Source organism: Haemorhous mexicanus, chromosome 3 (genome assembly GCF_027477595.1).
Source record: "Haemorhous mexicanus isolate bHaeMex1 chromosome 3, bHaeMex1.pri, whole genome shotgun sequence".
Taxonomy (NCBI): Eukaryota; Metazoa; Chordata; class Aves; order Passeriformes; family Fringillidae; genus Haemorhous; species Haemorhous mexicanus.
Genome location: NC_082343.1, coordinates 85626208 through 85698296, shown reverse-complemented (window position 1 = coordinate 85698296; position 72089 = coordinate 85626208). Strand labels below are relative to the sequence as shown.

At 41.1% G+C, this 72089-nt stretch overlaps 1 protein-coding gene across 1 annotated transcript; it reads right to left on the bottom strand.

Moving 5' to 3' along the window:
* Nucleotides 1-33979: 33979 nt before the first annotated feature.
* On the bottom strand, nucleotides 33980-70099 carry ELOVL4 (ELOVL fatty acid elongase 4). Its single transcript, XM_059842563.1, has 6 exons — nucleotides 69944-70099; nucleotides 50878-51065; nucleotides 47660-47740; nucleotides 41577-41748; nucleotides 39251-39378; nucleotides 33980-38756 (listed from the first exon to the last, which is right to left on the bottom strand). Exons 1-6 carry the CDS (start codon nucleotides 70041-70043, stop codon nucleotides 38481-38483), a joined length of 945 nt encoding a protein of 314 aa, XP_059698546.1. The 5' UTR covers nucleotides 70044-70099; the 3' UTR covers nucleotides 33980-38480.
* Nucleotides 70100-72089: the final 1990 nt, after the last annotated feature.

The window sequence follows — 72089 nt, the reverse complement described above, 5'->3', positions numbered from 1 at the left end:
TTCCAGGAGAAACTTTATATGGGACAAGACAGTGTTTGAGCTTACTTGAAGCTGAACAGGGAATCAAGACATAGGTGAGCCATCATATCTCAGAAGGCATACAAGACAAGCCAGCTGAAACTAGTATGAACCAGGGAATTCAAGGGGAATTCAAGATTTTTTGGGGAATTGAGCCTTGTAAAGGCAGCTGAGCCTAGGAAAACGAATCATTAAAGACATTGAATGCTGAGATTGCACACAGTGGTATCAGGCATTTGGAAATAAATGTAGCAAAACAGGGATAACCAGGTAGTTTGTTTGGGTGGAGGCTGGGTGGAGAAAGGTAGGCAGGGGTGGTGAAAAAAAGAGCAGAATATGGATGGTGGGGGGTGGGATATGGAGAATGAGTCAATAAACCATCCTGTCAACATCAGGAGGTGGGACATTCACTGGCAGGAGCATGGACACCATTCAGGCAGTGCTGAAGCTGATGTGCACACCTGAAGCCCACCAGGATGCTGAAGGAAACACCTTGGATGATCCACTGGGCTCCCCAGCAGTCCAGAGAATTTATGTGGGAGGTTAGAGCAGGGTGGAAGTGTACTACAGTGACACATGGAGTGGGAGGGCACAGAGAGGAGTGGCAGAGCTGGAACACCTTGGAAATTACCCAGGTGTGATCTGTCAGTCTGTTAGAGTTTTGCATTACATTTGTCAGCCTCATAAACGGGTAGATAAAACTGCAGTCATCCAATGGAAAAAAAAATCACAGTGTTATCACTCATCTTAAATATAAATATAATAAAATTCATATTGCCTACTCTAAAAATGAAGAAAATAAGTATTGCATGAGGCTTTGAACATTGTTTTTGTTTGTGAAAAAACCCATCTTTGCATTCAATAGGTGTTTCTTAATGCAGGGGCAGGTAAGGTGAAACATTTGTTGGCAAATACATTGTTTACTTGGCGTTTCCTCTTTACAATGAATCATGACAAAACACGTATGGATTGAGAAAGTGACAGAGTAGTGCTCATCATTTAGGAGCTGGTTTATGAACAAATAATGCTGGTTAATGACTATTAACCAGCTGTTCTGGCAGAAAATAGTTCTGCATCAAGCACTGTTTTATCGAGAATGGAGCAGCCTCTGCAGCCTTGCACATGTCCATGGGCCTGGGAGTGCAAAACACGGGAGGGCTCTCATTGGGTTAAGCACTCAGAAACTCTCCAAGTGCATCCATAATCTGCTTACTGGCTAAGCTGGTTGGGAAGCAAGGGGCTGAGATTCTGCTGACCTTGCCCAAGGGGTCATCTCAGTCCACACAAATTTCAGAGGGTCTCAGACTGCAAAGGCAGTGTGCTGGCTCTGCTCAAAATTATTGTTACTGCATCAGAGATGCGTAGTTGCCTAGTCTGCATGAGCATTTAGAAGAAATATGGGTGTGATAGTGATGATAATCTGCTGTAATTTGGACAGTTTGACAAAATTGACAAAAGACAAAAAATGGTTGCAGGAAAAATCAAATGTCCAGTTTTCAGCAAAACTAATAGCAATAAATTCAGATAAAGGCCAGAGGTTTTTTTTCCCATGGTGCTCACTGAATGCCCTAAAGCACAAAGTTTCCTGTATATTATATTACATTTAGATTAAAATATATATATGTGTGTGTGTGTGTGTGTGTGTGTGTAAATTCTAAGGGACTGGCTGGGTTCAATGGACCAGACCTATGTCTCTATCTTGAAACATCAGTGTGATATGGTGCATTTCCATACTTGTTCAAGTTATATTTAAAAATATTCATTATACAACATTTTGTTTCCTCAATTTAAATATTTATCTATACTTCAGACAAGAACACTAACAGTGACCATTTACTTGGTGTAATATTTTATAGTTCCTTTTCCCTTCAAAGAGGAAGCCACATCCAATCCCAGGTGTTTCTAAGGTCTGGTTTAACTGGAAAAGATCAAGGCAAAGAAGGTATTAAGGACACTGGCTTTTTTCATCACCTTCCAGAGATGAAGGTGTGTCTGACCAGCCTGTAATTCTCTGAATCCTCCTTCTTACCCTGCTTGAAGACAGGATTCAAATTTGTTTTTTTCTAGTCCTCAGGATCTTCTCGCTGTTGCCATGACCTTCCAAAGATGATCAGGATTGGCCTTACAATGGCAGTGGCCAGTGCCCTCAGCCCTGGTGGGTGCCTCACCAGGTCCCATGGACTTGTGTGTGCACAGCTCCTTCAAATGACACCTAACCCGGTCTTCCTTGCTCTAGACTTTCCCACTGGCCCTGGGAACCTGGGATTCCTGAAGAATGGTTTAATCCATGAAGACCAAGGAAAGAAGGCATCAAGCTTGGCTTTTCCCGTTTCCTCTGTCACCTCTGTACAATTCCTCAGCAGGCCCAAATATCTCCTGTCTTCCTTTTTCTGGTGATACAGTTGAAGAAGCCTGTTGCATTATGCCCCTCACTGGATTCAGTTTTGGAGAGTTTTAATTGTCCAGGTCTCTTTCCACCTGTGTTGTGACTTTTTTCCCTTGGTTTTGAATCTGTCATCCCTGCAAACAAAGTAAAAAGTAAAATAAAATTAAACATTCTAGCATTTATACTTATAATTTTTTCTTGTCATTATTACAGAGTAATGAATTTCACGTTGGTAGGAGATCAGCAGAGTGAGACTGTCAGCTATGTCTGTGTTGCAGTGGCCAGGCATGGATGACCACCACACTTCTGTGTCTTGAAGGACCTTCTGGAGCTTTTTGCCATCTCATAGAGTTTCCTACAGGAAGCATTGCTGTTCACTGTCATGCTAGCTCGACAAATTCCCCCCACCCAAATGACTTTGGCAGAGACCACTTGTTCCCCACCATGGCTTTTCCATGCCCAGGCACTGCAGTTTGCTGACACTGCAGGAGTGTTGCTGCTCCTCATCTCCCTGGTCCTGTTTGCAGAGTGGCCCTCAGTGAGCAATGGCAGAATGGAAGTCACAAAATGAACAGGAGAAAGGGAATAATGGAGCAGAGTAGTAGCTCCTGATTTGAGCAGGACTAATTGATCCAGCTTTGCATGAAGTCAGTCTATTATGCAATTCTGATTTTGGATGGCAACTACTTTTTCAGAGAGTGAAGAAATTGCCACAAATTTGGGATGTTTTGAAGGATTGTTGTTTTTATTCTATTCGGTTTTTCTGATGTGTCTCGGTTTTTCCTAAAAAAAAATAATGCTCTTGTGAAATGAAATCATACTCTATTTCTCATTTTGCACTGAACTGAGAAACCAGTATGTGTGGGCTTTGGAGAACAAGGAAAAATTTCCCTATGTTAGACCCCAGGAATGCCTCAGTTTGTTCAGGTACAAATTATTCATATTTGTACAAAAGCATATGGATTAGTTCTATTATTAATTTATTTTGAACTGTCTCCAGAGGTTCTCACTGATATTCTGGTTTCTAAGTCCTGCCATGATAAATGGGCCTTTGCTTGCAGGCACCTCACAGTTCTGATTTATTTAGTGATATTCTTCTTAAATACCCATTGGAAAGATAGCTTTATACATCTGTGAGTCTGGTTCATTTGAATTCTGATAATAGTTTCATTTCAATAATTTATTATTTCTAATCTAGAATTTAATGACCAAATCTACACATATATATCTATTTTTATACTATATATAATTTATTTTGTTTACATAATGTTATATATATTATACACAACATTATTTATGTTTGCATTTTCACTTCTCTTCTAGATTCCATCAGACTATTTACTGGATTTGTATTTCTAGCATGATTTTAGTATCTTGCATTTGTATGTTTTGCTTTCCTGGCATCAAAAGAAAAAGCAACAGTAAAAAACCTAAAAAAATCCCCAAATAGTTAGAATCATACAATCATTTTGGTTGGAAAAGAACCCGTATGATCATCCAGTCCTACCATTTATCCAGCTCTCCCAAGTGCTCCATTAAACCATGTCCCCAAGCTGCCACAGATGCCCAGCTTCTAAATGCCCTCTGGGATGCTGACTCTGACACTTCCCTGGGCAGCCTGCTCCAATGCCTGACAACCCTTTCAAATAATTTTTTCCTAATACTCAATCTAAACCTCCCCTGGCACAACTTGAATCCTTTTCCTCTTGTTCTATTCCTTGCTATTGGAGAAGAGACCGACCCCAACCTGGCTACAGCCTCCTTTCAGGCAGTTGTAGGGGGTGATAAGGGCACCCCTGGGTCTCCTTTCCTCCAGGCTGAACAACCCCAGCTCCCATAGTTGTTCCTCCCAGGACTGGTGCTCCAGAACCTTCACAGCTCCATTGCCCTGCTCTGGACTTGCTCCAGCCCCTCAGTGTCCTTCCTGAACTGAGGGGCCCAGAACTGGGCACAGCACTCAGGGTGTGGCATTGCCAGTGCCCAGGGACACAATCCCTGCCCTGCTCCTGCTGGCCACACCACTGCTGATACAGGCCAGGTGCCATTGGCCTTCTGGGCCACCTGGGCACACTGGCCAGCAAAGGAGACAGCCCAGCAAGCAAGTCATTGCAAAAAGGCAATTAGATGGGAGGAACAAGGACAAATGAGAAAGAGTAATTCCCTTTGTTGGTGATTTCAGATCTTTGTTATTTGTATCCTCTTACACTTATTTCGTTTGTGGGTAACTCACTGAGACCCTGTGCTCTTGCTGGGTCACTCTTCTCTTCCTCCTCTGAGAGATGATTTCTTCAAGTATTTTCCATTTTCCAAGTGCACTCATCATTTATAATTACAACTTTGTAAATTCACTTATCTTTACAGTCCTACCCTCCATTTCTTGTCAAATAGCTCAAAAAGTCACTTCTCAGGCTGGATCTATGTCACTCTATTCTTCTAATCCATTTGGCATGCTTTTCTGTTGACTGCCATGGCCAAAGCAGCATGAAAGTAAGCTGTGTGATTGAAAGGTATCTTTCATAAAAGCCAGGGATACAACCTGCTCTCAACATTTCACTGAGAGCACTGCCTCATTAGCATGTGTTATCTCTGCTGGAAAACAGTCAGATTGCTTTGCCAGGTGCTCCTGTGAGAGGTTTTTCTGCTAAGTCACAAAGAAATGGCAATGCTGAAACCTGATTTTCCTTGAAAGGCCACGACTACCTTGTAAAGTATCGTATTACTGAGGTAGTTGGAAAAAAGGAAAAGTTTACTCCATAGTGCCTATTTCAATTATTTTTATTCCAGATACTGTTATTTCAGCTTATTTTCCAGCTATCACCTCTAAAATGAGGCAATTCTGAATTTCATTTCACTGTGAATTTAGATGCACCTTTTGAATTCTCATGTTTTCTTTTGCTTTTAAAGTGGGAGAAGCAAAAGAAAGATTCAAGATTTTTAAAGGAGCACTGGCCTTCTTTTGCCTAGAAGACTTGTGGCTGAATCTGTCTGTCCTTACCAACCCAACTAAAACAAGGTTTTTCATCTTCAGTTAGAATAAGACAATATCCTCAGTGCAGACCCCAGTATTTTTTCTCTTTTGGATAAATTTCACAACTCAACTCTAATTTTTCAAATTACAGACAAATGGAATAAATTACAGCGCACACAGGACCACCTTTGGAAAGCAGGGCAGTGGCACATAAAATTTTCTTTGCATGATAAATGCTCTTTGCTGCTTATTTGAAGAGTAGCAAATCAAGTGACTGCCACCCATCCAAAGGGTGTCTCCTCCTAAAGAGGAGACAGAGGGTATGATACCTGAGATGTGCAGCTGAGGCATTGAGGATGTGTGTTTCACCTCCCCTTAAATAACCACTGGAGGTAAGATGTGCACCACCATGCAATTTTGACCCAGAGAGATAACCTGGGACATGTTCTGGTTCAAGCAGTATTTTACCAGAGTCAATACACCTATGGGATTTCAGGTCCTTTTCATTCATAAGGGGAACCAAGCATGGGAAAAGGTGACTTCCTCTGCATCCCTTCTGCACTGGGGTTTTGGAGAGGCTCAAAGCAGCTGGTGTTCTCCAAAATGCCTCTGGGCCAGGCCTAGCAGGTGAAATAGCAAGTGAAATCCCCAACTGCCAAGGCAGTGGGTGTCCAGGAGCTTCTCCAGCCTCAGCCAGGAACACACCTGAAGTGTTGCTAAGAGTTATTAGCAGAGACAAAGGTACAGACATCAGAGTGTCTCAAATCAGGTGGCAGAAGTGTCTCAGAAGCAAAATATTTACAGGAAAGCTGTATCTGTTGGAAGTAAGGCAGTGATTATGAGAGTCCTTACAAACAACAAACTCAGACAAACTGAAAGTTATATATTTTTTTACCATACTTATCCATGCTGTCTTGAAAATTATATCCCTTATATCTGTAGTTGTGGGGGTGTGGGTGATAAGGGTCATGGTCTGACTTTATCCCTCACTTCTGTCTCTCATTTATAAAATTTATTCTGTCAGATCATAGTGATAACAAAAGCCTATCCAGGAATATGTTTATCTGAGCCTCCTAATATTCAACCCCTCCTTTTTCCTCCCCATCCCTGCAGTTGGCATTACTGGCACAAATGTCTATGAAGTGTGGGAATCCCTGGGCAGCTGAGGATGACCCTTCTAGTGTCTCCACAAGTCACATCAACAACATGGTTAATTTTTTCTAGGCTACATAATAGGTTAAAGGGAACAATCTGTTTCAGGGAGATTATTGAAGAGTAATGCTTTGGCTATGCATTTGCATACTCCTGAAAAGTGCTGGCAGTGACAGTTCTGTCCTTTGTAACACTGTAATCTCCTTTTATTGCATACTGTCAGCAGCTTTGTCAAACATGGTGCGCTACAGTCCTTTGCATATGGACATTATACATAAAGCTCTTAATTAAGAACATTTTGATACAAAAAATATCATGTTAACTGAGAATGAAAACAAATAAAACCCAGTCAACCTTCTTGTAGAAAAATCTGAATGTTGGATGACATGGTTGCATAAAAAACCCCCAACTAGTAGTCTGAAACTACTTTTTGTTTCCATAACAGTGAGCTTCATGATAAAGTAGTTTTTGAAAATCTTTGGGTTGGAAATCGCAGCAGATCCCTGACGAACTCCACTTCACTGTCAGCAATGATTCCCTGGAAGATCTCTGGAAGGCTGATGCATCAAAGGGAGGGCTCAGGTGCCTCCAGGGTCCTGTCCTCTCTTCAGGTATGTGGTAGCATCAGCAGGCACATCCGTGTGCTGTCTGAAGAGGGCAGTGGGTCTGGGCTCTGCACAACCCCCTTGGCTCAAAGGGAATGTGGCATGCTGCATTTTTAAAAAGCAGGTGTGGGTGCCTGGTAGAGGATGGTTTTCAACCTCTTCTGAGAACTGAGCAACAGGGGACCAAGGGTGTGCTCAAAATGGAGAGGAGGCATCACCACTGCTATTTTTACTGACATCATTACCAGCCTGCCTTGCTTATGCTGCTGAGTTGTGCCGAGTCCTTTGAATTAGTGAGAGACTCAGTGGCAGAGAAGGCAGAATTACAAGGCATGGTAGTTTGTAGAGCAAGTGCCTCTAAGTGGCACTGTCTAGAGCAGGAAAGTGGTGTTAAGGGCTGTTTTATTCTGCCATGAATTTCAGAACAATGTTCCATTGTTCCTGAGCATTATTTGAAATCTAAATAATTCCAAGTGATTCCTGCGAGCAAACTGGTTTTGTGTGATAGTCGTGGTATCTGTCAAACTTTGTTCCCTGCTTCTGAGAATAATGAGTTAGAATGGGAGAGAAAGAATTCCTGATGGGGCTCTCATCTCTCCTGGGACTTCCTGAATGGAGTTATTCAAGCAGAGACGACATGGGCACAAGAATAAGTGATTCGAACTGGCCATGAATAAACTTTCACTGCTTTCTTTATATGTGTGATATAAATTCTGGCATAACCTCCAGCTGAATGCAGAGAGCCATCTGCTTTCAAAGAGAAATTTTAAAAGTGTAGGGGTGGGATGAGAGAAAGTAAGTAGGTACATCAGCTGCCCTACTTGCAATGACATAATGTGTTGGAATTGATTTTTCATGCAATAGTGTGAGTCATGATGTAAAGAACACATCACACATATTCTGTGTCAGCCATCCCAAGCAGAGCAGCATGTGCTCTGGTGGGGAGCTCTACCCTCATTAATGACCAGGGAATAAGGTATTTTTTAAGGATTAGTGTTTTAGGTTGAACTGGGGAAGCCAGGGTTTTAAAACCATGCTCTGTATGTTGGGTGAGCACCTGTGTCTTCTGCTTGGCTCAGCAGAGAGGTTCTGAGACAGTTTCTTGGCTGTGTAGCATCGTGAAGACAAGGCAGGTGGGGAAATAGCTGGTTTGAAAACCCTCCCATTGATGAGATGGAATATAAAGGTCTGAGCAGCATAGTGGCATCAGGCTCTTTCTAGCTGTGCATGAGGTCCCCAGAGGAAGCACATTCCCAATTCACCATGGGGAAAGTGGGATAGTGGTGACTGGGAGACTGCCTGTACCAAATGTGGAGGGGACAGGTGACTGGGCACCTCTGCTTTGGGGGGTTACATCTGCTGCACAGTCCAGCATTCAAACAGCCTATGGAAGGAGATATTTTTGTTATTTCACATAATTGCTCCAGAAAAAGGTCTTTCCTTCACCTTCTGGCTGCTCTTCTGCTGACAACATTGGAAGGCATCATCTGAATAATAAAAGCATCTCAGTATCCCAAATCAAAATAATGTCAGTATTTGAGGACTGATGATAGTGGTCATGTTCTATGCTTGGACTGGTGTGTAGTTCAAGCCCCTGGGGTTGTTTGCTGCAAGAGTGTGAAAACATAAGTGTATGTATGGCTTTTGTAGTATATTTCAACCATCAAATAAATAAGATATAATCATATTTCTTTTATGTGCTTCTAAAGGCCCTAATCCCTGAAGGAACAAAAGAAATTATTTGGTGGATTAATGTAAACACTTCTTTATGCACTCAGAGTTTTTATGTTTGCGCCAAAATATTTATGTTTTCCATCAGCAGAAAAACACATAACAGATATCTGCCCAATATTAATCATCTTTATGTTAAGAACATTGTTCATTTATAGTTACTGAGTACATATTGTGTGATTAGGCTATTTTAAAATGTGATGAATGGCAATTTTACCTCTGTTTTGCCAATGAAGCAATTCTTATACTCAGATGATATTTACATTATAAATAGCAGAAGCTGACTGCATTAATGCTAATAGAATCATTTGTTATTGCCCTCTCAGCACTTCCCCTGAAAGCTGGCTTCATTGGATTTAAATCCAGCCAGTACTTTTGCCAAGAAGGTATTTATGTGCCCTTAATATCCACTTCATGCTGGCAGTGAGGGAAGCTGTGTCCCCCTACATGTGAGATTCACATAGAAACAGAGCAGTATTTTTTCATGACTTAGAGTATTTCTGCCTTCCTCCCCTCTGATTTGAAATGTGGTTTTGACATTAAATGTCTAAATAAATCTCAGAGGCACCTCTATGATATTTCCTTGATCATTTTAGATATCCAAATTTCTGTGTGAGGTAAATCAGGGCACCTGGCTCACTGCAGTCACAACAGTTTTCTTCCCCCCCCTGCTTCTTCACACAAACAGTATTTCCAAGGGAGAACTCCAAGTCTAATAAAATGCTGTGGTAGTGAGACAAAGGCTGCTGGGTAATAGTGCAAAGTATGCTGCTGGCATGATTAACTCACCGTGAGCTCTCATCATCACAGAAATACATTTCTATGCTGGAATTCATTTCCCCACTCAGTCCCTTCAGCAAACAAAACACCACTTACAGGATGAAGGCTGAAATTACCCTCTCTTGTATGAGTTTCCAGCAGTGCTTAAGGCCATGTGACAGCCCTGATGTGAATGGGAATGCAGAGAATCCCAGTGCCAGATCTTGCTGTGGACCTCCAGCACCATCTGGCACTGTCCCCTGGCTCATGGGGAGTGGGAGGTTGCAGCACCATCTCAGCATGCTTTGTTTTACTTCTCCTTGGGTAATTCCATCACACACAAACTCCCACAGAGCCACATGCAGGCGGAGCTGCATTAAAAGCACCCCAAGGAGATGCAGTGGCCCCTCTGGGGCAGAGCTGCTGCCTGTGCCAGGCCCTCAGTGCTCCTGCTTGGTTTTCCCAATGGGCTGCTCCCTGGTTCTGAGCAAGGAAGAGCCAGCCCTGCTTTGGGACCAAGGTGCTCAGTGCTTTGTTTTTCCTGCTGTTGAACTGTGGCTCCAGGCCCTATTTGCTGCTCACCAGCCAAACCCTGCTCTCAAATGCTAATTTCCTAATACTTTTTTCCTGTGGCATTCATTACCTCATAATGTGCCTCCTTCACAAACATTAATTAACTTATCTTCACAACATGCCTGCAGCAGCAGTGAGGCACGGATGGCCTTGCTTCCAGCCTTTCTGAGGCACAGAGTGTTCCCACATCCTACTGAGGGCTGGCCTGAGGCAAGCTTGCTGCAAGAGCAGGAGAGAGGAGGAATCTTGCTGGAGTGTGTATGCATCTAAGGAGCCCCCCATAACCTCTCAGGTAGTGACAAAGTCCTTCCCTACTTGAAGTCAGAAGGAGATGCTCTAGCTGGGTATTATTCCCTGTCTTTTCTGACATCCAAGACACTGGACCGGGACCACAGCTTCTGGTGCCTTGGGTTCAGTATCCCAGTGAAACAAAAGAGGACACCTCCATCCTCCTTGTAAATCCTGCAGCCTGCTCAGAAGCATGAGCACAGTGAACTAGATTTATGGTGGCAGAAGATGGCTTCTCCATTGCCTGGAATGAAACCCCTTAACAACACTGCAAAAGCAAAACTACAGAGAGCTGAGATCCTAACTTTCTGTTTTCAAGTAAACTGCTTTATTAATTAGTAGTGAAATAAATATGAAGCAGCCAGTAGTCACAAAGGGACCTGTTCAGACCACAGAAGAAGACAGCAATGGGTGATGTACACTCTCTTGTTGGCATAAGCTACCCTACAGAGGGAGCAGGGCAAGTTGGGTTAGACATCCAGGCAAGAGCTGTGTGACAGCTTCCCTTTGTCCCTGAACTGCAGACATCAAGGTGTGTCCACCCTTGGGTTTTTGCAGGTCTGATTCACCCCGTGCTTTCTGGAATGGAAAATATGAAAACTTGGCCTTTGTGGCATAGCAGACAGCTTGACTATGGCATGATGCTATCAGAGACATGGTACAAAGCACCATCCCTCTGTAAAGGGAATTTGTGTGAGGAATAATGGGAAGGATACTGCAAATGGAAAACAACATTTGCAAAAAATCAGCAGAGTTGTGGTGCTGTGCTCCTGCTCTGTAATGCTATGCTTACCAGAAAACCATCCTTGGTTTACTGGTCCTCTCAAATTTGGACTCCAGACACTTCTCTGCTTTTAGTATTTAATTCTGTGTGCACAGATGCATAGTGACAGCCAGACTCTAATTATACATCCCTATTTAGAAACATAGTATTTCCCAAAAGATGGCATTTCAAATGTCTTGCTATAGTAATTGGTGGTTTTGGTCATTTTGAGATTACAGATGTTACAATTATCACAAATCATTTTTCTGCTAGTTGGAGAAAATACGTTTATCGTCTTTTGGAGGAGAGGAAGGTGATTTTGGCTTATGTTATGCCGAGAAGAAGGGACATAGAATAACACAGGGTCCCATTTCACTTTTTCTGTCTTGTCTTAAGGTATGCATTAGCTGCCACTAACCAAAGGTCCCTTTCAGGTGTTTCAAAATTTCTCCCTCAATATAGCTTATATGCAATCACCATACATTTCATAATTAATACCTTGATAAAATGTCTGTTAGGGTAATCTCTTTCTTAATTAAACCTGCCATTTTTCCAACACTGAATCAAACTCGATGTCTTTTGCAATTACATCTCTGATCTCATTTGTACTGCAGGTAGAGTAAACTGGGAGGATTACTTTGTCATAGAATCATGGAATAGTTTGAGTTGGAAGGAACCTTAAAGATCACCCAGTTTTACCTCCCTGCTGTGGGCAGTGATGCCTTTCACTAGACCAGGTTGTTAAAAGCCCCATCAAACTGGCCTTGAACATTTCCAGGGATAGGGCATCCACAGCTCCTTTGTGCAGCCTGTCCAGTGCCTCATAACCCTCACAGTAAAGAATTTCTTCACTATTTCAAATCTAAATCTCCCCTTTTTGAGCCTAAAGCCATTTTATCAAGCAGCATCTCTAACCTCTCTAATGTTATTTTTTTTAGCTCTGTTACAGCAGCATTAACAAAATACCCTTTAATTTGTTGTCTTTGTTCTTTAAATCATAGTATACAATGGAGCTGAGACGAGTGTATGTGGACCATCATTCCATGCAATATTAGATTGCTCTGGGATAAGTTCTGAGCAATGAAATGTTCAAATAAATAAACTGCAGCCCACAAAATCCTCTTATCCTTCTACTGTGTTATTCTCTTCTAAACCTCAGCTGACTTCACAGTCACAACTGCAGTATCAAGATGTCTCCAAAGCAAGAATTACAATGTTTTTTGCAGCTGCAGAACATGGTTTTTACTTTTGTGCCACTTTACACTGTCTCACAATTGCCTTCATCCCTTCTGTACCCACAGTTCATACAAAATCTCTGGGAATTAATTTTTCTGTGGTGTGTACCTCTCTTATAAATTTTGTGTCTCTAAACACTAAGGTACCTGCATCATCATGAAGAAAATACCTATACATAAGCAGTATGGCTATGACAGATTTTTGAAGAGGCTAGTGGAGATTTCAAATATTTCTTTATGAAAATCCTTGGGATTTAAGTAGAAATCTTGTACTTTACTTAAATCCATTAATTTTAACCATATTGCCAATCTCCATAATTTGTCATTAAAGCTGCACATCATAGAGGCTCATCTGTCCAAACATTTCAGCTGTGGTTTTGTTGCCCATTTTATCACTGCCCAGCATGTACAGCAAATTTTAGAAGCTTTAAAATTAAGGTTCTTAGAGATAGGTAATACCAGCTCTTGTCATAAGACCCAATCAATTGTTTTGAAATGGTGCCATTCCCTGACACTAATTCTGGATTGCTCCTGGAAGGGCTCCTTTCTGCAGCCTGCAGTGAAGGTGTGGAGGTGTTCAAAAGAAATAAACAGGTAAAATACATTACATTATTAAAAATAGGTCCCATAGCATTAAAAAAAGGTCTCCCAGTCGCCCTCCCTTGGCTTTGAATCTGCACCTCAGCAACTGGTCCAACCAAGCCTGCCTGGGTGCATTGCACTGGGAAAGGGTTTGGGATTACATGCTACCAAGTTAAGAGGTAATGGTATCTAAGGGAAACTAATATTTATTCAGAGCCAACTTTAATTTGTCCAAAATAGCACAGGTTTTAAGTTCTTAAGACTCCTGGGTGTTTAATTTATTTAATACATTTTAATATCTTGATGGTGATTTTCCCATTCCTCATAGTGAAGATTTTCCCTTCCTCATAGTGATGAGGGTCTGAGAGGAGATTAAAAGTTGGATTTGAAGCCATTGTTATGTAATTGGACTTGTTTGGCCTTTTGTTAGCCAGTGCAATTGCTCCCTTGCACCTGTCCATTCAGAGTGATTTATAATTCAGCACAGAATACACAGGTTTTCTTGTCCCCATGTAATTGCTCAAATTTTTATTTGTCAAGTGTTGTGGATCACAAGCATTTTCAGTTCTGCACAGGCAGGCAAATGCTGCTCAAAATAACCCACGTCCTGCAATTCTTCCCTCAGGAGCTTATCCATGAACATTTTCAGTGTACCAATTAATGATACCAAGCTTCCCCCCTTGCACTCATCTGATTAAAATATTTAAAGGAATATAGACAAATTCAAATTGTCTGGTAAGTACTGGGCATGCTGTTCTCTGTATTAGCTAACTCTTGTTCATTTTGATAAAAGATGGTGAGGAAATCTCAATAAATCAGAAGTCTTCTATGGTCTAAGTCAGGAATGCTCTTCTCCAGTGAAGGGGACAAGCTTTACCAAGTAACAGATAGGTGTCAGGTCAGACCAAATATTATGAAATTCCTGCAAAGCTACTATACAGTGCCAGACAAAGAAGTATTCGTTGCAACAGGATTAAAAAAAAATAATAATTGTCTGTCAAAATGGTCTAAAGGTCTGTGATTCAAATGGAGAATGGGAAGATCCAGTATGAGAATTCCAGGGTTTGGCATGGAACCCTGTTAACCCCACCTTCTTTTGTAGTGATAAGCATGGTAGATACTTGGTAATGGGATGTCAAAGCAGGCATCCTCCACTCCCCATTTCAGCTGCTCATATGTGTATCACACAGATTCTTCTTGATAAAGTCAATGGTCTCTCTTCATCTGCTCATCATTTTTGATACCAGCTGCACTCTTAAACCCAGGACTAATCTATTTATTCCTAGGAGCATTATAAAATTCATGAGGGTGCAGAGTGAGCTGCATCCAAATGGGCCACTCAGGCTAATAATTAATAAAGAAAAACATTTCCTCTACAACCATGACTTAGGAACCCCAATATTTATAGATATGAATATATATGAAATCAATAGGCAGATATGTCTGCTATGCTCAGGACATGGAAGCAGGAAAGGAGTGAGTACAGTGACTTCTGTTGAAACTACAGCTCCCACAAATACATATCAATATCCTGACTTTAACCTTTAGCCTCTTGAAACTCTGTGAACCATCATCCCTTGGTGAAGCTGTGAGATGCTGCCAGTGGCCTTTTGGAAATGGGCAAGAGGAAGGCTGGTTTATGAGTTTACAGGGGCAGGCTGGAGCTGAAACACAACTGCTGATCCTGTCAGCAGCACCCATGTCATGTCCCAGGTTACAGAAAAAACCAGGATTTTCCTGAAGCACCCCCTTGGCAGAAAGTAAACTGCTTGGAAAGCTTTTCTCTGCTGCATTTGCAACCAGATTGTACAGCTTTGCCCCAGCCCTAGTAACCTTTCTGTGAGGATGGGCTGAGTCTGAGGGTGGGTTGCAGCTGCTTTGCACCAGCCAAGCCACAAGAAGTGAGGCTGGAGAAGTGAATAGTACAAAGAGCGAGAACTAGACTTTCTTATTGTAAAGCTCTTCCTTTATTTTAAATATATATATAAATATTTGGTACCTGTAGTGAGAAAAGGTACTGTGGGGTCTAAGAAGAACTTTCTATCCCACAACTTTCCTCTGATTTTCCTGCTAAGATAGAAAAGTGGCTCATGGATGGGAGGTGTTTCTGATGGAGTCAGCAGTGATAAGAAGTAGGATGCAGCTGCTCAACCAAAACATAATTATTTAATCTCACTATCAGAAGAAAACTGACAAAGGAGGGAAAGTTTAGAGCTCTACAGATGAATGCTGAGTGGGAATGAGACAATCCATGGGGATCTCCAATCTCTGCTTGGAGATCCCCATGGAAGGTGCCACATGAGATGACAGAGACATCCTGGTCTCACCACACACCTCTGGGGGATTACCTCCCTGTAGAGATGTTCACTCTGCAGCGGAGCCCTGGCACCTGTGGGACAGGAGGAGATAGCAGGAGGACCATTGAAAATGTGGGGTTTGATCACAGCTGTTTGAATATGAAAGTATTAGTGATCCTACCACGTTTGGGAGCTTGAAATGTGAACCTCTACCCTGTTCCCGTGGCTAATGGGACACTGAGCCTTTGCCATCTGCTGGCTGTCTGAGCTTCCCTGCAGCACCTCAGGCTGCCCTGGGTGGGCACATGGGCTTTCCACAATCCAATCAAATCCTGCCATCCAACCAAAATGGATGTGAGGAGGAGAAGAGAAGGGAGAAGGAAGATGAGAAGGCCAGGAGAGATTCCTTGAGGAGGAAGTGCAGGGCAGGCAATGGAGTAATATGGTCACAAACAAACAGGCAACTGAGCCACATGCATGTAAAGGGCCTGGAACAGCTCCTGTCCTTCCAGGTCGGGAGAGGCTGCTCTGAGGGATGATTTCACCAGCATGTGGGAGACATGCTAAAGAAGTTTCTCTTTAACCCACAAGCAAGGCACAAATAGTTTCTGATGGAAAATAATATTAAAATTGTTGACTTTTACAGAAAAAACCCAACATCATTAATCAAACAAATGGCACTCTCAGGAACTGAGCGGTGTGGGGCTGCAGATAAATTGCAGGAGTTGTCTGTTCCCCCTATATCTTTTAGCATTTCAGAATGGACATAATACCCAGTTTTATTATTTGCCAGCCCAGTAGGTTGGACTTGAAATGCAATTAAAATAGCACTTGAGAGAGCCATACATTTTAATTAATGGCCTGCATTGCTGAGAAGTTGGAAAACAAAGAGAGCATTGCCCACTAGGAATGAATAAATCAAGACAGATGCATTCCTGGGTGTCCATACATCAATATGATGACATAATCTAGCAGAGCAAGAAACCCATCTCTGGTGTAATATCACTTGATTTGCTTCAAAAATTCAGCTCAATGGGTGCGTATGATAAAAGGAGTGCCAGTTTAACAGCCTCAGGTTTTAAAACTGGAACAAAATATATCTAAGGGAGTGCTGGTCTGCTGCAGGGCTCCAAAACCAACAGGAGTCCCCATGAGATTCAGCCTGTCCAACTCCCCTCCCCACTCTGCTGCTTCTCCTTTTTGTTTCCAGATCCTGGAGCTCTGGCCCTGAGCTGCCAAACTGGTGGCTAAGATGTAGCAATCCCAGGTGTGGGTGACACCTTAGAGTGGTGTGAAAAAGGTGTGAGCACTTTGTGTGAGGTGGATTTCCTCCAGCTCAACACCCCTGTTCTCTCCCAAAAGCAAGGACATTGCCAGGAAATGTCTTGGCTAATCTCTGCTACTCCCAATGGCATTGCTCCTGTGGACAGCTGGGAGACAGTGGTTCTCTTTTTGTATAAATAGTATGCATGTGTAATTATATATTTATGTATTTATGCCAAAGACTGGTGCCAGACATGTTTTAAGCATAGATCTGGACTTCCTTAAGTATTTTACATGGTGATCATCTTGTACATAACATTTACTGAGAAACATATTGAAATGCTGAAAAACAAGCAATGTTAGTAAGTTTTGATAAATAAAGAGTAAAATGGGAAATGGTTCACATGATATAAGTTACAGAGACTTTCAAGAGTTTGTATATCCACTCACACATCACATACCAGTTATGATTTTGGCTAAGGATCAGGAGCTATGTAGAAGAGATTTCTTCAGCTTTTTACAGGGGGAAAACAAAACTGAAGCAGAAAAAACAAAGTTACACACTTTTAGTAAAAGCAGAAATGGAAATAAGAGACAGGAAAAATGCAAACCTGTTGACCATTTAAAAACACATTTAGAGACCTCAAAAGTACAGACAACAGAGTTAAAATTTTGAAGAGGGCAGCACTTTTTAAGGTAAATCTGTCTTTCCTGAACTATGGAAACTCTGGGAAAAACTAGCAAAAGAAAGGCACTTATGAAACAAGATAAAAGAGAAAATTGGCTGTTGTCAATATGAGATAATGAGCCTTCACAGAAATATGTTGTCTGTCCCCTTTTTCATCTCTTTGTGAATCTACCTTTTTTGGACAAAAATGTGGTCAATCTTTGGGACTATAATACAACAGCAGGCTCTGATCTAGGCTTCTTCAGCAAAACACAGAAAGGACTGGGATGGAGGAATGAGAAAATGCCACTTCTTGAGTCAGTAGTACTCGTGTATTCAAATGCTTTGGACAGTTTTGGTCACCTAATCTTTAAACATGAGGTTAAAAATTATGATCTTCAGAGAAGGATCAACAAACAAATGAACACAGGGAAAATCTCTTCTTATTTCTACCTTGAACTAGAAGTAGCTGGAGGCTTTCCATTCATCTTGAAAGAGCAGTCCAGCTTTCAACACTTGTTCTATGTCATGGATACCCAGCAGAGCACAAACCAGCCTTTCTTCCACCTTTGCAGAGGAATGTCCTCCCCTGAGCAGCGTCCCAAGAAGGACAGCAACACAGATCAGCCAGCTGCCACAGCCAGGGACAAAAAGGGGTTTAAATGCTTGTGCAGCCTTTGGTAAGAATGTGCACTGGTAAGAACCATCTCAGAGAAGAAACTGCAATGTGCTGAATATATGGAAATATCCAAAAGCTACCGAGAACACCCAAATATTGAAAGAATGATGGAATGTGCTGAGCTGGAAGGGGCCCATGAGGATCACTGAATCTTACTCCTGGCCCTATGCCATCCCCAAGAGTCACACCATGTGCCCAAGAGTATTGTCCCAATACTTCTTGGACTCTGTCAGGCTTGGTGCTCTGACCCTTTCCCTGGAGATCCTTTTCCAGTGACAACAACCACTCTCTTTTATGCAACCTAAACCTCCCCTGGCACAACTTCAGGCCATTCCCTTGGGTCCTGTCACTGTCACCACAGAGAAGAGATCAGTGTCTGCCCTTGTGTTATTCCCATTGTTTGAGATGTATGGATTTTATGGGGGCAAATATCACCTATCTCTCCTTAACCCTGAAGATTAAAAAAATCAGATTTTCATTTGTGTTTTGTTTTTTGTCTTCATATATTCCCCTCTTGGAAATACCCAGACAGTAAGTTGCCAGTGTTGGCTGAGGTACAATTGACTCTTCCTGAGGCCATTGCTTCTGCAGTTCACTCACACCACATTACTGAGCAATCCAGCACTGTCAGCCCATTTAGCACAAATATCTACAGTGAAGTGCCAGAGGGGCTGTGGGCAGTCAAAAGCACCCCTCTGCCTGATCTACAGGTCTTGACCAGTCAGGAGATAGAGACCTGTCCCAAGGAAGTTGCTGGCACATATATTTTTAGGAGGGAATCACATGTGCAATTGTTGGAGGCACTGGGGACAAAGTAAAAAGAGATTTTTGCAGCCCACCTTCTATCCCCTCTGCCTCTTTATTAAACATGACTGGAAAACATTTCCCAAGTGGAAAACACTTTTTTGTATTATTTTTTTTCCCCTCAGCATTTAATAACTCTTTAAAATTGTGTCACTAAGGCTTTTAGTAATTGGTGGTAAGATGTGTCCAGTTCCATTTATGCCTGAGATCAGAAAAGGGTGGGTGCCCATTAATCCACACCTGTGCATTCACTGAGGAAGCAGCAAAGATTAAGTTCATTGTCTTCTGGGAAGTCTTCTTGAGTGTGCAGATTTCCTCCTGCCAGAATCTGGGCAGAAAGGGAAATATTGTGCTGTCACTCAGACCTGTGTCACAAAGCCCAGGCAGGCGCCTTACCAGCCCCATTTCATTTTCTGAGGCATCAAAAAGCAGGAAGGGGGGAGATGAACATGAGAGGCAATTAATGTTGAAGCAAAGGGACCTAATTAGAGTGAAGGCAGGGGATCTACATGAAACAAAAAGACACTGTGTAATTACTAAAATAACTAATATGTTGCTTTATAAACCATGACGAGCCACACATTTAGAGTTATTCTGTATTCTGAACTTTGATTGACTCACATAGTTGTGTCTTTATTGCCAATTTTTACAGCAAGACAAAGCAAATTCAGTCAATCTGAGCCTCCAAATCTACGTACAATCATTGATGCCAAGGAGAGAATCCTCTATTGATCAAAGTCTGAAGGTGAATTTGAATTTCCAAGAACTTGAGACAGTCTGAATAAGAATTTCCAATGAGAATGGCATGAGCCTTTGGATCAAGTATCCAAGGTGACATACAGAAAATAAGGATATGTACTTACTAGACAGCTTCTTCTGTCATCTGTCCATACTGCTGTGGGCATCAGTGTTCTACCTTAGAGCACCACTAACCACCTGCTGGATGGTTTTTTGCAGTGGTTTTGCCCTGCCTGTTCTGCAGGTGAAAATCATCCAGGGGTGTAACTGGTAAAGAAATGACAAGTACACACAGCCAGTGTGCTAGAGAAATGGGGAAATTTCATTATCCTGAACTAAAAGTAGATAAAACCTATTCACCCACAATTACCCTTGACCATATCTTTGCTTTATCCCTGAGTTTTGAATCTGATCTGAAGGTGTATTTCAATAGAGTATTTGCAATGGGACATAATGGAGACAAAGCGAAATACTGGGGTGGGGGGGAAAGGTTTCCTGTTTGCTTATTGCTAAGAAGGATTTCAGGGGTGCAGGCAAGCCTCCTGCATACCCCAGGACCTTTGGGCTTGGTCCTCTTGACCCATGGCAGTGAATCAGCATTTCTTCAACATTCTGCAGACTAATGGTAAAGCAGCCAAGGCTCGGGCTGTCCCCAGGAAACGTGGACTTTCGAGAAAAAAAGGAAAAAAGGATGCCAGGGTGATTTAAGCAATGCCCTGGAGGATTGACCCATTGGTAGGGCAGAGGATCCCTTTGCAGAAGCATGAACTATGTCGGTAAGACCTGAGGTTTTCCTGTGGGAAAGTTCAGGGCCTGAACAGGTTAACTCAGAAAAAATGTATTATATCTTTAGAAGTAGAATTGGTGGGCAGCTCTGCTCTGTGAAACAGAAAGAATACCCAGCACATGGCTGGATAATCCTGTGATATTTTGAAGAAATTGTGCCCCCTGCTGATTTAATTAGTTTTTTTTTTTAGCCTCAGCTCTAAACCTGGTGAGAGCATTCAAACATACTGATTAGCAGTCAAGGTCAATAACTCAGATGTCCTGCTGGATAGTAAAAATCTTCTCTTTCAACACTGAAATAAGATGCTTATTATTGATTTGTTGGAAGCAGAAGGCAAAAGATGAATGGCATATCCTTGCAGGGCCAGCATTCTGAGGCCATGCCTAGCATTTTACATGTCTTTTGTAGCATTTAATGGGGAAATAAAAGCCTGGAATAAAACAAGCAGAAATTTGTGATCAAGGGATTTGGTGGGTTTATAAACCTCTGTTTGTGTCTCATTTGCATGGTAAAATTATTTCATTTTCTAGCAAAAAAGAACAGTCATTGACTACCCATTTAAGCTGATCATGACCGATTAACAAAAAAAAAAAAAAAAAAAAAAAAGCTCTCTGTGGAGCAATAATCACTGCTGTTTTATGAGATGGGTGGTTATACCATGGTATCCCACTTCAAATCTCTCAATGGCCAGCAGTATGAAAAAATGCACATTTTTTTCCCAGGAAACCTCATCTATGTCAAACCAGCTTGCACAGAGGATACCCCAAATGCAGGTCAGACAGCAAAAGAAAGAAAGAAAGGAAGAAATCCCAGCAAAAAATCACAGGTATGTGAACTGGACTCCAGCCAGCCCCACATCCAGCAGAGAGTGGCTGGATACGGGCTCACCCTTCCCAGGAAAGGGCAGCAAACCCCCATTTCCCATTGCCCCATTTCCATCTGGCACTTTGGGGCCACAGGCGCTCTGGTACAGATATGGTCCTGATGGATTTAAGCTCGTCCAACATTTCTTTCCTCTAAAATCCTACTTAGCACGCTTCCCGGTGCTGCCCTGTGCTATTGTTAATGCAACGATCAGGGACATTTTCCTTTGGCTTCCCTCTCCCAGCCGCTAGACCGAGAACTGTCTCCGCTTGGAGGTCATTGAGTACCCTCTAGTGGATATTTTGGAAAACATATCTCAGCTCTTTATTGGCCCCTGGGGCCTTGGCAGCAGCTCTCTGGAAAGCCTTATGTTTATAGTTAAGGTACACAGGGGATGGATTACAGAAAGCACAGCACATGCAAACAGTTGCAAACCCTTACAAGAGCTCCTTCTCTTTAGTTAAATCAATCATGAAGGGCAAACAAGATTAAAAATCAATACTTCTAGACAAACTGCTTGATTTTTTTTTTTAATCTGGTAGATGTTTACAAGGCCAAAAATACCTGTAAGGAAAATCAATTTGCCAGCAGCATTCAATTTCAGTTTTTGGATTAGCCTGAGATGGCAATGGGTCCCTGACCTATGGCATCCAAGGACAGGCTCCTGGGAGAAGCAAGAATATATCCCTACAATTGGCTTCCTTGCCCTTTATTTGTTAGCTTTATTAATCATCTGGGTTTTTTCCTAAATTAATTAATGCATTTGCTTTTTGCTTCCCATGATCTGTATGCGGTGGGTTAACCTTCCCAAACAGCCTAAATCCCTCCTGGCTGCTCACTCACTCACACCCCCATCCTCAGAAAATGTGTGAGAAAGGTCTTGTGTCAGAGGAAGGACAGGGGGCTTGGTAACTTGCCAGCTGGCATCACAGACTCAATTGGTGGAGGTGGGTGGAAATATTTAAAGTTATTGCCAATTAAAATAGATTCAGGTAGTGAAAAACAAAGATAAACATTAAAATAATATCATTCTTCTCACACTTCTCACAGGCTCATCTTCATCCCCAACTCTTCTACTTCCTTTTACCCCCAGATTGCATGGGGAAATGTGGGAATGGAAGCTGGGGTCAGTCCATAATGGCTGCTCTTTCCTTTCCTTCATGCTTTTCCCCTGCTCCAGCATGGGGTCCTCCCTGGGCTGCAGGTCTTCTGCACAAACCTTCTCTTGTGTGGATCCTCCTCAGTGCAGTGGATATGTGCTTCAGCTCCTGGAGTACCTCCTCCCACACTCCCTTCCTTCTCCTCCTCTGCCCTTGGTGTCCCCTCTGCTGTTTCTCACCTTTTCCTCCTCCCCTGCCCATCCAGAGTTATCTGCTCCTTCTGATACAGCTTACCAGTAACATTTTCACTCAAGTGTTGGGCAGCATCAGTTTCTGTTCCCATCATCTGTCAGTCCAGTCTTGTCAGTCAGCAGTCGTGTCAGTTTGTCTTGAGCTGACGTCAGAATAAATGTTGTGCCATTAGCATGCTCATCTTTATGCCTTTTATCAGTGGCTTAATGCTAATGCTCTGTAAGACTTCAGGAATTTACCTGGTACACCAGGATGTTCTCAAAATGAAGATGAGTAGGTCAATTACATTGTTGGCAGATTTTCCAGGCCTCCTGAGTATGTAGCAAGACCTAAACCTGCAGATTCTTAATGTTCTCATTTAAAACCTAGCAGCTAAAAAAAATCACTTCTTTCATTATGCTTGAAAATACCATGCTGCTTCTTTCTAAATATGTAAGAGAAATCTCTGTTTATCTGTCTGCCTTTTCTTACCCTTCTCCTTAATAGGATGTCACTGCTGCCTGCTGGTTTTCAGGTTTCTGTCAGGCTTTCCCCTTTGTATGTCCTGTTTCCCTTCTGGAGCACAGGTTCTGTGCTGGTCTGTTGGATATTTCATAAAGAATACAGACCTCTGCATGCAGAGCTTAAAAGGCTTTGGGGCTCTCCTGGTGGCATGTTGTAAGTTCACCTCCTTTTTTAACATCTTTTCTTGTGGAGCTTTTGGCCATGGCTCCTGGAGTTGGGCCTCATATGCCCTGTTCTTATGCCAAATTCTGAATTTTCAATTTCTGAACCATCCTGGTGGGTGAGGTTTGGCTTTTTTTTCTGGGAGTCGCCATTATTCCCAGAAAGTAGCTGGCTCTCGGTTTGTCATATTATTAAAGAAAAGCAGATTGTCTCTATGCGCTGGTAAGTAACAGATGGGCCAGCTGAGCCTCAAACCCTCTCCCTAACTTCTTATTTCAGATCATGCTTCACCCCCACTAAGAGCTGAGACACCTCCAACCCCCTTCTGCCCAGTCCCTGGGTTAGTGAATGTGTCCAAAGGGTGAATGTTTGGAAAGGCACATTTTCAGTAATGGAAAGGAGTTATCTGAGGAGCTTCTTGGTCATTAAAAATTGATGCTGACCTGAGAAGGAAATTGGGTTAGAAGGTCACCAAAGAGACCTCCTAGGCTTCATTGTTCTATAATTATATGCAAAAATATGGTATATCACTTAGTAAGCTGGCTGAAAGTATTAAAGAGGCAAAGAAAGGGTACAGGATGAGACACATGACATAATTATGTTGCTGAAAAATCTTTATTCTTTTACATTTTATTTCCTGAAGTAAAAAGTCTGCAGGAAGTGTGTAACCATTCTTTGGAAATGTTCTGTTCCCTAATCCAATGATAATTTCAGTTGCTCTGAAGGTTTGCAGTTGGTGGCAGTCTGCAGTGCTGGTGCCCAGGGATGCACCCAGTACATGATGACATGCATTTCTCTGTGGGCTCCTCTTACACAGAACCTGTCCTCTCTGCTAAGTGAGACACTGATAACACTGCTGTTTTGAAAGCAGTGAGTCACTTGCATTTGCTAATAATGCATTCAGAAACCCGTGCCATTTCCGGCTGGGTGTTAGCCAGGGCTCTGAGACACCTACCAGACCCTGTGGGGACACAGGAGGAAGTTGTCCAGCACCAGCAAACGATAAAGGTGCTTTTCTGAGGAGCTGGCCCCAAAATGCACATAGCCTTGGCTTGTCAGAGGGCTCTGCAAGTGCACATCTCCCACTTGTACTGCCTCTCCAGAGTTACTGAGTCCGTGGGTTTGGCTTTGAGAGTAGAGTGGTGAATGAGGGAGGATTTCTCTTCCCTTTCACTTACTCCACTTTCTTGTGGCATTGGAGAAACAGGGTGTATTGTGTTTGCACAGCCAGGTTTTGGTAGCAGGGGTCTACACCAGTGAGAAGTTGCTAGAAGCCTTCCCCATGCCCAACAGAGCCAAGGGCAGCCAGCTCCAAGAGGGACCTGCTGCTGGCCAAACTGAGACCATTGGGGACCGTGGCAGCTCTGCTGCCAAAACACATTTAAGGGGGGGGAAATTTACTGCCCAGAAGCAAATTTTGGCCAGAGAGGAGAGAGAATATGGGAGAGGAACAACTCTGCAGACGCCAAGATCCGTAAAGAAGTGGGGGAGAAAGTGCTCCAGGTGCCAGAGCAGAGATTCCCCTGCAGCCTGCAGTGCAGACTGTGGTGAGGTGGCTGTGCCCCTGCTGCTCATGGAGGTCCATGGCTGGAGCAAAGATCCACCTGCAGCCCCTGGAAGATCCCACAATAGAGCAGGGAAAGAGTGAAAGGAGCCCCATCTTGAGGAGGAAGGAGAGGTAGAAACCATGTGATAAATTGACTGTAGCCCTCCTTCCCTGTGCCCCTGTGCCACTGGGAGGAAGGAGGCAGAGGAATCAGGAGTGAAGTAGCCTGGGAAGAAAGGAGGGGTGTTTTCAAATTTGTGTTTATTTTGCATTTCCCTACTCTGGTGTTAACTGGCAATAAATTTAACTAATTTCCCCAAGCTGAGTCTGTTTTGCCCAGGACAGGAATTGGTGAGTGGTCTCTCCTTGCCCTTATCTTGACCCATGAGCTGTTCACTGCATTTTCTCTCCTCAGCCCCAGCAAAGGAGGGGAGTGATAGAGTGGCTTTGGTGGGCACCTTGCATCCAGCCAGGGTGAACCCACCACCAGGGATGTGCCAGCTCAAGCACTAAGCACACAGGTTATTTTACAGAGCAAGCAGAAGTGGGTTTTTTTGTGTGATTTCAAGCACGAGCAACAAACACATATAGCAAAAAATAAATTGGCTTAGCCAGAGCTTCAAAGGGTGTGAGCTGCCACCCATGGTAATTTCAGTGTGATTCCTGCAGACTTCCCCTTTGCAAAAGGTCTTTTGAATTAGTCATGCTCTCATCTACTGATGTTCCTGGCTTCTTAAACCACACCACTAACCCTTTGCCTTGGACCCAAACTTTCCAAATTGCTTTGGTGCTTGTATGGATGTGTGTGTATGTGTTTGAAAGACAGGCAATCCCAGCCTGTGCCCCAAGAGACAGATCTGGCAGTGGAAAGTCACCATCCTCCCTGGCCTTACTCATCTCCCTCATGCTTGCTTTTCCCCTTGAAGGGATGGAGCGTGTCCTCCCTACCCACAGGCACCAGCTGAGACACAAATTAGACTTATGATGCTGACCCAAACAGAAAGCCAGGATGAGCAGGCACTTCCTCCTCCTGCTCTACTACTGGCCAGAGGAGGGAAGCACCATGTTTCCAAACTCTCCCAACTCTCCTTCTTCTGGATCCCCCCCATCCCCCCCCATACTAGCTCAGATTCTCCCCATTTAAAGAACTTGCAAAATCTTTTCTAAAATGCATCACCATTTTTGATTTTCATTAGCACAGAAGACAATGACTACTTTTGAAAAGGCACAAGGAGTTCCCCATCTCTCCAGGCCTGCAAATGAAGCTGCAAGGCACTGGCATGGTGGGTGGCAGTGCTTGCCATGGCAGCAGCCTGTGAAGCCATGCTTTCCCAATGCCTCCAGTGACTGATCCACTTAGGAAAGCAGCTCTTCTGGTTACGTTAATTCTTTAATCCTTTTCTCTCCCTTTCCAGAAGTGACAACTTTTCTGTTTGCACCTCCATTGCATCACCACTCCCCTCTACAGCTGCCCTGCATTTTTTTTGCCTAACAGCATGTAATTAATCAGCTCAGGTTTGTAACAAAACATGACGCCCATTTAATAGACTGAGTCACTGGTAGAGCCAAGCAGAAGAGCTGATGGGAAGGATGGCAGGGGAGATAACACAGGGCTGTCAGCAGGCGAGGGGCAGGCCTGCCTTGCACAGCCAGTGCTCTTCAGAGGCAGCCTGGGCGACACCAAGACCAAGCCTGCTCATGTTTCCCTGTTGCTTGGTGAGGTTTTGGCATTATTTCCTGCCTGAGCCAGTGCTGCTGCAGCAGGAGCCAGACTGGTCGGTCCTTTCCATAAGAGGTGGGCATGAGCTGAGAGTTAGGCTGGGAAGGAGGAAACACAGAGAATGGGTGAAGTGAAGAGGTGACTGCCAGCCTTGTGGGGACACTCATCCTCTGGACAAGGTGAAGGAGTTGGACCCCATGTACTGATGAGCCACCAGTCTCATCCCTGAGCTGTTGCTGGCTTTTCAAAACACTTCCATATGTAGGTTTTTTTGCTTGCTGTGGTACTATCACATCATTAATCTTCATTAGAGGGTGATAAAATACTTACATTAAACACCTCATAAAACCAGCTGATCATTGGCATTGTGCTACTCCAAGTGCTCTGGAGTTTCAGGACAGAGGAGTTCTGTGACGCTATAAAAATCTCCCTCCTGTGGCTCAGAGACAATCAAAGCTAAGGAAGAGCTGTTGTGCAGCTGAGAAAGGCTTTTGGGCTCACCCACAGGCAGCTAACCTGGTGTATCTGGGAATGCTCATGAATAACACCAGAAAGATGCTGGACATTTTACAATTTACTTTGCAAGAACTGTAGAAAAAGTAAAAAGTGCAGCACCATGATTGGGAAGGTGGGTGTCTGTGTGCGTACATCTAGACCTACACAGCAAAAAGAAACATTTTCTGATTTTCTGGCTAACACAACTGCTGCTGTGCTAGAAGCTTTTTAAGCAAAATGGTTTTAGCTCCATTTCCAGGAATTATGGATATTTCCATGTGACTGCTTTTCAGCTGTTTGTTAAAAAATGCTTACCTAGAGATTTTTTATGATGCAAGGTAATTACATCCCAAATTCAAAAAGACCTTATTAATGAATAAGATACAGGGATTTGGCATTTGATTTCAGCATTCAGCACAATTCCTGTTTAATGCTGTGCAAATGAATTCAGTCTCTTATCCCAGACCAGAAACTGCAAAAGCTGTGACGGTACAAATCACGCGTTGCAGCACGTTCACTGCACGAGAAGATTCAGGGTGCTCTGGGCACGGGCAGGAGAGCAAAAGCTCTGCCAGTTCTCGGTGTTTCTGCACACCACCATGTCCCAGGAGGCAGCAGTGGCTGCAGGATCTCATTTCCAGCCCTGCAGTGTGACAAGTCCTGCCCTGAGCTTGCAGATGCAGCACTAGCCCTGTATTAGCCTCCACGCTGCAGAAGGAACAGGATCAAAGGAGAGAGTCATCCTTACCCAAGTCCTTGCAAGTCTTGTTTCTGGTTGTTTACCAGGTATTCCAACCACTTCGTAAATGTATCTTTTTTTTTTTTTTCCCCCCTTGGAAAAAAAAATATTTAGAGCTAGGGCTAACACAAATTACCTATTGTGCTTTTACTGTTGAATTAATAATCTCCTTACTTTATAGCCCTGCCAGGAGGGATAACACTATTGTTAAGGCATGACACCACACTGCTGAAAGGGTGTCTGCTCAAAACTTGTTTAGTCCTCTCATCCTTGCCTGTAAATCACTGGAAAACATACAAAACCTCTCACAGTTTGCACAGTGGCCATTCAAAGTAAACTTTAAGTCTTCTTTTGGTCTCCTTTTCCTGTTAAGGTAAGGAATACACCAAAGCTACACAACTGAGAGCGGTCTTTTACCAATGTTGAGGAGCTCTGGAAAGATCAGCTTTTGCTTTTGTGGTAGGTACCTGCCAGAAAAGTCATTTTAAGATTGCCCATCAGTTAAAGCTCTAAAGCCGTGGAGGTGGAGCTGCAGAAACGCCCTTCCTATTGATGCCAGAACATTATTTAGCTCTTCCTTAGAAAACATCAGCAGTTAGGAAGGGCTCCAAGTTTTCCCAAGGAAACACTGTAATGAAATGCATCATCCAGCTGTCTGGATGATGCATTTCACCACCGCTCACCTGTATTCATGCCTTCATCCTTCATTCTGGCCACAGCTCGCAGGTTGTGCAAACCTGCTGAATTCAAGTGCCACCCAAAAAATGTTTTGCAAGTGGATGCAGTTTCCAGCTATGGGAATCTTCACTTTCCCCACTAAATCACCTGTAACAGATATTCAACATCTCCTATTTTTATTTATTTACTATTTTTATTTGTTTAATATTTATTTATTATTTTTATTTTTAAATTTTTTTTTAATATTTAAATTGCTGCTCAGTCAATCCCATAAATCCTCAAAGGTAAACCAGTCCCAAGAAATAAGATTGACCACTGATGAGAATATTGAAATTTCAAAAGTGGATCAGGGCCAAATATTGCTATGATTTCTTATTTTTTCAACTTTCATCGGACAGCAGGGCCATCCCACTGGGAGTGGATGAATTCCTCATTGCCAACATAAAATGCTCCTTTTGCTATGGAATTTCCAGTTTCAAGACCTGAAATTCTTGCATAAACATTCAGATTGCAATATAACAGCTGAAAAAAATAAATTAGGAAATAACTAATTAGCCCACCCTCACCTCTGATTGAGTGTATCATCAATCTCTTCTCTAAAGCATTCTTCACAACTGCAATGGCTACTTTATCCAAGCATCAAAGAGAAACAAGCTCCAGCTGGGAATTTAGAACCTGGTACTTATTTTCTTAATATAAATAACATTAATAAGCAAAAATGAGGGCATTTCTTAATTCAGTTGCTTTAGCTACTGAAATAGAAGAGGGCACAAAAAGAACAGTAAGTTATAACCTCAATGAGCAGAGTTCAGGGATTTTTCTGTTCTTTAACTTATTCCTCAATGCTGAAGAAAGACATGACAAAGTTGTACTGAATGAAATGACTTTTAAAACTTACTTGAATCAGGAAATAGAACACAAACAATCTGTTGATTTTTTCATTTGTTTTTCTGAATTCCTAGTTTCTAAACACAGCTTTTGCAGCTAATAATTTCTAATCCTGGCCTAGTCACTGTGCTGAAAAAAAGCTGTTAACTATATTGACTTTGTGGCAGATTATGGAATTCTTTTAAATTTCTAATTTAGATCCAGAATGGACTGCTCACCAGGTCACAATGATGTCGAGAACTAATCTTGGTGTCTGGCATTATGCTTATAATGGGAAATTTGCTCAGTGAAGGAGGCACTGCACAGCATTCTGCTGCTGTTTTAACAAACAAAGAATTACATTGCCTCAAGATGTCATGCTGCCAAAATTGCTACACCAAAAATTAAATTGAGAACAGACTCTCAAATCCTTTGTCTGGCTAAAACATCATATTATTTTCAGCATCCTTGCAATGCAAAAGCAAGCAGACCACTGATGCTTTGTGCATCTCTTTGTTCCTACAGTGCATGTTTCTACTCCCCATGAAAACATGCATCAAGAGGTAATGTGAAGAAAATATCAAGAATATTTTTGTCAGATGAAAATACCCACTTATTCCTCAGTCAGTTAAAATTCCTTACAAAACACATTACAAAGTAAATGGATTTCTTTTACTTAGTGTATCTCCTACTGAGCTGAGCAGCCATCTTCTAATACTTGCCCTGAATTGCAGAGTCCAGTGCTGCTCCCTGCTAGCCAGGGGCTGGACCAGAGGCTTGCAAAGTCAGACTCAAGGTGTTGAAAGAATGAAAAATTGTCTCCCTGTCAAAAATGCGCTGAAATATATTTTGAAAGGCACCCTGTGAGTCTGAGTATGAAAAAAAAATACAATTTCAAAAATTACAAAATTACAAATTACAAATTCTAAATTTGGAATTGAAATTGTCCTAATGGTTCAGCTCGAGGATTTTAGTAAATCAACCCCTCTGTAGCTTTCAACAGGTTTCAGACAACATCTTCTGAATCCAAGAGATTTTATAGACTTGTGAGACAGGCAGCTTATGCCACATGCTTATCAAGATGGTACTGCAGGGGTATTCCACAGGGCTGGTGCAACTAGAGGCATTAAGGAGAGTTTGAGTTGCAAGTATCACACATACAAGTATCATATCTCATCCCTTAGCAAAAGGAGATTTAATAAAGTGTCATAAAGCAAGAAAAAAAATCACCCATGCACTGGTCCACAGCACAAAGTGGAGTTTCCTCTGTAAGAATTCTGCCTCAGCCAACACTGTGTATGTTCAAAATATGTTGCCACTTCTAGTATTTTACTAAAGTAATTACTCTTTCATTGTAAAGTCTTAAAAAAAAAAAAACCAACAAAAAACCTCCAAAAAACCAAAACCAAACAACAACTACCAAAAGGAAACAAAGTGGAAAAAAAATTTAAAGTTTTTGATCCTTATTTTTCTATTATACTCCAACTTTCCTAGTGTGCAATGTGAGGTCTAGATGGTAAATAAATTTTATAAATTCTGTTAGCATCATGGACTGTCCTTAGTGAAATTCTCACTGAAATAAGTGAAACTTCATCTACAGAATACCAAAAAGCACCAAAACTCACAGTGAGGGATTTTACCTGTACAAGAAAGCTTACCTGACTTTAACATAAAAATACCTGAAAGTCAGATTTATAGAAAAATCTGGTATTTATTAAATTGCCATCACAGAAGAGCTCAGTATAAAATCTCTAACAAGGTGATTTTATAGAGCAGTAAACTCTCTGTTTCTCAAGCTCTGGTTATGAATGTACAGTGTGCCTTCGTATCATAGAATACAAAACTGGAATTTGTCCTTGTAGCCCCCTATTTGCTAAGCAGGAAGACAAAATTTAATAAAAGCTGTTCCCTCTATTAGTTTATTGTATCCAGAACACCCAATTTTGAGGTCATTACATGAAAAATATTGTTACTACTCAACCTGCTCAGAATATGCGGCCTCTATTTGGCATTTCAGACTGCAAGAAAATCCACTTCACATCCCCCAGGGACAAATCACAGCAGCAAGCTATTCCCTGAACACATCACAGTCTTCATCCAAGGAGCCACTCTAGCACAGCAGAAGGGCATGCACAGATGAAGTGACTGAAGTGGGCAAAGAGGAAAAAAGAGGAATTTTTCGGTAAAGAACTACCTATTACCTGAAATCTCATTTTCTGAGTAAATCCTAACAACGTGGTAGGTTTTTTCCTATTTCCCTATTTTTTGGAGCATTTCCAGCATATTTAGTTTATGTCAAGCACTAAGAGCTGAAAAGTATTCTAGGCTCTTTACAAGTACTGCATCCAGAGATACGTTTTCTTCAAACTCCATACCTCATGCTGTCAGCAGAAAATGCTCCGACACCCCCTGCCAAATTTGATGTTTTGAGAATAGGTAGAACTACAAAAAAACCCTCATTCCTCACTGGCCCAGGGACTTCTTCTGTGCCATCTGTCAAATGTGTGGAAACCAGGTCAGACACCAATTTCCAGGTGAGAATCTGTTGTTCAGTAAGGAAAACTCCTTTCAGGCTGGGTAGACCCAGACTGCTGTACCCTGTGTCCAAGAGCAGCATTTGAGGTGCACCCACTGCACCAAATGATGCCAAGGACTTGAAACCCTTGACTGTAAAACACCCCAAGGTTTATTTTAACATTTTACTCGCTTGCAGCTACTACAAGATCTGTCTATGACATACATCCCACTCTGGGATAATTTAGTAAGCGAGCACCTGACCTGAAGATACATGTACAAAAAAGAAACCAAGCAGTAACAGAAGCTCTGCAAAAACAGGTTTTTAGCAGTTATACAGCAATTTTCAGCTTTTTAGGGCTTTGTATTACTGCAAGAAGCTACTCAGAAGCTCTGAAGATTATTAATGAGAAAATACAGAGTGAGTCCTGTCAAGGCAGGAGTATGATTGTCATTACTTTCACTCCTAGAATTTGTAGTTAGATAAATCACTCTCTTGACTGTCATTTAAGACAAAGCAAACTTTCATGTGCTTCAGAGTGCACTTATGCACAAGTGCACTACTTGTATACCCTTACAGCATCTGTAATGAATACACAGCAGTAACTGTTCTAGTCACTTAACTCCTGCAACATCTAGGGGCAACAGCAAAAACTAGAGGAGCAATTACCTCATGTTCTCCAGCTTTTGGCCCAAGTTGTTTCTTGTATTTCTCTAGCTTTCTCTCATAAACACACTCCAAAAAATACTAGCATAACAGCAGCTTTCTCGTCAAACAAATTAAGGTTACACCACTGCAAGAACAACAGCTCTCTAGCTAAAGATAAGGAGGACAGAAAACACTTCGAATCATTTCAAAAATCAAAGATTTCTTTTTGTTTAGCAGACTAAAACCTACCTGATTGATTTGCTAGCAGCTATGGCATGCAAGCTTGAATCAATTCCCACCTACTGAATCACAATGCAAACAGCTTTTCCCCTCAAAGCAGCACTGACTGCGTGGTGCTCTGGCAGGAACTGCCAGCACTGTTTTATAGGGTGCACAAATCAGGGCCTGGATGATCAAGAGACATAAACTTACCCATCAATAAGTATCTTTGTAAATCAGTCAAAGGTGATGTCACTGACATGTTAGGCAGCCAACAGAAAGTGTGCCTGCATTCATGGGGTGACCTAGAAGTCCCAAGCATAAAAAAAGACACGGAAAGGCACAAGTGCATAGAAGGCACTGCCTTCAGAGCAGTGGCATGAGTACATGCTTCATGTGTGTGTCTGAGTAACCCACATTCACCCAGTGCTTTGAGCTGAGCAAGAAAACAGGTAATAAAACCCTTCCCCTGCTGAACCCCAATTTCCCAGATGTTAAGAAGCGAGTGATACAAAAAATAAAATCGAACATCAGAGGATCCAGTCTGTTCTATCTCATTACCCAAAAAATCTGATTTGACCACGTTCTTATTTTTAATTACTGGTGGGGAATAGAGTTATGAGAAAGATGCCTGCAGAGAGAGCCTACCCCAACGTGTGTTAATCATCTGAAGGACAAATCTTGTTCTGAACACTTGGTGTATTTTCTGATTCCAGGGAGGATGCAAGCAGTGGATTGAAGCAATAGCTGAGAATTGTGCAAGACATAATTGACCACACCATATTTTGCTATGATGGCAGACTTGATTCTCTACTACTTGACATCTGGAGCAGCTATTTGCACTTAGGTTCTAGGAGTCCAACAAGGGTGCAACTTGATATTATAAGGTTGATTAGAGAGATCATACTTGGCAGACAATGAAGGAACTTACTGTACCCAGCACACGTAACCACGAATGGCACCTAATGCCAAAAGTGCTCCAGATTCTCTGGGATGAGAGACTTCATTAACACCACACAGTGTCCAGCAAAAGCTCAACTTCATGGGTAATTGTATTCCTAATTGTTATCAATTCCAAGGCCAAATCAGGAAACTCAGGGCACTTTTTTGTTTAAGTGGGCATCCTGTTTTCAGTCAGTTCCCTAAGGGTCATTTCAAAGCCACTCCACTATTACTTGGGGACAATATTCAAAATAAGGAAGTCCCTGTAGCCCTAAAGTAGGAGGATGTGTCACAAAAAAATGGTTTTCTCAAAGTCCTGGGCAACAAAACAGATTACATCACACAATCTGCACAACGCTAAAATTAGCAGGAATCTTGAGGCAAGATGGGACACAGAAGAACATACTACAGAATGTATAAAACCAAACTCAAACAGCATGAAAAAGTAATGTTTATTTTTAATGTTTACAAAAGCATGAACACCTTATGCAAAAGCAGCACCCTGAACCATACATTTCCCTCAGTCCTCCTGGGATATTGGCAGAAAGCAAATATTTTCTCTGCTCTTTAGTGCTCAGCATACTCTGCTGAGGTAAATGGGAACCAACCCACTCATTTCCATGGAGCTCCCTCTGCTTGCATTAGCAAAGGGGCTGGTGCATCAGACTGCAGTGCAATGAGATGTCATAGGGGTGTCTTGCTTTAGGTATCAAATTAGATTAGTCTGTGTTTCTAACCAATACACTATCCAGATAGTTAATTAGCTCCTCATTCTCTTCAATTTTAACTGAAATAGATCTCATTTTAAATATGACTCTCAGCCCACACTAGCTTCATGCAAAGTTTACCTTTATGCACCATGAACAGTTTTATTCAAGTTTTTAAGAGACAGCTAGTGCTTGTAAGCTATTTTAGGACTGAGATCTTGCATCACAAAAGCTATTTGTCCTTTCTTACCTCCCTTCCCAGTACATGCAGTTCAAGTGTTTACTCTGAAGAAATGTGCCCTTAGGTTAACCTGAAAAAATGTGCAGCATTTTCATTTTGCCTTTGAAGAAATTGATGGTCCTGTAATCAAATAGGCCATGCTTTTGAACTTACAGAGAAACATCTGTATAATAGTTGGACTCAGTCTTCTTAATGGTCTTCTCCAACCTAAATGGTTTTATGATGCTATGATTTATTTTTAGAAGGTTTCTGTTAAACAGAGAATATGATTGCAATGATTTCAAAGACTCACCTGGAGCACGTTACTCATACTAAAATGATCCCTACCATAATACAGCATAATTCCCCAGCTACCCTGAGTTGAGATCTCTCCCCTCAGAATCTGCAACTGATGCCTCAAAATATCTATTACACTGGTAGAAATGGCTCTGTCTTTTCTGCCATCCTATATCTAAAATAATTGACAAATACTATTTATGTTTGCAAGACTGATACTGGATCTGTGGAAGGAAAACTGCTTCATTTTCCTGCTGGAGCTGTAGGAATCATTCTATTAGCTCCTGCCAAATTCACATTCAAGAAATATAATTTACTTCACATATTGAAAGAATCTGCTAAGAACTCATACATATATACACACACATACACTATGTATGTGTACACATATATACACACATGTATAGATAATTTGTATTTAATTTTACACTGAAAAAGTGCTAAAATAATCCAACAACTGTCACTGCTAGAGATGAGGCTAAATGAAATGGTATTACTTATATGGCATCAAACATTTAGAGACTCTGGTCCAAGAGCTTCAGAACTCTTAGCAAAAAATTATCATTTGTTGGCAAAAAAAGAAAAGCTTCAAATGGTTTGAATTTAATTTTTCAATAAATTGAAAGATTTAGAAGAACAAAACCCCAATAACCCTGTAAAGAATAATTGTACTGCAAAAGATTGTATAATTTGAATTTCAGTACTGTGTATAGAAAACACACATTTATACATACTTTCATGGCAAAATTTTAAGCTTCTTAAGATTCAAAGATGACTCTAATGAATCTGTCAGTATTTCACATGTGCATTATTGCCTATATTTTGAAAACCAAAAAGCTGTACAAGTTGAGCCCTGTATTCTGTGAGTCTGGCTGCATAGTCAGAAACAGAAATATTGCACTCAAGACCATGCCTACAAAAATGCACATTTAATAAGGCCATTAATATTCAAGATTGTAACGGGACTTGAATTACATGAACAATCAAATGTATCATAATAGACCTAGGAAAGTCATACTGCAAAAGATGTACTCAAAACAGCAGCGTTCCAGTAATTTAATAACTGGGTTTTTTTCTCCCATGAAATGGCAATCTCTCAAACTGGTTTTATGCACAGGGCCAGACAACATGATGTGTATGCACACATGCATTCTCCCAGTGAGTTTTTCACACCTTTTTAGAATTTAACAATTACCCCAGAATTTGATAGTAGATTTCTACTCAAGTTCTGTCAACAATGCTCAAGTTCCAATCAACTTTAATTCACTTCCATGCATGATGAGGGGGGAAAAAAATTGACTTTCAGTTATTTAAATATTTACCATCATGCAAGACATAATTCTTAAGTCAGAAAGTGTAGCAAAGACACAATTGAGCCTGTACTGGAATACTCCCCAGTATGCTGTTTCAGAGCTAGATCACATTAAGAGTATCAGTTTAGCTGATCTGGCTTATTGAATGAACGGCAGAGCAAACAACCAACCTAACACAATTCAAGGAATGATACAGATTTAGAAGTTAGCTGCCCCCATCCCATGGCAAATAGAAAGAAGCTACCCTTTAATCAAAGTGGGGTAAACCACCTTGAAATTACAGCAGGGTGACTGCATTCACACCAGTCACTACCTTGGAGTAGCGGGTGTGCTGTAAATCTGCTCTGTAGTTATTTACTCCTTTAGCTACTCCAAAGTGACTGAGTCAGCCAGCATTTTGGCTTGGTTAAGGGCAGTGGCATTTGTCCAAGAAGGAAGGGTAGATCCCCATCCCTCTTTCCTGTGCCACACTACGCAAATACGCAGTTATGCAAATGCGAAAAGCATCATTACAAAGGCTGGAAGAATCAGAAGACACAGCAGATAAGAAACTCAATGGTCACATGCATTTGAGTTCAGCAGAGACGGTTTTTCACAATTCTACATTCTGCTCAAAAATCCACAGTAGTGGTGATTAGGGATGAACCACCTTCCAGCTGAACCAATTCCAGCATTAGGAATTATTTTTTAATACAACAGATTATATCCGAAACTCTTTTTCCTAGGACCTGTTTTCTGGGTTTAGATTTTTTTTTTTTAATAGAAACAAGACAAACCTGAGAACCAGAATATGTGACCTGCTTGCATATTATAAACAGTCAATGGATGATTGAGATACAAAAATCTATTAAACATGTCACTCACTTTATACTCACAGTTCTCTGTACTCTTTCTGCACCAATGGTGCCACTTGCCAGATACATGTTTGCTGCTACCTCTGGATGTTTTTGACCAGAGCTGGGGGGAATGCATTTGGACAGCAACAATGCAGCTCTTGCAGTGATGGCCAAGGAACACAGTAATTCAGGATATAGTTTCTAATTCCACCTATCTTCTACTCATTGCATGCTAAGCAGCTCAAAATGTGTCTCTTAGTAATCACATTATTCAGAAGGTGTATATAAATCTTTCCCTATTTTCTTCACAAAAGGAATGGTAAAAAGTGCTTTATGTAACATGTAAATGAAAATCCATCTAAAGTTTCTACTTATTTTAGCAGTTTTGACTTACAATGGTGGCCTGTCTATCAGCAATACTTTGCCTGCAAGTGTCTAACAAATAGAGTTTTGACAGGTATTAAGCCACAGCAATGTTTTCAAGGTTTTATGTTTTCTGTATTTAGTACTTTTAAACCGAATTCTCTCTCCCAATAAAGTGATGGTTGGTCTGGTAGTTAGCATGACTACTCATGCACACAACATTTCTAAATGGAATTACATGCTGTTTTCTCTCCACCATAGCATTATCTCAACATTTTGAGTATCAGTCAGTGCCACAGATTTAATGCAGGTCACGGACAACAAGCAGGAGGCCTTTTTTTCCTGCTTGTTACAACCAATATATTTGTTCATATTTACACATTCTTAAAATGTACTCTTGACTTGGCTCTACTGAAAGTACCACTCCAAAATTTCAGTTTACACTAAAATGATGACTTGATCAAAGGATACCACCAAAAATCCCTTTTACTCCCACAGGGAAACATAGGTTCTCCTGAATTAGTATTAACAGATATTTAGATTAGAGGACTCCATATTTCAGAAACCAGTTATTTAATGCTCAATATTCTTTTCAGCAGATGAAGAGGTAGGTATATTTCCACACAAGAAAATATAATAAAACAAAAACCAAACTGTAACAGATACTCAATTAAATCAAGTAATGTCTGAAAAGTCAAACACTGTTCTGACAGCACATATTTTGTCTGAAGGTACTCTCCAAAGAGAAGAAAAGTTGCACATTCTGATTAGATAATACGTCATAATTTGAAATTTAATAATTTTCTGGAAAGAAAGCACAAGTATGCAAATGCTACTTCCTTTCCCTCCCTCCCTCCCACCCCCCAAGAAATGTGGGTGCCAACAAAACTGCCTGTATCAATGGTAGTATTAACTTTTGGACTGCTAAACATTGAATCAACTGCAATTCTTCCTTACATTCACCAACACCAGCAGTCTACAAGTTTACACAGAGACCATATGCATGATAATTACATAATTACAATAGAAATTCAACTTTAGTGTTGTTCTTAAAACAATCTTCATAAATAATGAAAATATCTGTGTTCTAGCTCTTCAGTAACCTAAGGTTAATTGGTACAGATAGTGTTTTTTTCTTCCTTTTATAAACCAAACTGGAGGTTCCTCACTGCCAACAATGGTTAAGGCCTGGATCAAGTTACTCTCCTTTTGCTTTTCCCTTTTTCTGCTTTTTTCCATTTTCCACCACCGCATTATTTTCTGGTTTGCTTACTCCGTTTGCAACAGCACCATTTGCTATTTTGCCATTCTTTACAGGTTCCTTGGGCAGCTTATATGTCCGATAGTAGAAGTTACCAAACAGGAAAATGAAGGTGATAGCATAGAAAATGACACCCCAGTGCATCCATTTAGGGAAAGGACAATCAATATAAATAGACAAGGCTGTGTGGCCAATAGTCACGTGGAACTGCACCTGAAAGACAGAAAACATAGAATCAAAAACGTTTGGATATGTCCTGTAGGTCTGAGCGCATCAGTTTATACCAATTCATTAAGTAATGAAAACAGCTGAACTGGGAGGTGGCAGGGAAGCTGTCACATTCATGAAGGCACATTTATGCTTGACCAGGAGCATCACATTTATTGCAGTATCTGGCATCAGTTTTCAGAAACAGGAAAATGAGAAGATAATAAGCAATCTGAATTTTCTCTACATTTTGAACGTGCTTTTGTTATTCAGTTGATACAACCAGCAAGGAAGCATTAGACTTTAACTCACACAACTCTTATATAGGCTGCATATGTTTTTTCAAAGTTGAATAAATGCTTCCATCTCCAGGAAGTATTCTAATTGAGGAGTGTCAGGCAGAGAACTTTTGGAAGAAGCAGCATCTGATCCAAAGCTCTGGAAATGCAAATCCATGCAGAGGCAACACCTTTTATTCCAAAAGGAAGGGAATCACTTACCAATTGCAATATGGTCAAATATCGTTTCCACCACAGGTATTTCTGAAATTTAGGGCCACAAGCTGCCAATCCATAATACATGTACATAATGACATGAATAAACGCATTCATTTGAGCTCCGAAAAAAGCTGTCCAGGAACAGAAGGGAAGACCATCATGTAATTTTGGAAAAGAAGATTATTTTCTAGTATTACTTGTATAATTATTTTTAATAGCAAAAATTACAAAGCACGGGACATGTCAGGATTCCATCTCCAAAATACTGAATAGTATAATACAGACCTGGCTGTCAACATGTGCTGACACAAACAGGTGTTAGTGCAAGTAGTATGTTACATCTTCAATGTAACTACTTATGCCAAAGCTTTTTATAAGATTCTTGTTGAACAAACATAAGTGACATCTATTCCACATTAGTAGTTGTAGCGTAACTGCAACTGTTTTTCTGAAGGATTATTAAAAGCTTTTTTTGACAATGTAAAGTATAAAGTACCAGGCTCTGAATTTGAATCTTTTAAACTGTATTTAAATGCAAAAGGTTCACTTCTTAGCAAGAAGTCAAGAAACTCACATGGAAGTCTGATTAAATAGGCTAAAAAAAGCCCATACAAAGCAAGACTTGACTCATGTTTATAAGAACTTTAAGGCATTGCCAGGTGAGTTTGTCTAAATTAATAATCTTTAGGTTCTTTATTTATGATTTAAAATATCCAGCATTCTTAAATATGTCAGCGTATAGTATAACACTTTCCAGAATGATCCATGTTAGATGCATGTTGACACTTTCATTTGCACTAAGATCTCTTTGCTTTGTCAAGATTAGCAGCCATTTAACAGAAACACCTTATATCTTGTTAAAGTACTCTTACACTGACAGAGAGGCTCAAAAATAATGTATAAGATTAGGGCAATACAGACAATATCTGCTGAAATCAAACAGCTCAGATGCCTGTGTGGCCAGGACCCAGTTGCTGTAATAGGGTCTAGTTTATAATAGATCCGTCTATGTAAGCAATGTGCTAGCAGCTAGAAAATAGAAGAACACAGATCTATCCACATTTATGCAGTGGTGCAACATAAATGCAGAAGAGCAACTGCTGCTTTTCCTTTTGCAGGCTCTAGGAACTAAGAGGCAGTGCTAGAACACAAAACTTGAAAGAAATTTGGAAATAGTTGTAACTGTTGTATTAAAAAATTGCAGATATTTAGCATGAAAATTCTGAAAAGGCAACAAGGGAGTGGGCCTTTTGAGATATCCTGGGAATTTCTAAACAAGACTACAAGTAACCTTCCAGTCTCCAATAATCTTATTTTATAGGTGCCGTTGCAAATAAAGATCATTAAACACCTGGTTGAGTACCTGCTTCCTGTATATTACGTGAGGGAAATTAAAAGGCAGTCAAGAGACACTAAATTTACATATCTCTTCCTTGCAATGTAAGTGGCCACTCAGTACTGAACATCTACAGTAAATGGGAGCATAAACCACCCATGCATTAAGTGTTAGTGTGGCTCAAAAAAACCAAAACACCAAACCCAAAATATCAGTTTGGTGTTCATAATATGGTATTCTGTGTTTACTACATGGTATTTTCAGTGCTGCAAGCTTCCAAAGCACACTTCAAAGGAAACAGGGCATTTTCCCTGTACCCTCAGCTCTGCAGAGCTTTCAATTTGAGACAAGGCTAAACAACAGGAACAAGAGTACAATGTAGGCAATGAAGGGTGTGGCAAGCAAAATAAACAAAAATAAAATTATTTGATGGAGGCTTTAGAAAAGAAGCAAGAGAAAAAAAAGGCTGATAATGAATTTAGACTTGTGTCATTGTGAATAGGTTTTAAAAGTGAATTGACAGATTTATTGGCTCACCTCCAAGGGAAGGTTTCAGATTTTTATACGTGCCTCTTAATAAAAATAAAAGCCAACCTCAAACTCATATACAATGCCAAAATAACATCTCCACTGTCTTCATTAAATTTGCACACAGAATGTGGCTCACAATTAGATTTTGCAGCTCTCTGTATCTGCAAAAATTAAAGTTAAGCAAGATGCATACATCTTTCTGTTTCCCACAGATACAGATACTTTCGAAGGCAGAACTTCAGGCTTGCAATTGATGCCCATGAGGAAAAGAAAAGAAGTTTTGCAATTCATTAGATTATTGCCCTGCTATCTTTTCCTCCCCCATGTTTCCCACAGAAGGAGACTGTATGCATTAATAAACAGTTTTGTACATTATTACGTCAAGTTTTCTTCTAATGCTCCCAAACAATAATAATTCTCCCTTCTGCCCAGTCAAAAGCATATGAGAGGAAGGGAACTCACCTTGTCCACCTGCAACCCACTTAATACCAATCCACCACAAGGTGAACATGGTGAAATGGTGATAGACATGAAGGAAACTAATTTGGTTAAATTTCTTCCTCAGGATGAAGAATACTGTATCCAAATACTCAATTCCTTTAGAGACATAATACCACCATAAAGCAGCAGCTATCTGCAATGAAAAACAGAGACTATGTAAGTTTGAGTGATTCCATGCTGAATGGAATGAAATTCTCACCATCTAGCTACTGTAAGACAAGGATACTGCTTCCTTCCCTAAATCTTGGTTAAATGTTGAGGTGCTGTCAAACATCTGACAGTATGAGAACAACAAAAAAATACTCCTTTCATCTGTTCTGGACATGGAAGAAGATTATGGAAGAAGATTATTCTGAGCCTGTTGCTCACAAATCACATCTGTAAAAAAAGAACTGATATAGTTAAAAGCTTTGCCATATCTGAACAGTTTACCAGTTAAGCATGGGAAGTTTGTGTCCTCATTCTCTCCTAAGCTTTGCAGAAGAAGTCTTTGCACAGGCCTTCCCCCTCTAATGAGGCAACACTTTGATGTGGTCAGAACAATGAGGCAGAAACATGATGATAAAATGAAGTTGCAAAGGTGAAACCTTCGGTACCACAGGCATATGGGTGGAAAGATATCAAAAAAAAGTTAGATGCAGCACAGATTTCACATTCCTTATAGTAGTATTCCCTCAGCTTCTCCTGGCCTGCTCAGTAACTCCCTCTGTAAAGCAGCTTTCTCCCCCAGTGGCTCTCTGCTATTCAGGCAGTAGAAAAAAAAGAGACCACAGGAGCCATACAAACTGAACAGATATCATCCATCTACCCAACAGGGAAGTGCTACACACCCAAAATTCTTTTTCTCATCCACCCATCACAGCGCATCTTGCCCAGGATGCAACATAAACAGGGCTTCCTGCTGAAATTAGGATATTGTCAGAGCAAGTAAAGCCCAGAAGCTCTGTGTAGCAATATGCTAATGCCATGATATGGGAGTATGGTGGTGGTAGGGACTCCCTCCCAGATCCCAAAACATAGCAACAAGCCTCGTTTTGGCATTGTAAGTCATCCAGCTTGTTATGCAAGGGTGGGACCAGATGGTGACTCACACAGGGACTGGAAAAAAAAAAAAAAGAGTTGGAATTGGTACCACCAGCAAGGAGAGCAGGCAATGTCACAACACACTATTTGTAAGAAGTTGGCCTTGTCTTTCAGGACTCAGTTGATGGTAAATCAGACTTTCTTTACTTAATATGGTGTGAAATAACCTCACCACCCCCAGAGTCCATAGGGAAGACAGAAAAAAAAAGAGCTAACACAGAGTACCTTCCCTTCCCAACTCCACATATGCTTCTTGGTGAGATAAGGAGAATCATAAAGAGCTGTGGAGAGCAATGCTATAGCCCTGCATGGTGTTTTCCTCCACCCCTCCAAAGCAGTGGGAAAGGACAACATCTCTCTACAGATTAAGTTTGTCATAGCTATAATTGGTCTGGTGAACAGTTCAGGAGAAACTACAGCAGAAGCAGAAAATGCAGCATAGAAGAAGAGTACTGCATATCTGCATTGCAGGCTCTGCAGCTTCCAGAGGGACTGCTCATCTTACTGATGCCAAACTGCAGCTTCTATGTATCCATTACTGAACACCCTGCTCTCTCTGGATGTGATTTAGCCCACTTCACATCTTGGGAAGAGGAGGAAGATTTTTTCACTTTTATATGAAGAGATATTAATATCTAAAGCTGAAGAGAGGTTTAATGACAGAAAAGTGACTCCCACAGATCTTGGAGTTCCCAGACACACAGGCAAGCTGTAAGAATCATTTTTATATCTATATATATATATATAAATGTATATATTGCTCAATATCCAGTACTGCCTCTGGGACAGGTAGTCAGGTATTTAATAACACCCACATCAAGGTTTGTCTCACACCCAATGAGTTAGCATAACAGTCCAGCATCTCTTACAGGTCTTTGCTAAAGTTGCATTTCGTACATAAATTAAGATAAGCATCTTTTCATTTCATAAGTTAACAATAAACACTTTGGACTGTATAGCCATAAAATGGCAATCCAGCACTGCAAGGCTTTAGCTCTTTGGAGGTCCTCTCTTCAAAGAAACTTTTAGAGAACCAGGAGGTCAGTCAAAAGCAAACCACCATAAAATCTTTTATAAAGTAAATGGACATTTTTGTAAATGCAATAAGGGAGCAATAAGTCAAATAGCCAATAAGCAAATAGCCAATTTACTGTGACACAGAGAGAAATATAAAAATAATACAAAAAATACTTCTGTCTTATACCCAAAGTGCCACAAGTTCAGTATATGTTCTTGGACAAGGCACATAACACATCTCATTGCTCTTCTTTTGAATTGCACCTAGCAGAGAAAGCACTTCATGGGTAAAAATAATCTGAGCTTTAGACAAAAATGCTCCCCATCACTTAAGAAAAACAACTGGACTATTTGAAGGATTATACCTGCTGATTTTGTGTTCCTGTAGATTTTTTTGCCTGTCAGCTTCTTTGCTCTCTTACTATCATCAAATTTTCTACCATTTACTCTCAAACCTGATAGGTTTTGTGTACTGATGATCTATTTCAGTACTTCCAGTGACTTCTACAGATGTTTTCATCATTAGCTTATAGAAAAAAATGAAACAAATGTCAAGTCATTTGCCTGAGGCCATGCATAAAATCAGTGAAAAAGGGCAGAAACAGAGAACAATACACTGATATGTAAACTATGTCAGGAGCAGATGGCTACTATTAAATTTCTTTTGCAAAGCATCAAAAATCATGATCTAACCTTTAGCCTTTGGACACTGCATGCAAGAAAGATTTAGTTGAAAAGAAAAGGAATCATGCATTAAAAAGGCACATCCTTGCAATGAACAATACTAGTCACAACTATATATTTTCTGGTAATTTTCATATGTACCAATCTAAGGCTGTTAAAACACCAGATGGCACAGAAAGATTACATTACAGCCTAGGATTAAGGGGGTCAACAAGAGGTCCAATCCCATGTCCTCTGCCTGCTGCAGGGTTTTTGACTGGTGGGCTGTTTTATTACAGGACTATGTCTCTGCAGCATTTTTCCTCATTTTGGATTTGGGACATTTATCTATTAAGGGGTGTGAAGGGACAGGTACTTCTTGGAAGGTCACAGCAACGTGAAAAATTCAAATAGCTTTTCTAGTGAATTTTTATTTATAGAATTTTGTTTACAGAACTTGTGAAATCAAGTTTACTGAATTTTAAAGTATATTAAGTCTTTTTCATAAGGGGAAATCACCCAAGTTCTACACATAAATACTAACAATGCAGGTTACAATTATAATACAGAAAACAACCATTGCTTGCCTTCGTGATTACAACCAGCACACTTAAAACAAGAACCAATTGACACGGCCCCATATTCCCAATTCTTCAGAAATGCTAATAAAATAGATGAACTTTGACCTGGTAAACAAGGACACACAAACATAAGCAGAGGGGGGAATGACTACTGAGAGACACCAGCATACATTAAGTTAGACACTGTTATGAAATCATTCACTTCAAACACTGAAGCTCCCAAAGGAGCATGGATTTAACAACTCAGCCCTTTGCATTTCTTATTTTGACTCTTAAGCTACAACCAAAAAAGTTTTTCCAAGTTACATCTGTAGATCTCTCTAAATACTTAAAGGTTTTCTACCCCCTTTTCTTTCTTGCTTACTATGAACAATTTATTTTTTTTCATAACAAAACCACTCAACTTCCTGCCAGCACTCAGTAAGGTGGCTGCCTACTACATTCAGCAGATAAGTCATTCACAAAGGAATTTATTTCAGCAAATGTTTCGTCAACTGGGGAATTTAATTTTCATCCCTGCTTGCTCCAGTTGTCCATTGTTTCTTGTAGAACAGTCAGGGGAGCCTGAATGAGATTAACATGTGTGGTAGGTGCAAAACAGTAAGCAGGAGGACCAGCTTCCTCACATTTTGTGTAAAGTACCTACACAATTAACCACCAGTGAAAGCCAGAAGATCAATATAAAGTTGAAGAAAATATACAGACAAATACATGGGAAAATATCCCCCTAAAACCAGGCAAAACCAAAGAGGCCATGTCTGACTTAAAAGGTCTCTGAGCCACAAATTGCCGAGTTGCTAAACTGTACAGGGGAAGTGCCACCACCTGCCCTTACTTTGCTCCCTTAAAATCACTGGATTACTGTCTTGATACATGATGTGGGTTGGAGAGGCAGAAAAGGACATTCTCTGGTATCCAGGATAGCCAAACTTTTTTTTTTTTTTTTTTTTTGGGAACTGTTTTCTGGGAGTTCTCTGTAGTGTCTTGAATGACAAAGGATGGTTTCTTGGCCCCTTATTTTGGTAAAGAGCTTTACACAAAGGAGGCCACTCAATGTGATGGCAATATCACAGTGGCACATTCCCAAAAAGCCAGAAATGGTGGCCCTACCAATGCACCTATGCTGCCATTTAGACCACTATATACAATTAATTTCATGTTTCTCAACATTTGTTCCAAATTTCAAAGCCCCAAATTAAAGTCATATATGAAGCTCTGCTTTTCAGAGCATCTTCCATAATGCCTTCTGAGCTCAGTGCTGTTTCCATGTGAGCTAGTCCCAGTCTTCTTCATCTGAGCAACACAGGATTGATTTACTCATTCCCTTGCAAATAGGGTCATTGCATAAAAAAGTCAGGAAGTCAAAAGAGTAAATATTGCTAGAGCAATCCTTCCTATCTGGACATGTTATACAGCATAAATACATTCTTCAGGTCATTTTGCCTTTCCTTCATTGTATAATAATGCTGTGCTTGTCATAACAAACAAAAGGGATGATAATTCTTTTGAGCAGGTCTGATCTCCCCACTGCCTCCCACAAACAGGTACACCTAAAAGTGAGGCTATGAAACAGACTACTGCTTGCATTTAGCTGTATAAAAATTCTTTCAATATTTACCACACCAGTCCTCAATGTCATTCAGCTAAGTACAAGGGCATTCTGTTTTGCTTTTCTATTAAAAACTCCAAACCTGTCAAGCACTTGCTATACTCTACTAGGTCTTGTTTTTCCACAAAATTTTTAACAGACTCATTCTAGTGACTGACAGTGAGAGCACTGTATTGGCAAAGGTGAAAGACTGGCAGCTGCAGTAAGGCCAATAAAAATCTACACACAGAGCTGTTCTGCAATATCAGCCATTATAAACAAGGTGTAAGACTCAAACCTTTTGCTCTCACTACCACCCCTGCCACGTGCACAAAGCTTTTACTAACACTGTCCATGAACAGCTACCTCACAGACAAACATTTTTCAAACTACCATAAACATAACACATTTTCACTGCATTTTCAGGAACATGTCCTAATCTCTACATGAAACTTGCAAGAACAGCTGAGAGATTCTCAGGTGTCAGCTCTGCTGGAAGATAAGGTTTAGTACGTGAGCTAATCAACAGCATTACAAAAACGAACGAGGATCTGCACTTTGCTTTTAATTTGGATGTTTTCCAAAACCCAGATAGTTGAAATCTAAGATTATACAATGAAATGTACTGATAATACATTTACCAAATGCCAGCAAGGCCTCATAAAGCCAAACATGGCTAAGGAGACAAAGAGTTGCCACACCAGTATGGGTGAAGTGCAACCACAAGATAAGATGACAAATCTCACTTGCTTTGATCTAACCAGGACACACCACCCTTACTGTGGTTACCCTGGCATGCCAAACTTCAGCAAATCTGGGAAGCAAAGGATGTGCACAAAGTTTACCCTGGATGGTACAGCTGTGGATGAAGCCAAGGATGGTATCTCAAAGACTCCCCTTACTTGCAGCAGTCAGATGCAAGTTAGCACAATTGTGCTGATGCATTTTGATTAAACTTGCCTCGTAGGATGTAGTCAAAGCTGAAGTGGCCTGTGAGGATGTAACGGGACACAGCCATTGCTGTGGAAACTGTTTTCAGAAAAGGCTTAAACCATCATGTAGTGCTATACATTACACACACTCATATACACATACAAAAAAGAAATACTCACCCTAACTTCATAAACATTATCTGAATAATCCACAGTCTGGCAGACATAGCTGTACCCTCGAGCTCTTGATGACAAGAACAACTGAAAATATTAAAGTCATACATGAGAGGAAATATAATACATAAAGCACATTTATAACAATTATCAGCAAATTTCTTGCTACATCAAACTCACCAGAAAAGAAATACTTAAAATATTCTTAGTCCTGAGAAAATTATTGAAGAAAGCAAATATTTAATACTAACAACCTATTGTTACAGATTATTTTTTTTTCTTATAAATTACAAAGAAAGTACTAATTTTTCCCTGCATGTATCTGCCCAGATAATTAGAGCCTTGTACAATAAATTCCAGTATGACCTTAAGCTATTTGGAGACTAATATTCTTTCTGATGGCTCTAGCTTCAGAAACAGAAAATACCTAATTGCTTTCACTACAATTGACAGAAATGCTATTCCCAGTATGGATGCAGGAGAACACTGTTCAAGAGACAGGGATTGGATAATTTGGATCTACAATTCTCAGCACAGTATAACAATCAAAATCCAGAACCTCCCCCCGCAACTTTGAACAACCAAAGCTGAATACCCACTAAACAGTGTGGGAAAAAGGATGGAGAAAAGTTCCCCATTTTGTGCCAACAAAAATGGCCTAAAGCAGTTGAAGTGCTTCTGTAGGGCCTCTCCAAACTAAGTACGCTGTAAAAACCTGGACAGGAGAATATAAAATTGACATTTGAACAAGTTCCCATTGGAAAGTGGTACACTGGTCTAGAGTTGTACAAAGTTCAAGTGACACTTAGCTTGCCATTCATAAATGTTATGAGCCAAGAACTTTTAAAACCAAGTAATCCCTCTATTAAGGATCAAAGAGAGACAGCAGTGGAACAGAAATAAATTGGGGTGATAGAAAAAGATTTCAAAACACCTGTCATGGACAGGCACTGACTACTCTTACCACTAACCTGACTTCCGTCTTATTTACAACAAACAAAACCTTGTGAACCTCTGGACTTGTTTGCTGCACATGTGTTAAAGGAGGTAAATGAAAGAACTGTCCATGGAAATTATCCTAGAAAAGAAACAGAACTACTTCTGCATCATCTAATTCCATTTAAAAACTATTGTAACTACCTGGAACTCCAGGGTGGTCCCACATGGACAAAGCACATCCAGTACTAATAGAGAAGAGCAGGGAAAGTTTAATTTGCACTGTTACAGAAACCAACCCATCCCTACTGTGACCCACTGGATAACTCAACCAAGGTTCCCTTGGTAACAGGCAGTAAATTGACTTCACCAGACTGCCCCGAAGTAGAATAAGAAATTCATGATTCTGAGGCAAAATGGGGTCTATTCCATTGTGACTTCTGCATGTTCTAAGCAAAATTTGTTTCAAATTTGGACCTGAATTTGAATTCAGCACATGAGTCGTGCACTGTGCTTTATGATTTACTATTTAACATAAGCTACCATAGATGAACAAGAGTTTGCCATCAGGATGGTTATTTAAATAACTTTTAAAGGCATTTCACATTCAAATTCTGTTCTTAGCAATGTCTGAAAACTTTACAATCACTCACAAAATACAAACAGTATCGTTTTACTCATAACAATTACATTAAAACTCGTGAGAATTACAATAGCAGCACAGTGGTATTGTAAACTTTGGAAGCAGAAATTGCCTTGTTACAGGGAACCACTGAAACTTGAACATCTTCCTGCTATCAGTCTCTACAATCAAGAAAAGACACTTGCTGGAAGTGCTGTATCCATTGCCTTAACATCCACTGAATAACAACCTACCACTAGGAGAAAGGAGGAAATTAGAACCTCTGTGTATAAAGTTATGAGCTTTCAGCATATCAACAACAAATATGTGTTTCCATCCCACTCAGTTTTATCTTAATTCCATGACTTGGAAATGCTACAAACGCATATCCTGTAAGGAACACAGGTCTGAAAATTATTTGACTGCAAGTTTGGTATAATTCAGCTAATGGATGAAACAAACAAGATTAAAAGAATATGTGAAAAAGACAGGCATTGCAGTAACACTGCAGAACTAATTTCAGGAGTTTCAGTTGTAACCTGCCAAGATGATTGGATTTAATCTCTTCCTTCAACTATGCTTTCATGTCAGCAATAAATTCTTTTGTACCTGTCACACTACTTAGTTGAATAGTCCAAGAAAACAGTTTACACAAGATGATGACTAAGGTGTGATGGTTAAATTTTACTAAACCATGTCTTAAAGAGAGGCTGAAATAATTTTATGATTAATAATTTTATGCTAGGAACTCTGGGAAAGGGTCAAATTGCAGATCCTCATCAGATATGCCATTTTTTCCTGGCAAAATTACACAACAGACCAGACAGTTCTGCAATGCTGTAATTTTAACTGCTCTGTTCATTTGCTTACTTCTGGAAACAGATTCTGAAAATCTATGATCAGAGGTCTTCCAGGAAGACAGCTCCTGATCCACACGAGCAGTCACAGCAGCATAAACTCAGCATCAGCCATATTCTGTACAACTATCCTTGAATAATAGTTACCAAACTGTTAAGTAATCCCAGTTAGCTACTGCTACACAGCTGATCCACTGCAGTGTTACTATTCATTCCCTCTGTGCAGAAAATCCAAGAAAGGAAAAATGCAGCAACACTGAAATTTATTACATGTAACACACTCAGAACATTGCAAACTATTAGAAGTCTGTATCCTTTTATTTTTATTTAAAGGTATAGTTAACTTCATCTTTATTCTTAAAGATAACTTCCAGACAAGATACTTTTCCTCACTACAGACAATGGATATCTGAATTTCTAAATATTATAAACACATTGAAAGAGTAAACAGGTCAATTTCTAATAAGATATGTTTTGATACTCTTTAGGATTATTAAAATGAAAAAAAAAAGTATCAGTTACAGGTGTTAAATTTACAGATTTTAGTCTCTCCAGTATTTAGACTAATATAAATCTAAGAAGACTTGGAATACCCCAAACACAAATTTTCTCTATAGACTCATTTAGTGTAATTATTCTCAAACAGAAACTACCTATTTATAGAAATACTCACCTCAAAGGCAAACTCATCTTTAAAAGTCTGTGCAAAACATTCACTCTCAACAGATATCAAGAATATGCAACATCATTTTCATTTTGACATCCTCAAACCTCAGTAAGCATTCCCTCGTGCAAGAGGGCATACACACCTCCTTGAAAATGAAGAAGTTGAGCAGAACCATCCCAAAGTTGTAAACAACCAACAGGAAGCGTAGCTGGAAGGGCTCTCTCGTCTTCATCCATTTGGGGCCCAGCCAGACAGTGAGGAGATAAATAGTGCTGATGGTCAGCGTTGGAAACGGAGACTGCATCAAGGGCCAGTCATCAACACGCTTGTCTGGGGAGTCAAGAAAACACAAGGAGTCAGCAAGGTCTGAGCAAAAGATATCCCACCATCACTTTAAGCATTGAATTTGTTTAGTATTTTCTCCTGAATAGCTGCATCAGATAGTAGAAACACAATGTACTCATTCTTTCTAGGAAGGTTAAAGAAAATAGTTTAGAAAAAAACCCACTATATCACATTACATCACAGAGAGATTCATTATGGCATTCAAGCTCTGTTGTCCAGTTCTGCAATCCAAAACAATAAAGCAAATAGAATCACATGAGCCCAAACACAAATCAACCCACTAATCCCCCAAACAAATTTTGCTCATGATGAATAATGACTGCAGTGGCAGTGTAACCAAATATTCATCACCACTGCAAATGAAAGATACACAGATTTGGCAAAATACTGATAAAACCAGTCTCTTTTATTAGTTTAAAATTAGGCACTAGAAAGTCTCCTAGAAAGCTTATACAGGTTGTATGATGATAACCTTTGCTACCTGATATAGGTCAGTCTCATGTCCCAGCCAGAATACCAACAGTGTTACCAGAAAACAACCACATAAAAGAGTTCTAAAGGGATGGTTCTACCAATCTGTGCTGCCATATGGGAAACAGAGGTTTTGTTTACAGTCTCCTTCAGTCACTCACAGGGCCCAGTTACATTACACACATTTCAGAGCTGACAATATGCTATGTTAAGTTCTAGACCAGTATGAAGGAAGCAGTGTTAGCTTGATGAACCAGTGACACCTAGGATTAGAAGATAGCTCTGCTAGAGGAGGGAAGCGAGATTGCAGTGACACCTCCTTACTTAGTGCCTGAGCTGTCCCATGTGTCACATGACCCCCCTGCCCTGAAGGCTAACATCAAGTTGCAGCAAGAGATAAAAGGCAACTACTTCATAACCATCAGAACTTCAGATACTGCACAGCTCTATGATACTAACTGGATTATTTTCCAGATCCTTAGGCCAGTTACAGTTCCCATGGAAATCACACCACAGGGCTCCTTGGGAAGCTCAAACATCTGAAACACCTGCCTTCAGCCAGGTGTGGGCAAACTCACAAATGCAGCTGCCAGAGATTTACCTAGAGGACAGGTTTATTTAGAGAACTGTAAGTCAAAGACCACGAAAAATTCCTATACCATAAATTCATTTCTGATCCCAGGCTTCAACCAGCAAATTAGAAAACCCTTCTTATCAAGAAAATGAGGAAAGTACAGAACACTGCTGTCATTGAGGAAATGAGGAAAGTACAGAACACTGCTGTCATACCTCTCCCACACTTCTTTCTCGTTTCCTGTGTTGCATTTAAGGCCATAAATTAGAAACTAATTTTGGGAACAAATTTCATGAGGCCCTCTATTTCTAATAAACAACAAGTACTGTGATCTAGGGAAAGTGGGCATGCAGAACACAGACTATTCTTACTTCCAGATGATTTAATAATAATTGAGCTGCAAATTCCAAGATGCTAGGAGGCCTAAAAAGAAATGGAAAAGCAGAAAGAGAAGCCTAACTGCTTCCATTATGGCTGCTAATACCAGAAGAGAAAATTCATCCTAATGCATGGAAACTTCAAGAAAGGACACTGGTGCTGCTAGAATGATGGGATTCAGCCGTGTGGCCACAGCCACCAAAGGAAGCCAAGGGCAAGATAGGGCAAGGACTACAGGGAGGAGTGTGAAAAAAATCAGATCAGCTGTAGAAACACAGGCAATAAAAGAGGACCTGAACAGAGTGAGAGAAGACAGTTACCACCTTACTTTTCATCAAGCTCCTGAAACCACACAGAATATCACCTACCAAAGTTGAAATCACTACTGCATTGAAATTTTTACACTCTTATATCCTTTACAATTTCATTCCTCCTTTAGTGATTGCTCTACTAATCTGAATTTAAAACCCAAAGATAACACACACACAAAAAACCAACCCCAAAAACCACCCACCAAAACAAAAAAAAAAAAAACCCCAAAATGAAAAACCACCTCATCATCTACCTGGTATCAAGGAATAGGCAATGATTCATCATGAAACAAGAAGAGACAGCTCTGGGAATAGCCAATGAGTGCCATGCTTTAATCAAATCCACAACTCCCTTCACTGTAGTGTACAGAGTTAAGAGCAGGTGAGGCAAGAGACACAGTTGCTTTCCCAGGTTTCTTGTAATAAGGAATATAAAGAGGATAAAGAAAAAAACACATTAGAGAATCTATCTTCTAACACATTGTTTCATGATTATCTTGCACACCAAAGTGGCAACACAAAGAAATGTGAAAGAGGAAGATTTGAATTTTAGCCAGGAGGTAAAGGTTACCACCCACTGCTGAAAACAGGAAACCATGACCTATTCCAGATTTCTTTTTGCGTCAGGAGACAAAGATTTCTGCACTTCTAGATGGAAAAATGAGGATTCACTAGAGGGTGAAAAGAAAGACAAAGGGACAACTTATACTAAATCCCAGCTGCAAGTAGGCTTTGCCTCACATCTCATCAGTACTGTAAGCAATTCTTGCACCTCCTTTCCACAAATAACATAAATTGAAGAACCTCACTGGAGAAAACCAAGAGATATATTACATTAACTCTGACAATTCCATAAGAGCACCTGAGAAGCTGCCATTACTCCTCCATGCCATGGTCTCAGCCTATTACTTTCCCTCTCCAAAGGGTTTTTGGACAGTGAGCCACCACATCTCAGAGGTCTTGAATTATTTACAGGAAAAACATGTATTACTGATACAAATCTTGTAACACACTGCCCAGGGTATCCAACACTGACTTTTTGGGGGCCTGACCTCTCCTAGGACAAGTAATTACAAACACAAAATGCTTCTATGAGAGGGAACTGGTCAGAAATTCAGTTCTGAAGGGCATCCTGGCCAAAACAGCAGAGCAGTCTATTCTACTGGGCTAACTATGAACACCACCTTATGTTTATTTTAAGGGCATCTAGGAGCTTCTGCATATGATTATTTTTACCTAGTACTGTGGCATGAGAAAACATGACACGATTACTCCCTGAACTTTTTCATCACAGCATCTCTCCCGGATAATGCAAAGCAACTTGTTGCCTCATAAGTAAACTCCATTCTTATTGCACAGAAGGTTATACAAAACCAATTTCATTTCAGTTTACCTGGCAAGCCTGCTCGTTCATGTTCTACACAGAAAACCCAGAAAAATGCAGACCCTTGCTCCAAACTTCTTTTCAGATGGTCTCTTTCAAGGATAAATTCACTATCCTAAGTCATCTGCTCAAGTGATAAATATTCCAAGCTACTCCAACACCTTCCTCCTTCCCAGCCCCCCATCTGTTTTAGCAAAACCAGCATAATTTTGTGTCCTACTTACTAGCTGGTGCTGATGACCACAAAAGGTTTCTGCAAATGACAGAGAACTGTGATAGCTTAAGGGGACATACGAGTGCATTAAATCCTGCAGTATTTCACATGGAATCGGGACATTTTTACCTCAAAGATGAAATAAGGTTAAAATAAAAAGGCCAGCTCCCTGAATTTAAAAAAAAATCCCTCCAACTGCTGTGAAGCAAAAAGACCAATGCCTTTACCTGATTAGAATTGACAGAGATTGACTGAATCTTTCAGGGGATTAATGCGTTTGTCTTTCAAATCCCAAGACCCAGATTCTAATTCGATCACAAATAAAATGTCTGCTGTGGTGGCACAGCCTGCATCACAGCGCTCTTCTGGTAAGGTGGGAAAAGTTTTACAGCAAATACTTAGGGTTGCACTTGATAGCAAAAACGAACCCAGCCTAGACTAAGGAATCTACTAACATGTTCTTGATAGAAAATAATTTTTATGTAAGGAAATAGTAGAAAATATGTATAGACATAAGGCTTTCCTGTCATTTTGTGTATATACATTCTGAAGTTACACCTTGCAAAGACAAGAACCAGAAGAACTTACATTTATATATTTATATGTAAGTATATTTATTAGTATTTATATATGTAAAAACAATTGAACTTGCTCGGAGGTACCTACCTTTGCAGGATGTAATTCTTTATGTGGGGAAATTAACAAGAAATACACAAATAGACCACTTTGATTTCTTCATTCAAAGCAAGAAGAGCAAGACCAGTGAAAAGGACTGAATATCCTGCCTGGCAATGTCCAAAGAGGACGTAATTAACCTATACTGAAATATGGATGGAAAGTGAAGATGAATTTCAATAAGTAAGGCTGCAGTGATGGTGTTCTAGCTTAAAAATCACAAAAAACTTTTGAGAAACCTATTGTAATTGTTTTAATATGTATTTAGCATTTAGCATTTCTGTTAAACATGGTTCAGCATTTCCTTTCTGATAGAGAAGATTTTAGATGGTTAGATTTCCTGCATTTTACTTAGCCTATGATCAATTTTTTTCTTTACCCAGGAAAATAAGCAAACAAATGCACAGCACCGTCACTTTGACATTCACCTGGAGAAATCCTGAAACAGTACAATGCTGATTATCCTTGCTTTTAAATTCAGTTTCAGAGAAAATATTACATCACTAAAATACATAATTACTGCAATGCCCTGTGCTCATGTTAGGTTCAAAATTAATACTTAGGAAATCTTCAGTTTAACAACACACGCATTCCTTAGCTATAAGGTCGGTGCTCACTAATTTATCTGGAGAGCCTTTCAAAGTTATTAATAGCTATTGATACTATTCTCAGCGCAAAGACACTTACAGTGCCAATCCAGCACATCCATCTGGCCGATTACATTTCCAAAGACACTGCAGAAATGACAGTGAGCATTTAAAAGTGGTGCTGGGAGAGCTCTCTGCAGATCACCTCCATTTTAACAAAAGTACTCTCAAAGCCAACCTCAAGTTTAAGAGAGATTTCCTTAAACAAGTCAAATTTTAACTCCACAACAGAAGGAAGGCAAACCAGTATTACCTAATTGGAGTACTGTTTCATGAACCACAGTGGTTTAATTATCTAAGAATTTCCCACATCTTGTTAGTTTCACTACCACTATAACTGAATTAACTACAAAATGAAAGCCCATATCATATAAAAAAAACAGGTGAGAAATATAACTTCACACACCTTAAAATGTTTACAAAGTTTTCACACTAGATCCCTTAAGTGATTTTAGTGCTTTAGCGATCCCTTTCCTCCTCCTTTTCTTTCTGGCTACAGATAAATATACAATATACTTCTCTCCAAGATTTTTATTAGAAATACTGGTTCAGTCATGTAAATATTTACAAGTGAATACAAGATTCACTCTGGCTACACAACCACTGCAGACCGGATCCACTGAAAGTAAACTTGAATAAGCATCCAGCTGATTAAACCCTATGCTTTTAAACTAAACTGAGTAATACATCAAAATAATTTAAAAGTAGATTTACTGTTTACAGTTTGTAGAAATTCCAAGAAAAAAGCTCAGTCTCTGACTAACACCTCAGAAAAACAACAGCTAAAGCTATAAAATTAGCCTTTAAAATAGTACATGACTACATGGGCTGCACAGTTTGAGACTGAAGACTGATAATGAAGCAGCATTGCAGAGTGAAAATTGAGAGGCCACATATTTTTGGATGGAAAATCTATAGAATTTAAAAATTTCTATTCACTTACTATTATTTTAATAGAGCTGTTCATATGGCCCCAAATGAATTTTTCTTTTAGGTTGTCATTGCTTGAATTAACTTACCTGCTTTGCTACTGATTATTCATTGCACAAATTGCACTCTATTCCTCAATTAGTGGAATTACAGAATCATTAAATTTGGAAAAGACCTTCAGGATCATCTAGCCCATCCTACGACTGAACACCACCATGTCAATGGAACCATAGCACCCGAATGCCATGTCCAGCCATGTGTTTCTTGAACACCTCCAGGAATGGTGACTCCACCACTTCCTGGGGCAGCCTATTCCAACATCTAAGCACTCCATCCAGTGAAGAAATTTTTCCTGATGTCCATCCTGAACCTCCCCCTGCACAGCTTCAGGCCATTTCCTCTTGTCCTGTTGCTAACAATCTCAGTTTATAATGATTCTTTAATGAGAAATCCTGAAATAGTAGATTGAAGCTACTGCATGAACTAAAATGATATCCCTACAGCCTCATCCATGTTTCAGGCAAAAGAAAAGTGCTTAGGAGGGATTGTGCAGACAGATTGCTGCAGGAAAGCCAAATGATTGGGACAAAAAGAATGGCCAGTTAATGCTTCTTTCTTATCTATCATACTTGGCAACATCTGCATTCTGGCATTATGGGTATTTCTAAGGAGTTTGACAGGGTCAAAGATACCTGTACCTAACTCAGAAAGAATCTAATATCATCTACAAAGCAAAGGTCATGAAACTTCCTTTAACACATGTACAAGCCAAGAGAGCTTTCTTAGAAGAATTTCCCATTTTAGTACAGGATATGTCTTTTCAGAGGCAGCAAGCCCGGTAGAACATATAGCAGCTTGCTGTAAAACGTTAACTAGCATAAAGTTGCTCTGTACAGCCAAAGAAATTAGGATTAAATTTAACTAGGTCATATAATTTCCTTTCCTAGACCCATCATTTTTTTTCCTTCCTCATTTGGGTAGTTTGGAACAGTTATCAGGTCACTCACTAGTTGCCTTTTTTGTTTTTTTAAATTTTCCTTAAAGAAACACTTCATCTCATTCACCTGCAGGGATATTTTCCTATCATAGAATCATCTTCATGGCTCATCTCTGTATACTCTACAAACATTTAAATTGGCCTTGCACTGGTTTCTCAGGAATCAGTGAAGCCCCCCTTGCTTTATGTCACAAAAAAATGTGTAATATCATAAAGTCACAGTATTAGAAGTGGTAATAACTGGCAAGAAAACAAAGATGTGAGTATCAGAGAATCATAGAATGGCTTGGGTTGGGACCTCAAAGATCATCCACTTCAAACCACCCTGTCATGAGCAGGGACACCTCCCACTAGAGGTTGCTCAGAGTCCCATCCAACCTGGTCTTGAACAGTTGCAGGGATGGGGCATCCACAGCTTCTCTGGGCATCCTGTTCCAGTGCCTCACCATCCTCACAGTAAAGAATTTCTTCCCTTGTATGGTATTGGTAAAGCTCAAGATGACATGCACAGGGTATTATATGGACAAAGGTTTCCAAAACCCAGCAAAAAAAAGCATAACAGCTGATCTGGTTTAAGTAATTTTTTTTAACTAATTAGCAGCTCAGTAGAAAGAAAGCAACTTTTTTTTTAATCTTTGATAATAAATCTAAAAATCTGAGTTAAGTACTTTGTCTATCCTTAAGCTTTAACTAGTCAGGAATAAACTAATTTGTTCAGGTCAAGAACAAGAGACATCAAAATTTTATGGCAAAGCATTGTCATTTTAACAAGCCATAAAACATAAAACTAAGGTGCAAGAATAAGAGTACTCAGCCTCAAGCACAATGAATAATGAGAGCACATACCACAAAAGTCAAAATAATGAAACCCACATATTCTAAGTTTGCTGTACAAAACCCTGTTGTGGTCAGAAATAAGAGATGCCTGCCCCAAAACCAAGAGAACTACGAGGCAAGACTAACAGGTACCACCCATAACCAGTTGTGGCTTTATTTTGAATTTCAGGGCTTTGTAATTGACTGCTTTGTCTTCTTTAAAGCTGGAAACAGCAACATAAAATCAAAATGCCACACAGCTAAGAGCAACGTCTCCTGCAGCTAAGGAACACCTGTGTAATGTGCATGTGTTTCATAAACTCCCATTAAAGTAACAGGAAGGCCAAATCAGAATTTGCTGTTAAAAGGCCAGATGTATTTTAATTAGCCTTCCCATTATTCTGGAAGCATTCCAGTCTTCTCAGGACTCCTATCAAGCATTAATACCATATTTTCTTTGTGTCTATACACAGCAATGACATTATATACATGTTTCAAGACAAGGATAGTAATGGAATTCCTATGAAGTTCAGGACACATGACAATTTACCATCAAGTCTCAGGATTTTCAAGTCCAAAGATATTACCTTGCTCAAATTATATTTATCTCCTCCATTGATTATGATTACTTGTGGGGACAGTACAAATGCATTGCTGCAAGTAATAATAAAAATATAATTCTCATTGAAGCTTACACAAGGTATGCAAGATATAAGCCCTTGAGGCAGGAAGTATTCTTCTGGTTGCCAAATCTTCTCTTCCAAACACCACAAATGCAAGATGCATCCCCAATGCAGTGATGCCTGCATGCTTTTTCTTAAATATTATAAGTTATGGAGTAAAAAGACAAAAGCATACAAAACCCCCAACCCTACCACACAATGTAATTCTACAAACTAGGTGCAGTCTTTATGACCCAGCATATGTCTCTGTATTTCTAAAGCAACAGAAGGACTGCACAAAACACACTCCATAAAGCTTTTCTTCTACTGAAACTTTTATTCAAACTTTCGTGTTTTTGCCAAAACTATTTCTCATGTCACTGCTTCATACAAAAGTGCTGGGTTTAGCACTGTGAAAACAGTTGTAGGAGTATCAGTAAGCAGTAATGCAAACACAGGATTTATGCACATTCAATGTTGCAATAACAGATTAGTCTATTGGCCCTCCCAGAGTTTTATAATGCTGAAGGGGATGATCACAGGGTATGATGATCTTCTCCAAAGACAGATACTGGATTCCTCCAGTTTAAACATAAGTTCATTGAAAAATGTGAAAGCTTATTAATATCAGTTCAATAATAAGTCTGCAAGCTCTGATCCACTGTGGAGTCAAGTGTTACATACTCAGCATACATGGGACAGTAAATTCAGCACTGCCACATGTCTAAGGACAGCAATGTTTAACTACACAGCAAATATAAACAACTTATGTTGATGCTCTTGCAACAAATTTGGGGTTCTAGATGAACACTTAGAGACTCTTAAATGCAGTGCTTGAGCATGTAGGAAAACCAGCAGTGGCAAGTGAAATTGACCTAAGAATAATACCAGAAAGCTACTGGGTAAAATTTGCAAGAAGCAGCACAGAAAGCTCTCTGATAAACTACCTGTTTTTCCTGTTTGCATTATCACAAGGATGCTCCTCATCGCTTCACTTCTACAGAAGGATGAATGAGATGAGAATTTTGTTTTGATTAAAAACTACAAAAGGAGTTACTGAAATGCATTAGCGCTTCAAAGTTCAGAGGCAGAAGTAAATTTACAGTTGTGAGATGCATTAGGTCGTCTGTTAGCTTAACACAAATACATCAGTCAAAGCCTCCGAGGAAAAACAAAACTCTCAAACATTTAGAACTTAATTCTTCAACATCCCTTTAACATCAGCAAAAAGACAAATTGGGAGGGTGAGGAACCAAGCACAAAAAACAAAAAAAAAAAGAGAGACTAATTTTGAAATGCTGATTTTCAATATATGAACTGAATGACAAAATGTTTTTAACCCAAAAAGATGAAAAGAATGATCAGCATCTGAATCTTTCATCCACTAAGTACACAGTAGCAAAATCATCACTTTGGAAGCTACGTAATGGCCATGTCCAAATGACTGCTACAACTGATTCTTTTCACTTCCACACTTGTGTTACCTTCCGTGCTGACACACGGGCCCCAAGCTTCTCTAATGGTTTCAGCAATAAAGTTTCTCCCTCATGGTAAAAAATTCAGGGATCGCTGAAATGGAGATTGGACGGAGTAGAAAAAAACCTGACCTAATTTTCAAAGCATTTTAGGGTACTCTGTATGTGAGTACTTCTACTGGGCTCATCTGTTCCTGGTAAAGCACTAAGTATTAAAATGTGTAGAAAATATGATTACAAGGTCTCCTATTTACAGCCCAGCTAGTCAATTTAACTACTAACTACTTTCCATTTTTTTTAATATAATAACTCAAACCATTTAAAAACAAGGTGTTACAATGATGTTCTAAGAATAAGAGGACACCAAATCAAGGCAGAGAGAAAAGGCTCAGCAGAAAAAGTGAAAGACATGGGTTACAAATTCACTTCTTTCATCAATATTTTAGGAACATTTAGAAAGCTATAAAAGAAATTTTCTTATTGGTCATAACTGGGAGAAGGAATCAAGGAGATAATATCTATAAGCAAATAAAAAAAGAAAATAGAAGAACACCATAGTCAAGCACGTAAACTAAGCACAACATATGCAAGAGCTGGAAGAAGACACTTTTTAGATACAGCAGAAATAGATAAGAGGAATAGGAAAATATGATGGAAACAAACCAAACAGCCAAGAATTCACAATTATGCTGAAACAGAAATTAGGGATGTGCTGGTTTGACCCTGTCTGGAGGCCAGGTACCCACCAAAGCTGCTCTATCACTCCCCTCTCAGTTGGATAGGTGGGAAAAGATAGAAGAAAAGGCTCATGAGTTAATCAGAACCACAGAATCACTAGGCTGGAAGAGACCTTCAAGACCATGGAGTCCAACCCATGCCCCAACCTCAATTAAACCATGGCACTGAGTGCCACATCCAGTCTTTTTTTAAACACATCCAGGGATGGCAACTCCACCACCTCCCCGGGCAGACCATTCCAGGACTTTATCACTCTTTCCATAAAAACTTCTTTTAATATCCAACCTTTTATTTCCCTTGGCACAGCATAAGACTGTTTTCTATCGTTCTGTCAACTGCTGCCTGGAGAAAGAGACCAACCCCTACCTGACTGCAACCACCTTTCAGGGAGTTGTAGAGACTGATAAGGACAGGGAGAGGTCACAAACTGATTACTGTCATGGACAAAACAGATGGGACTTGGGGAAATTACTTTAATATATTACCAATGAAACTCTGAGTTGTATAATAGAGAAGTAGAACAAACCTGAAAAGCACCTTTCTCCCAAACCCTCCCTCCTTCCCAGGCTTAACTTCACTCCTGATTCTCTACCTGTCATTGCCCTGTCAGTGGCAATGGGAGACAGGCAATAGGGATTACAATCAGTTCATCACATGCTGTTTCTGATGTTGCTTCTTCCTTAGGAGGAGGAGTCTTTCCCCTGCTCCAGTGTCAGGTTGTTCCCACAGGAGACAGTCCTCCATGAAATTCTCCAGCCTGAGTCCTTCTCACAGACTACAGCTCTTCACAAACTGGTCCAGTGTGGGATCCTTCCTGCCAGGAGCCTGGTCCAGCACAGGTTTCCCTAACATTTTTAACCTAAAACCTCCTGTTTTTTCCTAACATTTCTAACCCAAACCTCCACTCTTTCAGTCTGAAGCCATTCCCCCTTATCTTCTCACTACAGGCCCTTGTAAAAAGCTTCTTTCCATTTTTCTTGTAGGCTCATTTCAGATACTGGAAGGACATAATTAGGTCACCCTAAAGCCTTCTCTTTTCCGGGCTGAGCAATTCCAATTCTCCTAGCCTTTCCTCACAGGAGAGGGGCTCCATCCCTCTGAACAACTTGGTGGCCCTGCTCTAGATTTGCTCCGTTAGGTCATTGTCCTTTTTGTGCTGGGGACCGCAGAGGTGGAAGGTCTCACAAGAGTGGAGTAGAGGGACAGACCCACCTGCCTCAATCTGCTGGCCATGCTGCTTTTGATGGTGTGATTGTTGTCACAGAGATTTTATTACCATCACTGATTGGCTCAGCCTTGGCCAGCAGTGGGCCCATCCTGGAAAGGGCTGGCACTGGCTCTGTTGGACAAGGGGGAAGCTTCTAGCATAGCCCCCCCCAGTACCAAACCCTTGCTAGGCAAACACAATACAAGGGAAGAATCCCATGGTACAAGCAGACACAATGCCACAGAGAGAGTGAACACTCCAAGACAGGAGTTAAGGATCAAACCACTGAAATTATTCAAGTACCTAAAGAAAAGTTGAGTTGCAGGCACACAAGCAACACAAAACCAAGAGCAATTGATGCCCACAGGCATCACTATCTTGCATCAAATGCAAGCCAAACTGAGGTAGCTTATTCTCCCTCACCTTCCATGAGAAAAAGGTAATCTAGCTCATGCTTATCTTGAGATCCAAGCACACACAAAATGAGTTAATACAAACCACATTGCATTCCATTTATCTCCAGGCTTGCCTTGTAGCTACTTATTGCTTTGCCTACTAGCTAGGGTGCAGTACTCAAAACCCCAACAGGGCTAACACCTAAGTATTGCCAAGCCTGAATTTTAGAGCTGTCTTCATTTGCATCCTTAAAATTCCACAAGACTTTGAAGTTCATACACTCAGAAGCACTTGAGTATGACAACACTGAGCATAGTTGTACCCACTTGTCACCACACAAGATCCAGTAACTGTATTCAGTATCTACATCCTCCTAAGTGAGGTGTCAGTCAGACAGACCCACTCAAAGTGTTCCTTATGAAGCGCAGTGGTACCTCCAACTTGGTTTCCAAAAAGAGCTTGAGAAAGCAAAGCCTTGCCATATATTTACTAGTCAGAGAAGTCCTACCTTATGGATCAGATCTGTCCTTCAAATCACACTGTCACAACTTCTGTGCTCTGGGAACATCCCAGCTATATCAACACTCTTTAAAAGCCAAAGCTGTCATTCTTTCAATGGTCAATTCTTTTTAGACAAATGAAGTCTCATTTAGCTCCAATTTTTCAGGCCATTCAGGCATTCATTTAACCCTACTTGCCTTACCTGAAAAAACTCTTCAGTACACACAACAGCCTCCTCTCCCCACCTTAGCCTAGCATCCTAGCAAATTCTTCCTCTCAAAGTCCTCTCCATATCTGTTTGGAATCTTTTTATTCATTCACCTTTTATCTAAATACTCTCCCAATCAATCAAGTGACTCCAAAAACCTGTCTGGACTGGCAGAGGAAAAAGCGGAGTCCTGCCTCACCCACTCCTCATGACTCCTGATCTACAAGACCTTAAAAGGAACTACATCCTATATTCCCTAAGCTTCTTCTACTACCTGTCCTTGTGCAGCCTTTGACACTCTTCCCTGGTTGCACAGGACAGCAGCACAGCTGCCTTGAACACAACCTCTTCTGGTGGTTCATATCTACAACCACAGCCCTGCCACAGCGCTCTTCACCCTGAGCACAGCGTGAGTGCAGGGTGACAACCATGAACACTCCTGTCAAGGTACTCCAACCAGAGACAGCTACCCATGAACAAGAGTTCAGCCACTATCCTTGATCAAGCTACAAAACCAGTGGAGTTTCCAGGATGACTGCATCTGCTTCATAGCAAGGATATTTCAACTTCCCAAGAATTCTTCACCTCTGGTTGCAGTATGGGGCTCCAGGACCACATACTGATTTAAACCTCAGGATGCCTCAGCTGAGAAACATGATTTGCTTAGAACTCTGCAACAGCAATTTGCCATGTGCTGAATTCTAAACATCTAGTCATTTGGACTTCTGCAGTAGGTACTAAGATCATGCAATCAGCTTGGTTAAATTCTGTATACAGCCATTTCCAGATCTTTTCCCATGGATTCTCCTTTAAGAGTATTCATAACAACTTATTTCCTTCAAAGATTTCAAGACATGCTACCTACACAGTTTTAGAATGAATTTTCAAATATTCAGTTATGTTCTTGTCATTTTGTCTACACATTTCCTTTTCCTCCTGGAACATGCTGATGAGTGTTCAAACAGAAGTTTGTATTACATTCTTGCTGGCGCTCTTTGAAGGTTTTTTCTGTTTCATTTCTTTACTGGAGCTGAGATTTGCATATCATCCCTACAACTTCTCCTCCTTCATTTTAGGAAAGAGAAGTCTTCCACTCATAATTCAGCTTCTCATCCATAGAGTTAATTTTGCTTGATCCTATTCCTTCATAGACAAGCTTGCTGACCCGAGGTGTCTAAGTAGACATTTCCCCTTCACTAATTTACTTTTCTGAATGATGTTTCCATTTCCAAAAATGCTTGGTATCTGTTTAGTTCTGATTATGTCTTTTGAGCTGTAAAATCTGATAAAATCTCCTGATGATGAAATGGGGGTAGAATTTCCCTCAGCACTCAGCAAATTGCCTTCAATCCCAAGCATTATTTTTTTTCTTCACCAATAAATTCCCTCCCTTTATTAACTGGCAATTAAATGTCAAATGAATCAAATAAACTGGATGCTCCTATTGTTAGTTTAGTTGACAGCAGCCTCATATGATCTAGGCATTAACATTCTTTACTTTCACAATCAGTTTCTCCAAGTGCTGCTTCTGCCACAGGTTTTTTCTTTATGTTTCTGCCACAAGACAGCCAGCCCAGTTAGACAGCTTTTGCATTTCCAGTATGTTTCTCCCTGTCTAATCCTTGTGTTTTACCCAGTCATGGCCACAGATTAAAAAAACTGTTCCCTTGAGAAGAATATTGTATCTGCAAGACAAGTATTGTGCCAAATCACCAAATCTGATGCCCAGCCAGCCCTCTGAAAGTTTAGGAACACGTTCTGCTTTGTTTCTGTGAAACAGACTTCATGAACCTTAATCTCACCCTCCATTCTCTTTCCCCATCATCACCCTCTGAAGCACTTTCACTGAGATTCTATTTGCCTCCAGCTTTGGCACAAATCCTCAGCTACAAGGGACTACCTGAACTCAGAGTGTTCTGCTAAGCACCCCAGTGAGCTTCTCAAGCAGAAACACTCTGGATCATACGTGGTCATACTTGGGTTCTCCATGGGGGAAGGTACAAGGGAAGAAGAAATGTGTTTTGTTCTGTTCCTTGGACTGAAAAAGAAAATGAACCTGAACTTCCTGGGCAATTTTTAAATTAGTCCCAAGATGTCCTAGCCAAAGTTCTCATGGCAATCAGTGTCCTCAAGGAAGCTGCTCCACTGGTTCACCTTTTAGGCAAGCAGCTGTAAGTTTCCCATCTTCTCCATCCTCACTGCCTTACACTTCTGACCCAACTGATAAAACCTACACTTGATGTTGCTCCTGAACAAGATGCTAGGTAGAATACTACCCTACCACTAAAGTGAAAGTTTGCTTCTCTCTCCTTTCCTACTGATGGAAAAAGTCTGTAATCTTATTAACTGCAACAGCTGTAAATAGTTGCTGTTCCAAAGCAGTCCCACGTGGCCTGGGATGGCCCTGCCTCCTTTAAACTCTTGAGCTCCAAGAACAATCATTCTGACCCAAAGTCAGCAAAACCTTCTGTTCCTTAGCTCAGTACATTCAAATTAAGTAGCTCCTCTAAACAAATATTTTTGTCTAGTGTTTCATGAATCTTCTTTTCAAGGCACAATCCCTATTTCTATTTCCCCTCCCCAACTGACAGTGGTCTCTTCACCCACATTTTGAGATTTCCACATTCTTCTTTCCTGGATTGTGTCCTGAGTTATTCATCGTAATAGTTTCCCTGGACTCAGCTGGAACCTCCCTTTAAGTCACTTGCTCAGTCATCTAATCATACCCTTAATCCTTCCTGGCAAATCCAACCCCAACCAGCTACTCGAGCTGAGAGAAAGAAGGAAGCCCTGCCCTAGCAATTACATGGAACTGGTCCCATGCCCTTACAGAAATAAGGGCATGGAATTCCTAGATCCTATGTCCTGATAGTAACTGTTCCTCTGACCACCTTTTTTTGTTCTTGATGACCGCTAAGAACATGTTTTCGACCTTTCTTCTTGAAGATTAGGGCTTCCTAAATTATGTCCTTCAGCCTCCTATGTGAATATATAGTTACAATGGATTTTGGGCTTTCGTTGAAGGGTTCTGAAAAGTAGTCAAGGGTAGAGAGAAAAAAAGTAGTTTTTCAACAAACAAACAAGAAAAAGCATCAAGCTAATGCTGAAAATGTATTTGATAATATACTTGGGGGAAAAGTCACAGAAGACTGCTATTATTACCAAATGCAAGACTTAAAAAACCAAAACCACAAACAAATCAGATTTAGACAGCATGCTTAATGCTAAAAGAAATTGTAACATCAACTCAAAATCCATTTAGGCTCATTATGTACTTGGTCTTTTGGGGTTTTTTTGGTCTCAGAAAAGGTCAGCTGCTTTTTAAATAGCACAAAGCAGGGAAGGAAAACTATCAAATCTTTAATGTGCTAAAATAAAGCAGCACAAGACTCAGTGGGATGTTCTGGCACAGTTCTACACAAGTGTCACAGGAGTCCGAGGCAGCAGGAGAAAACACCTGCTGGCAAGACAATCTTGCTGACTACAGAGAACAGGGCTAAAGACACACAGGTGTTCAGTAAAAAAATGGAAGTGAGAAATTGAGAGAATAAGTGTAGGAGTAGTAGTGGGAATAAAATTTCTTCACATTTTGTTGTGTAATTTTGCTGTGTAGTAGTGTTTCAGTATGATTTATTGTGTAATGCTATTGCATAGCATCATTTGTTGAGCAACTTTGCTGCGTGGTATAGTTTTTTTATTTAATGATATTGAACATTAGGCAATGGTCTTGGATGCCATAATTTGTGTTTTCTGTTGAGCAACATTACTGTCATAGCTCTTAACACAAAGGTGAATTGCATGAACTCATAACAGTGCTGAATTCACAATTTTAACATATCATAGAATGGCTTGGGTTGGAAGGGACCTTAAAGATCATTTACTTCCAACCACTCTGCCATGGTCAGACACACCTGCCACTAGAATTTCAGACCCTCATCCAACCTGGCCTTGAACAATTCCAGGGATGGGACACCTACAAGTTCTCTGGGCAACCTGTTCCTCATCACCCTTGCAGGAGAGAATTTTTGTCCTATTATTTAAACCTACTCTCTTTCAGTCTGAAGCCATTACTTTGTCCTATCACCACCTGCCCTTGTAAAAGGTCCCTCTCCTGCACCCCTTTTAGGTACTGGAAGGATGCTGTATGCTCACTCAGAGATGGCAAATGGAGACAATTACTTTTGTCTGAACAAAGAAACATGCAGAAAAGCAGCAAACCAAGCAGGTATTTTTGCAGAACTTAGGGCATTAAAAATTATTTCACTGAAGAGCCACACAGCATTGCTACATGAGTAACACTTTCTTATCCTGAGCTACCTTGTAACTACAATGTGGCATATTAAAACATGTAAAAACAACAGCAGAACCTTGTTCCCCATACTCCTGGGTATAAATAAGAACTGTAACGTGTTTTTCATGTGACTTAGGCTCTTCCCAAAACTAGCCTTGCAGCGACCTGCTGTAATCCAAAATCTGAACAAGAAACTCTCCACAAGATAGGACTGATTACTTCATTACAATGGAGTTCTGCTTTAACAGCAGTGTTACCGAACTTAAAGCAAAAACTAAAAATTTTCCATCAGTAAATCAGTAAGACTTACACATATATTTTAGGGGCAATAGCAATGGCATCCTACTACTGCTTAACATCCTCCAAAGAAGCAGAAGAAAAAAGTTTGCTGTCTGTGTAGTGTCACTGTTAGTTACTTATTGTTACATTCTTTACATTTACTTGCTTTTTCTTCTCCCTCCCCCCCCCCCCCCATCATTTTTGCTTACAATAGACATGGTTTATTGACAGACTTAAATAACATTTCTGAAGTTCAGGAAATATATCAGAACTTGAAGTGGTTTTTTTTTCAAATAAATCAAGTAATCTACAAGGTTATTAACTTTGTACCCACATCTATTTTTATATCCATCTGAAAATGCTATTGATTGACTAGAATAGCATCTCTTTCATTTGTTACCTGGCAGTCTATGAACAATTGTATGTTGCAAGAGTCAGAGAGCAAACACTGGTAGATTACAATGCAGTGCTGCTGCAAGCATTTTAATTTGCTCTCATATTCTGGCAGTTTTTAAAGACAGAAGAGAAAAATACCCATGCAGGCTCAATTTTTAAAATATAGCAAAATACAGAAGTTATGGAAAGGCAAATTGTGAAAAAAGTGAGCTCCTTCCATCTATAACATAAGATTAATTTATTATCTGACAGATGGCAGAAGGGAGGGGGGGCAGAAAAGCAAAGACTGCTGATGCAGTGAGCTTCCCGTCTGTAATGAAGGCCCCACATTCCCACCTATCACACTGCCACCAAATACATCCACAGTTACATGCACACCAGTTTTGCTCTGTGTTTCAAAATAGCAAAACCTCATCGCTGCGTGGACAACAAAAAAAATGAAGAAAACATCCAGAGGAGTAAATGATCCTTCTGCCAGCTGCCCGTGGCTACTCACAATAGCAACTGTGAAAGCGACTCCTTTCATTTGACACACGAGACAGAACCATTCCCGCTGACCAATAACACTCCCAGAGCTACCGGTCACTGCAGCAAGGCACCACCTCATTTGCTGTCCCAGCACTGCAAGCTGCTTTTGCACATTTCTCCGTATTCCAAGACATTTACTCTTCCTTCAGCATCTGCCACATTGCAGTCGTGGAGTGCCCATACAGGAGTGGAGCGCATTGAAAACGGAAAACTGCAGGACTGACCCAAACACACTTAATATAAAAAGAAAAGCTGCTGCCCGGGCGGTAACAACCATTTCCTCATTTATTTTGCTGAACTCCACGCGATGCCGACGCGAGGCTCCCACCTGCCGCAGAAGCCAAAGACCGCCTGAGCTCCGGCACGACTAACCGGAGGGCTTCGCTTACCTCCGACATCAGATCCCCGTATGACAACCCCAAGGCACGCCGCGGCGGCCGAGAACCGGAGGAACCGCGGCCCTGGGAAGCGGATTTCGCTACGTCCACCCGCGGGCGCCCGGGGGACGCGCTCACCTTGCCGCGGATCGATGCCCCGCGCAGCCCGGGCCGCTACACGGGATTACGGCGGATAAACAAACACCGCACCGAGCGCACCCGGAGGGGCGAGGAGGGCAGGCGGGGGTGGGGGGGGTCTGCCCCCGCCGCGGCCCCATCCCGGGGATCCGGAGCGCGCTCCGCGTCTCCCGGGAGATGGAGCCATTTTGAGCCGCTGCGCATCAGTGGCAGCGGGCGGGGGGCGCCGGGCACGGCGATGGCGGGGCCGCGGCCGCCCTGGCGCGTTACCTCGGATGCTCCAGGTCCAGCGGTAGAACTCGAGGGTGTCGTTCACCACGCTGGACACCAGGCCCATGGCGCTGGGGGGCTCGGCGGCGGCGGCACCCATGGTGAGCAGCAGCAGCAGCGGCGGCGGAGCCGGCAGACCTGTCTCGGCGCGTGCGTCCGTGCCTCTGCGCCGGGGCTGCTGCTGCTGCTGCCCCTTCTACAGCCGGGGATGTGATTTAAATCTCTATCTCTCCGTATCTCCCCTCCAGACTCCGCCTCGCTCCCGTCACCGGCTCCCGTGCCCCGCGGGCAGGGTGGAGGGCGCGGAGGCGGGGGGCGGCGCGGCGGCGGCCGCGGCTCCGCAGCTCGGTGCTCCCGGCTCGGTGCGCAGCGCCCGGCGCGGTGCGGGCGGGGGCGTCACGTGGCCGCCGTCCCGCTGCCCCCGGCGGCGCCCGCGGAGCGCGGCCCCACGGCCCGACCCGGCCGCGCAGGCGCTCGGCGGCCCCGCCGGAGCAGGTGCGGGCGGCGCGGGGACCCGCTCCTCCTCCCTCGGAGGGCGTGCGGGGTGGCGAGGAGGCGCTTGTTAACTCAGCCTGGCTTTTTATGTTCAAATAGGACTTTTTAATTTTTTATTCTACCAGAAAGGGGGCAAATGAATGTTTCAGCTAACTCCTATTTCCTTTCTTTCTTTTCTCTTTGTATAAGTTTGGATTTTTCTTCTCTCTTCCCCTCTTGCTACCCCTTGGCAGACACGCCGAGGATCCGGCGTGAGTGATGCTGGTGTTACCTCCGTCTGTGCATATCGAGGCTCTTCTTCTGCTTCCAGGAGCCTAGGAGCCTTCGCTAAGGTCCTTTCTCCTCCCACTACGGATAAGACCAGCAACCGCAACGGGACATCGCTACCTCCCTGCCCCACCACCTGGTGGCACTTCCCTGACCAGCCTTCTCCAGGTGCCACAGCTGCCCTTTGCACATCTCCCCTTATCTCCTGGACCAAGGCTTCTATGGTCGCTTCATGGAGCAGAGAGATTCAGCTGCCTGGAGTGTTGCTGGGTGCTGCAGGAGAAGCATCCATTCTGCACCCCGTGTTTCAGTCCCAGCAAACCCTCTGTCTGGTGTAAAGGCACCACCTGCTCCTCACACCCTGTGCTTCTTATCTCCTTCTTGGCAGCTCGTCTGTCCCATGATCTTGCATAGTGCAGATGGCTGCATGACACCCTCGGGAGTGAGGGGCAGGAGGGGACCTGCTCCACCCAAGTTGCAAGCTTTCCTCCTAGCAGGCAGTAGATCAGATGGTGTCTGCCTCTCCCTCCTCCAGTGCAGCAGCACCTCTGTCACTTGTCACTTGGTCTTGGTGAGCACAGCTCGCACTCCTCCTGCTGGGTGAGTCACGCTCGGCTTAGCTCCCGCACTGCTCTGGCTGCTGCGATCCCAGCCCTATGGACAGGAGAAGCATACTGGCCATCACTAGTTACTCCTTTGGAAGCAGAGTCACTGCACCAAAACCTGGTGGTTGGCAATAGGGATCACCTACGCTGGGAAAAGGAAGAGGAGCTATGTCAACATCTGGAGGCCTTGATGGAGAGCTAGGTCCAACTTACCCAATGCTGGCTGAAAGTTGGAGCGAAGCAAGAATGTCACATGTGGATGTATGGAGAGCTGCTGCTTCTCTCACATGAGAACAGTCAATCAAAATTCTACATGAGTTACAGTGACTTGAACAGTGCCTTATTTTGATGGTGCGGATCATGGCAGAAGGTCTGGTGAGAGCTCTGAAATGGATCTGTCACTGGGTAGGGCAAGGTGAACACCAAGCTGCTTCTCAAGTTGCAGGCAGACAGTGTAGTGTTAGCTGTGCTTCCTGTGTCTCCAGTAGGAGAAACCACTGGAGTGTATTCTTGGACATTTAGTATCTTGATGTGTGGTTAGCATTGTCTAAAGCGCAGCTTCAGAACTTTTTCTAACATTGTCATTTAAATCAAAAGGAAACCAGGAGACTGAGTCATAATCCTCAAATTGGTATGTGGCCATTTGTGTTGGCCACATGCTTGAAACAGAACGGCTACTGAGTGAATCAACATGACAAAAGTTTGCACTTCCCTGCCCTGTTGGGCAAGATATGGACTTAGGAGAGTGCCACCAGCACAAAGAGTGAAAATCCACACTC

Excerpts from the sequence above, each read along its gene's own strand:
- ELOVL4 (XM_059842563.1), bottom strand. The coding sequence starts at position 70,043 with ATGGGTGCCGCCGCCGCCGAGCCCCCCAGCGCCATGGGCCTGGTGTCC. Across the intron at positions 47,741-50,877 it reads ACTTCTTCATTTTCAAGGAG|TTGTTCTTGTCATCAAGAGC; the intron begins GTGTGTATGCCC and ends TAATATTTTCAG. Across the intron at positions 41,749-47,659 it reads ATAATGTTTATGAAGTTAGG|ATAGCTGCTGCTTTATGGTG; the intron begins GTGAGTATTTCT and ends TTTTCATTGCAG.